Source organism: Pan troglodytes, chromosome 8, assembly GCF_028858775.2.
Source record: "Pan troglodytes isolate AG18354 chromosome 8, NHGRI_mPanTro3-v2.0_pri, whole genome shotgun sequence".
NCBI classification, from domain to species: domain Eukaryota; kingdom Metazoa; phylum Chordata; class Mammalia; order Primates; family Hominidae; genus Pan; species Pan troglodytes.
Window position 1 is genome coordinate 56,536,902 of NC_072406.2, and position 72,089 is coordinate 56,608,990.

The 72,089-nt window shown below is 42.8% G+C and overlaps 1 long non-coding RNA gene and 2 pseudogenes across 1 annotated transcript; 1 reads left to right on the forward strand and 2 right to left on the reverse strand.

Annotated features, from left to right (window-relative positions):
* The first annotated feature begins 8,273 nt into the window (after nucleotides 1-8,273).
* Nucleotides 8,274-38,461, forward strand: LOC134807162 (uncharacterized). Its single transcript, XR_010146865.1, has 3 exons — nucleotides 8,274-9,251; nucleotides 26,159-26,245; nucleotides 36,464-38,461. It is a non-coding gene; the product is annotated as an uncharacterized LOC134807162 (long non-coding RNA).
* On the reverse strand, nucleotides 17,891-19,741 carry LOC107966666 (heterogeneous nuclear ribonucleoprotein A3-like; annotated as a pseudogene).
* Nucleotides 38,462-48,141: 9,680 nt separating the features above from the next.
* Nucleotides 48,142-55,782, reverse strand: LOC100609006 (uncharacterized; annotated as a pseudogene).
* Between the last annotated feature and the right edge of the window lie 16,307 nt (nucleotides 55,783-72,089).

Here is a 72,089-nt window from a genome sequence, read left to right on the forward strand (position 1 = left end):
TATTTAGTTTATTTACATTTAATGTTATCATTGATATTGTTAGGCTTAAATCTGTCATCTCATTTATTTTGTATTTTTCTCATGAGTGTTTCCCTTTTATTTGTATGCCTTTTTAAGATTTATTAAATATTTCATATAATTCCATTTTATGTCAATTTTTGCCTGCTAGTGATAGTTATGATTTGTGATAGTTATTTGTTTTGTTATTTTAGTATTTTAGTGGTTACTTTAGAGTTTATAGTATATACCTTTAATTTATTGCAGTCTGTCTTTAACTAATATTATACCATTTCATGAATACTTAATAAAGCCCTATAATAGTATACTTCCATTTCTGCTCTCCTGGCATTGTGCTATTATTGTCATATGTTTAACATCTACATATGATATATAAACCTTACACTATAGTTATTTTTGTTTAAATACTTAATATTTACTCTTTAAACAAAGATATTTAAATAATATTCAAGATATTTAAATAATAAAACATATTTTACTTTTGTTTTTACCAGTCTCCATGTTCTTCATACACTTTTACAGATCCACATTTCCATCTGGTACTTTCTTTGTCATTTCTGTATATTTTGCATTTGCTGGTGAATTAAATGATTTCAACTTTCATATGACTGAAAGTCCTTATTTTGTCCTTAATTTTGAAACATAATTACACTTTACAAATCATAACCATTACTAATAAGCAAAAACAGACATAAAATGGGATCATATAAAATATTTAATTTTAAAAAAGGCATACATATAGGGGGAAACAAAGAATTGATGAGAAAAAAACAAAACAAATGAGATGATAGATTTAAACCTAACAATATGAAGGATGTAGAATTCTTATTTCACCAGTTTTTCTTTTTGCTCACCTCTACCTTAAAAATTTGCTCTATTGCATTCTCTTTGATCTATTGCATCCTCTATTGCATTCTTGTTTGAATAGTTTTCAGTAAGAAATTTGTTATCCTTGTCTTTGATTACCTGTATATGACATACCTTTCATTCTCTGGCTACTTAAAAAATATACTCTTTATCACTGTTTTCAATAAATTTGTTTATGATGTACCTCAGTGTAGTTTTCTTCATATTTCTTATGCTTGGGGTTCATTCAGCTTCTTAGATCTGTGAATTTATAATTTTCCTTAAATTTGGAAAATTCCAGTCCTCATTTCTTTAAATATTTATTTTCTCTCCTCGTTCTCTTCCCCTTTAGAGACTCGACTTACATGTATGCCAGACTGCTTGAAGTTGTGCTGCAGCTTACCCATGAGCTGTTTACTTTAACAATTTTATTTTCTTTCTGTTTGATTTTGAGCCATTAAAGGGAAAGGTAGCAGTTTCAAGGAACTTACAAAGGAAAATGGCATATTTACTTTGATAAGCTGTAATTAAAAAAAAATAAGTCAGGTCTTTCCTGTCCAAAAGAATGGCTATCAAAAAATAAGAGAGCTTTTGTAAAAACTGGCAAATGTCAGATTATTCCTTGTTGAAGGAAACGGTTTGTTTTTGTGTAGAGATTTTCCCTGCCTGAATTTACTGATTTTCTCTCCATTGTGTTATTTGACATGCTCCTCTATTCTCTGTATTTCATGTAGATTGGTAGATAGATCTGGATGATACAATTTTTTTGACAAGAATATTTCATAGGTAGTTGTGTACTTCAACAAGGAAGCACATAATGTCTGATTTTTCTCTTGTGATGTTAACAGCCTTTGACAGTCATCATTATCACTCCATATGGCAATTTAGTTCCAGTGGACGCCTCATGAGTGACTCATGGGAGTAAGATGTGTTGAGTTTTTGCTTTTCTTTTTTTTAATAAGAGACTGCCTTAAGCCTTTAAATATTAGTCTAACTGGATGTAAAATCCCTGGCCTCATTCATTTCCTTGAGCATATTAAATATGTAATTCCATTGTCATTTGGCACAAAGTGTTGCTATTAAAATGTCTGATGCCAATCTGATATTTCTTCCATTTTAAATGTTTTGTTATTTTTGTCTGGTGTTATCCACACAAACAAAATAGTTTTTGAAAAATAAGTACTCTATTTCAAAATTTCAACTACTGTTCTCAGATTGACCTGTCTTGCTAATTTGTACTTTTTGGAATTTTTTTGTTTGTTGGTTGCCAGTGTTACTAGAAGTGTCATTGTCTCATGCAGCTCACATAGCTGTAAGTGGCTTGTTCCTGCTTTATAAGTTTGGGTTTATGAAGATACGTTGTCATCTAGATGTTTTAGTATATATTATATCGCCTATGGGCTTTTGGGTCTTCCTAGGAGCTCTGTTTATAAGGACAGGGGCTCCCAGGAGAATTCACAAACAATGCATATGCCATTATACCTGTTTTCTCAATCTTCCTAGTAGGTTTTGAAAATCTTGGATGTGAGTTTTGTTGGTGTCTTTGTTTGTATTTTCTTTTGTTTTGGTGTTCATGACTTTTAGGGTACGTTGGCTTTTCCCTCATTTCCCTAACTTAGACCCACAGCTGCTGACCTCCCACACTCCTGCTCACCACTACTTTTATTCAGGTCATAAAGGACTCTCCATTACCTGGTGGTGTTGAAGATGTTATCCATAGATTCATTTTTTCCACTTTCATATTTGATCTGTTTAGTTTTAAGGAGTTTGGAACATTAAAAAAACTACCCTGCTGCTATGGTCAGTCATATCATTGGAAGTTTATGGAACTTTTTTTCCATATGGAAGTTAATGGAAATTTGTAAAAGTTTTATCACACCATAAATGTCACTATGTCATACTGGTAGTTCCTTTTTTTACACTTAAATTGTTTTTGGAATTTATCCCTGTTGATCTATACATACATATATATATATATATATATATATATAATTTTACAATTTCTCTGTGATATTTTCCCCTTGTATCAATATGCCACATTTAATTCACCAACTCACCTATTCATTTGCATTTCTGCTATTTCAGATTTTTCACTATAACGAAAAAGACTGCAGTAAAAATTCTGATATATTTCTGTTTGAGATCATATGATAGTTACTACAGTGTTTATTTATAAAAATTCATCTTTAATCTTTCAAAAATTAAATCACATAAAAGAGCTTTGTAAATGGAATATGGTATACAAATATCACATACTTTAATTATCTGAGATTTTGGCATTTTCTGATTTTTACAAAAGATCTCTTCCTTTTTGATAGCTGCTTTTTTGAACACGAAAGACTTGACTTTTTTTTTTTTAATGACAGCTTATCAATGTAAACATCCCATTTCCCATTACAAGTTTCTTGAAACTACTTCCTTTCCCTTTAATGACTCAACAGAGCACACATAAAGAACTGCACAAACACATGCACACCCCAGAGAGCTTTGTGTGAAAATCTCTGTGTTGGTAGTTTTCTGTGGTGGTTACCCTTTTAGTTTGCTCTAAAACATCCTAAAAAGAGTGAAGAAGGATATATTGGATTCCCTTCCAGGCTCTTCCATCCTATATCCATGTGCTTGGGGTTTCTGATGGGCTCCAAGCATTTCCAGCCAGGCAACTTTGCCTGGACAGAAACAAGGTTTCTTAGTTTGTACAATATTTATTAATGAATAAGTGAGCCTGACTCTTTGGCCTGGAGTCCTTTGCTTTTCATTTGGGTAAATTAACTTAGGAACCCTAAATTCAACTCATTGAATTTCCTGTGTATTATTTTGTTGAGGAAGCAGTGATCGTAGTGTTTTTAGATATGGTCCAGGCAGCTGTGACTGCCCCAGATGAGGGTAAGAACATTTCTGTTTTCCCCCGGCTGAGACCTCACACATTGGTCTCAGTCTCAAAGGGAAAAGCCACCAGCTGTTTGATAAGTGTGTTCATTTGTTCATTCACTTGACATGCCTTTATGGAACACCTGCTGTGTGGCCGGCTGTGGTAGAAGCTCAGGATGCAAACATGATGATGATGATGATGATGATGATCACACTGAGCACAATGATGATGGGTTTAGATGTGCTTGTTTCCTGGTAATAGATGCAGAATATTTTTTCCATTGCATGAATATACTACATTTAATTGATCAGTTTTACAATTCATGCACATTTAGGATGTTTGTTCCAATGATTTACATGATTAGCTGCTTTCATCTTCACAATAATCCTAGAGGTTGGCAATATTGTTCTCGCCCCTATTTTACAGACGGGAGAAGGAAGGCACAGAGAGTGAAGCAGTTTTCTTGTAAGTGCTCTTATGTGGTGAGCCTGGGATCCCATCCTAGGCAGCCTTATTCCAAAGACCACATGCTCAAGAACTCTCCTCTCTCCACCTGTCCAGAAGTAGTTGCTGTCCTAAGGAATTCACAGGCTAAGAGCTCAACATGCAAATAAGTCACTTATAGTACATAGTAGTAAGAAACAATAGCTGACCACTTAGACAGGCGTAGCCCAGAGAAGAGGGGACTAGCTCACCTCTGCAGGTAGGAGGAAGTCTGCTGGGGAGACTCCTTGTTTTGAAGGATACGTAGGCTCAGCCCAATCAATTCGGACTCCTAGAGAAGGCGTTTGTACATGGCAGTGGGGGACTATGTGGACAGTGTGAGCAGTGGTGGACTATGTTGACAGTGTGAGCTCACCTACAGCAGGGCAGTGCGGAGGAACAGGAGGCTCCCCAAGAGAGTCCACTTGGGGTCAGAAGTTCAGGCCCTGCCACTCTGCCTCTCACGACCTCTGGCAAGTCACTTAGCTCTCCTGATGTGGTCTTCACTTAATCTCACACATTGGTCTCAGTCTCAAAGGGAATAATCAATGCAGAAGTTCCTTGTAAATGGCAAAGTGCTGGGCACTGTGACGGCTGCTACCACTCCCTGGAAAGGACAAATGAGGCCTGGCGGGTCTCATGGGGGGCAGCGTGAATCATGGCTCTATCGCCTTGCTCCAGACTGCCTCGTAAAGCTTCATCTAATCTCTAGGTTCCAGCCTTGAGCTCCTCAGGAAAGATGTCAAGTATCACGTTTCACCACGAACTGTTGGTGTTGACCTGACAGTCAGGGCCCGGCCAGCGAGCTGAGGCTGCGCTTCTCCACGCCACTCAGCCATGGTCCCTTTTCTTCCTCCATAGGCAGAAAGCGTCTGTTTCTGTACAATAAAGAGAGCGGCTCCACTGATAACACAGTCGCTCAACCGGCCCCAACCACCAGAACAGTAGCACTGGTTAACTCTGTGCACAGAAGCAGGGATTTCCCTAAAGTAGTTCTCAGAAACTGGGAAAGTAAGACTGGGCTGAGGGTTTATCCTAGAAGAATGTGTCAGGATAGCCCCTTTTTACTTTTACTTTGTTAAGAGGTTTCATCCATGATTCAATCTATAATTCCAAGAACTCTCATTTTTTAGACTTAACAAGCTCTCCATCAATAATGGCTGGAGAAAGACTAAAGAGCATATTTTAAAAACTGAAACCTGCAATCTCCTGATGATGGAGACCAAAAATGGAAATAATCACACAGATTTCTCTAGGTCCTCAGGCCCTCCAGGTTTCCCAGGCTCCCTCTTGAGAGAGCTACATTCCATTCAGACCAGGGGGAATTTACATTGAGGGATCCGTCTCATTGTACTCTGCTGAACCTAGCAGCCAAGCTGGCCAGAAGAGTCCCCACTTGCATGGCAGGTGCTGACGTTGGCAGGGAAGCCTTCCCCAATCCAGCTCTGTGTCATTCTTGGGAATGGGCAGTGGCCCGTGTGTTCTCCTGAGGTTGGAGTAGTTTCCTTCCCTGGCGAAGCTGCAGTGAGGAGGCCACCGGGCATGGCAGTCTGGAGTTCAGTGTGTCCTGTGCTTGCTGTAGAGCTCCCTTTCACTCTGGGTCTGCTGGGAATATGTGATCATGAAATGCACTGAGAAGAGGCAGCACCACATCTTTGGATAAAGATGCTCCATCAAACTAACCGACTAAGGTCATGACCCCAGGGTGATCCCTAAACCCAGAGCCATGGCCACCCTGGACCTCCCCACCCAGCCATGCTACCTGTGTCTAGGCCTGGGGGCAACTCAGCTCTGCTTCTCTCAGAAGCTTCTGGTCAAAGAATGGTCTGTCCTGCCTTGGCTGTGGTAAGGCTGCCACACAACCCATTTTAGGAAACTTTCATGGTGATGGTTGGGTTGGACGACCTGCTGCCTTTAACTCAGTGTCCTGGATGTCACCTGAAAGGCATCAGCTTCACAACATCCTAGACCTTGAGGCTCTGAGCCCCCCACTTGCTTCCTGGCAATGTGTGCTTAGTCAGCCTCATGGCTGCTTCAAGCTTCCCACTTACGATGCCTCTATCTTTGTTCAAGTCCTTTTTAACATATTGCGTTCCTCCAAATTGTGTGATTTGAATTTGGTTTTACTTTGACTGACTATGATATTTTATGGAAACACATGATGATAAGCCCCCAGCAACTTGCATCTCCCTTAGCTGAAGTGTGAGTTGGAGCCCTGAGCTGCACACTTCGATGGTGCTGAAAGAGGGTCCTGGAGAGGCAAGCAGGTGCATTTGGGCATGCGCAGCCCTGGCCAGCTATATCCTTTGCTGTATTCTTCTCAGCGTATGGCCCTCCAGACCTCCTAGCTCACTCACAGTCATAGCCAAAGTCACGTTTTGCCCTCATCTACTCCCCTTCCCCTACTCCATGGGGCACACCGGCCTCCTGCCTCCTTGGCCATGCAAGGCACTGGCTCACCTGCCTGGACACCTTTGCACACCTGTCTACAGGATGGCGCCATCACCTCCTCCAGGTCTTTGCCCAAAAGTCACCTTCTTGGGGACTTGTTCTTTACCATTTGATTATTTAAAATTACAGCAGATTCCTAGAACCAACCATCCCTTTTGCTCTCTCTCTCTCTTTTTTTTTTTTTTTTGCCCTTCTCACCATTGGGCATGCTCTTTACTGATTGTGTATTTCTCCCAGCCACTGTGTAACCCTTAGAAGACAGATTTTTTTCTTTACAACTTTTATTTTCAGCTCAAGGGGTACAAGTGCAGGTTTTTTACACGGGTAAATTGCGTGTTGTGGGGGTTTGACATACAGATTACTTTGTCTCTAATAAGGAATAAGCACAATACCCCATGGGTAGTTTTTAATCCTCATGCTCCATCTTCTGCCCTCAGGTAGGCGCGGCAGTCCTTGTTCCCTTCGTGTCTACGCATATGCAGTGATCAGCTCCCACGTCCATATGAGATCATGGAGGACAGGTGTCTGCCTGGTTTGTTACCTTCCCAGTACCTGGGCAAGAGTATGCATGAACTAATGTGGAATACATACCTTCTAAGGAATAAATGAACATTATATCCTCATATTATATAAAGAATATCATTTGAAGTATTTCTCCTTGTGTAACATCTAAGTAAAAATTAAATTTCTCTAGTAGAATAACTTTAAAACTACACAAAACTTCATTTATCCATAGATATATATTTAAGACATCTTTTTACTTTTTTGTAAAAGTTTTGAAAAACTTTTTCTTTCAGGCAATAAAAGTAATTCAGAATCATCGTAAAGAGTTTTTAGAAAGTACTGTTATTTTTAAAATTAGTAATTAGTAATAATGCCAGAGTTAACCACTGTTAGCACTTTGCTATATTTCCTTTTATATTTTTATCTATGCGTGCACATTTGCATAGACACACACACATGCTTCTATAAATACTTAATGGTATTTGTCTACACACATATGTATATATATATATTTAGGTTGGAATTGTACTATGTTTACTTTTATTATGTACTATGCCAAGAACATATTATATATTGTTCATTGCTGGTCTTTCTGGAACACTATGTTCAGAGATATATTACCATTTCACCACATATAATCTATCATAATTTAACTAATATGCTATTGTGGATAATAAGTGTTTTCATTTTCATTATCTATTGAGTTTATTGGTCTTTAACAGCTCTTACTTTTATTTATTCTAATTCCTTTAGCTTATTTTGCTTGTATATTTTACCTCTCAATAACCTTCAAAGTTTAGTCTTTTGTCCTTATGTTCTTTCAAAATGGCATTTTCTTGACTCTCAGTGGTTTCGTCCCATGGCCTGTTTACCTTTAGTTCCTTGATTCTATCTGTCTCACCTTCCTTGTATTTTCTAGAGTAGATCTCATTTCCGGGATGTGTTTCCTGGCAGGCTTTCACTGTGGTGAAGTGGGAACAATGTGACCCCACAGCCCACTTCCTACTCTGTCAGAACCTTCTCCTCAAAGAGCATGCTCAGGACCTGGGGTTCTTCCCCCTGTGGCTGGCGAGGTCACAGTGCCCTCTGGAATCATGTTCCCAGCCATCCCTTGCTGAGAGAGGAACATTCCATGTTCTAGAGTCTCTAACATGTGCAGCCCCTGATGAGGAGCAAGAATGCCCCCTCTCACCCAGCCTTGTCAGGGCCAAGTGAAAGAAGCCCGGGCAGGCCTGGGGAAGCTGCCCAAGGAGCCTCAGTAGTCAATGCTGGCATCGTTTCTCCCTCAGCCCCGTCTCTGTCACTTTGAAGCTTTCTACTGGTTTCCTTTGAGTCCCCTCAGCTCCCCAGTCAGATCAAGGAAGAGCTGGTTGTTGCTTTCACAGACTTCAGGGGCAAGCAGATCTGAGTACCTCGGGGGTCAAACAGACCTGCCCCAACCACAGCGTTGAAGAGGAGATCCATTTCCTAAAAATGGGGGGAGACAGCTATTGGTGGGATGCTCTATTCACATCTGTCTCCACTGCATGTCTACAGAACGGCTCCCTGTAGTCTGGGAGTAGCATTCCCTGGCTTCTCTGAGCTTCCTGCGGTCCACGAAAGGCTGTTTCCCTTGACAGAAGCCTTTCCTCTTCTTCCATATCTGGTTGACTGCATGTCCTTTGGAGCCAGCCCTCTGGACTGAGGACTTGAATCTCTGATTAATCCGCCCAGTACTCAGCTCCATGGCCTCAGTGGTGTCCACGAGACTCTTGACACGGGACCTATTCACAAGGGAAGGCACCTCCCCACAGATGCACCTGAAAGCCGTGGACCCTGTGATTCTCAGGAATTCGGCTGACTGATGGAGCAATCCTTCCCACGCGGGTGAAGGTGGAGGACTCCCCTTGACCCAGACACACGGGTATTCCGTGAGTTTCTTGACGGTGCCAGTTCCTCTGAAGTATGGATTTTACTCCTTGGTGTTGTCTGATTAGATAAACTCTCCAAGATAAAGATCCGGATATATTGGCAAGGGACCTGGCTTTTAGAAAACACATATTCCTCAGATTGAAAGTTGTAGGCCCTCTTTTCTCTCCAGGTATGTGAAGAAAATACCTTTGGCAAAGGTCTTGGTGGGCTGGAGCCTGTATCTGCTTAGCTTCTGGAAGAACTGGCTCGTGCACTGAGAATCTGCTTCTTCCATATCTGGCTAGAAGTCTCATTAGATGTATGATCTACAGTCTGGCCAGGGTGCATTCCATCTACTCGGCTTCTGGGTCCCATTGCAATCCAACTTTAACCTTGATTCTCTGCCCCAGGAGAGGGATGGTTATCTGAGAAGACCCATCATTAGGCCCAGCCTTGGGCTCCTGGGCCCACCTGCAGCCAGTGGGCCATCCTCTGGGTGGTTTGCAGCCACAGTTGGGAGTGAGGTTGAGTTCAAGGGTTTGCTAGTTTGTAAGTGAATTTTATTGCTGTAACATCATTCTCACTCACTTGCCCTCTGACGTGCTTTCTTGGGCAGGAGGGAAGGTCAGGGTGACTCAGTGGTGCAGAAATTATCTTGATTCCTGGGCACCCCCTGGACCCCACGTGGGCCTCTGGTCCAAGGAAAGCAACGACACTCACGTTAGGGCCCTGAATACTCAAGTCCTGCCTCTGCCTTTTTGTAAATAGTAAATCTACCCGAGGTTATGTACATCCCAAAGGGGAAATGTGCCTTTTCCACCCTGTTACACAGCGTAGAGGTGCATTTACAACTTGAATGTGAGAAATTCACCCCCAGCTGGACACCAAGGCCAAAGGGCCTTCTTACTGTCAGGCTTCTCTGCTGCAGGCCTGATGTGCATGGCAGACTCACACCTCTGACGATCTCAGCCAGACGAGACGAGGGCCATTAAGGTGGGAATTCAATTTCTGGACTTCAGTTATACCATGAAATGTTATGTGGCTATTTAAAAAGCATGCTTTTGGGGTTATTTTAAGACATGGGAAGATGTTCTTAGTACACTATAAAGTTGAAGAAAAGGACAGGGCCCTCAGCTGCTTCCTCAGTAAGACCCCCATTTTGTTATCTGTATATATAGCCATATCAAAATGCTGATGATAGATATTTTTGGGTGACTTCATTATAGGTACTTTCTAATATTTTTCAAATATCTACAGTGTATGTGAATTATTTTGTAATGAGAAAAGACACATTGTTGAATTAGTATAAGTTTTGTTAAAAAAACTGTATTAAAATTATGAGTTTCATAATTTATAATGAACCCCCACCCACAGACCCATCACCCATTCTCAAAAATTACCCCAACTATGGGCTAATCTTATTTCATCTATGCCACCATCTACTTCTCTCCTGCTCATATTACTATTTTTAAATTAACAGACAATTTTTGAGAGCAGTTTTTGGCTTAAAAAAGTGGAGCAGAAACAATGGAGAGTTCCCACATGCTCTCCCCTGACCCCAGTTTCCCTATTACAAACATATTGCATTAATGTGGAACGTTTGTACAATGGATGAACCAATACTGATGAATTCTTATTAATTAAAGTCCCTAGGTTACTGTAGGGTTCACTCTTTGTTTTGTATAGTTCCGTGAACACAGGTTTTTAGCTTTTTTTATTCCACAACTTATCAAGTGGATTATTCCCAAGACTACAAATGTCTGAACCAACTTAACTATTTGAAGTATCTAAATTGCATTCCAACTACAATCCAGGAACAAGTGAGGTGATGAAGAAGCCCTTTAGAAACATCTGAAAAGCACAAAGTTGAGAACACAGCAGCCACATTGAAATCTCCATCCCTAGTATATGAGTATAAAGCAACCGCAGTGTGGGTTGCTGGTGCTGATGTGTGGGGGCTGGGGTGTAGGGCTGTGCCTGCTGCCTGGGGAAGGTGAGCCTCACTCCTCCGGGAACAGTAACTTTAACTGGAGCACAGTTGTTGAGGCAGTGGGAGTGGGAAGGAGCGTGCAGAATGTTCTCCAAGACTGATTGGAGACAGAACCTACAAAGGGGATTAAAAAAAATTAAAAAGTAATCCTGGAAGCCTAATGAAACAGAGACTTTCTCAGCAGTGGAATGGGGGAGCAATGCCCAGCCATGATGTCACCATGGCCGGCCAGGCAGCTCTTTCCAGACACCTGCCAGATGCTAATTAGTCCAGGCCTCCAGAGCAGGGATCCGGGTGGGAGCAGAGGGAGCAGAGGTCATTTTCCCCAGGACATTTGCAACCTGTCGGAGTTTAATGCCCTCTCCCCACAACCAGCCTACAGTAGAGTTTTGGTTTCTATATGCAGAAGGGGACAAAAATTGTCATAGCCAGCTGACTCAGCCCCTAAATTAATCATGCCAGTTGTGGTAGAGACCACATTGACGTTTGCTCTTCAACAATCTCACTGATAAGCACTTCCTGCATGGGGCCAGGCTTCGGGGAGGCACTGGTGGCAAGACAGGGAAGGCTCTGCAGGGGCACTGACCTCCCACTGCAGGACACCAAGCCCCCGAAGACAGTGGGGACTGCTCTTTATTTGCTTATTTCCAGGGGCCCCACCAGCCTTCACTTTACCCTGTGTAGCCAAAGGGCCATGTGCATGCACAGACACATGTCATCTGGGTTTCCTGAGAGTGGAGGAGACCAAAACTGAATTCTGAGTTTCCAAGTTTCCAAATATTCAGCCCTTCATGATGGTGTGGGCAAGCCCTCCTGTGTGGATGGAGTCACAGAGAGCCGGACGCTGCTTCCTTCCACCTTCTTTTGGGGCCACAGCTAGACGTCAGTCACTTCTCAGCAGTGGGCCTCACCCCTTCCCAGCCAGGAGCACCAAACTCAACCCAGAACCATTCAGATTCTTAGGCTACTTTAGAGAATCTGTACAAACCTATATAGAAAAGCAATTAGGAAACTTTAAAAAGAAAACTAGGAGAAGGGACTAGCTCTACATGATTCCAAAATATATTTTAGGTTTCCATGGAAAATGGCACCTGGTAAGAATTCCAGATACAACCTCCTCTCCCTTTCCATGAAAAGACCTAGGAAGAAACAGAAACGCTTGGATACTAACAGATTCTTATTGCATGTGTATTGCATACCAGGTATCATGCTGGGTACTTCCAGCAGCTCATCAAGGTTGGCGGAGTAACTGACCCCACTTACAGAGGACACCCACCCGCCCAGGCATGCACAACCCCACAGACTCAGCCAGCAAGGGGCATGATGGGTGTCATGTCTAGCCCTTCCTGGACCCCAGGGCTGTGCTCCTACTGAGGCCACTCACCTGGTCTTCAGAATCCTGGGGGAATTTCCACAACATGGGAACCTAAGGGGCTGAACCAAGAATCACGTGCAGAAGCTGGCAGTGTCTGAGCCTGGGACAGATAGGGAGGGACAACGGCTTGGGGCCTGTGGTCATCTCTCCCCTCACAGGCCCATGTTGTTGGCTCTCAGGCCACTGAGCAGTCTTAGGTCTGAGCTGTGGTTACTTTTTGGAGGTTTCATAGAAAGGCTTTGATAGCTGACGTCAATCATCGTCTCCCAGCCCAAGATGGAGCAAATCCATCAGCCTAGTTCAAAGGCCAGTACCTTCCTCTGTCATGGCTCAAAACCCAGGCCACGACCAAGCCCTGCCATGCCTGGCAAGGGAACGACTCTTGGCGTTGACCAGAGAACTGCTCCCTGTACTGTTTCCCTGACCTCTTTCCTCCACCCGATTTCCCCATAAACCTTCTCTTTCTAAATCTGTTCAGGGGAGCCAGAGAGTAGCGGAGGAGAGGTAGCAGCGCTATCTCCCAAATCTTCCCTCGCAGTCAGCCCCTGCAATGTCTTCTCTACATAGTAGCTATGGTAAGACTTTTAAAACATACATTCAGCTCTGCGCCTCCTCTGCTGGTGCTCTCAAATAGCCCCATGGCTTCTCGTGTTGGAAAAGCCTCTCCTCCCTACCCATTCCACTCCTGACTCTGGAGGCCTTGCTCTTCCTGCAAATACCAGGTGAGCTCTGGCTTCAGGGCCTTTGTGTATGCTGGGCCTCCTCCTAGGATGCACTTTGGCCAAGTGTGCCCATGCTCTGCTATGTCCACTGTTGGCTTGGACAAGGATGAGTTCTCTTTGTCTTTTAACAAATGAGGACCTTGGTTTCTGAAATACTGGTAATGTAAAAAAAGAGTTCTGGCTTGAACTTGAGAAGTTGATTTTGTCTGACCTTATGAAATCTCTTCAGAATACCCAAGAGTGATTCAATGAAGGGGAAGTGAACTGATCTTCCCTCTCTTAAGTGATCCACCAAGGAGAGGAAGGGAATCCAGAACTTTCAGGAGCAAAGTCATATGTTGGAAAGGTGTCCATCATATATTCATTCAATAGACACCTACTGAGCACTGAGCTTGTGAGTTAGGAGGTGGGGACCCCACCCTGAATCAGAGAGCAGTCCTTCTGTCAATGAGTTGATGGCTGGCCTAACTGAAGAGACAAATATTAAGTGACTATACAAATAATTATAAAATCCTAAGTATCATAAGTGCAGTGAAGGTGACATGGGCAGTTTCAGGTCTGTCTGGGAGGCCAGGAAGGGCTTCCCCAGAAAAGGGACATTCGTTGTAGAATATGAAGGATAAGTTGGAGAGATGCTGAGCAGCACTGCGAGATCCATGGCTTCCATCCTTCGGTGCACACTAGTAACATTCAGTGAAACAGAAAACACCAGGAGACAGGAAGGCCAGGTGTGGGTAGATGGGGAAAGGAATAAGTTCTGATTGGGACTTTACTGTGAGGTTCATTTGAGCCAGAGAAGAGCCAATATTAAGTATACAATTGGATATTACTAGATATACCAAGGACAATATGCAGACAAAAGCTTGGAAATGTGAGGAGTGGTCTGGCTCAAGGTACATGTTTGCGAGTCACTACCATGCTGTGCGGTAACCAAAGGCCTGGGTGCACACGAGTTCTTCTGAGGACAGAGTGCAGATGGCACAGAGAAGGGGGCCCGGGGGCCGCCTTGAGGAGCTCTAACATTCCAACTGTACGTAAAGAAGGATGAGCTTGCCAAGAAAGCAGAGACATTTCCTGATCAGCAGGAGGAAAAGCAGGAGATTGTGCTTTGAATGAAGTCGAGGGAGGATCCTTTGGACTATTGGTGTGGCATTTTTGTAAGTCTAAAATTATTTCAAAACAAACAGTAAAAATCAGTTTATTAGGGCTTATTAGGATGGAGGAGGGCCCAGCTTCTCCATGGTGGATAACTGCTTCCCATCAATAGGGACCTTCCTTAGTAGGGGTCCTCATCTTCTTCCATATCCTCTTCAAAAAGCCACTTTAACTCCTCAAATCTTCTTCCTCCTTATGCCCCTATACTTATCTTTTCATCTAAACCAGTGTCATTCCAGAATGTAAACTGTGAAAAAGGGGTAGATCATTTACTTTTCAACCCTTTATATTTAAAGAAATGCTATTGGCTTTTAAATGTATGCTACATTTTAATATATCCCCACTTATTTATTAAACAAACATATACATACATTTAATTGAGGACACTGGAGAATTTACTGCCAATTTGTACCAGTCAGGATAGGCCAGGTTTGATGATAACAAACAAGCCCCAAGTCCTGGGGGCTAAAAGAACAAAGGTTTGCTTCTTGCTCAAGTGCTCCATCTACTGTGGGTTGTGGGAGAGCTTGGCTTGTATTTATCACTCTAAGACTGCTCCAACTTGACACTTATTTCCATGATTGCTGTGGTGGGGAAGGCAGGGCTCAGTCAGGCACTGCATTAGGTGCTTCAGCCTGGGAGCTACACACATCGTTTCTGCTCACCCTTCATTAGCTGCAGGCAGGCACTGGTTGTGCCTGACTTCAAGGGAGTGTGGAAGTATCCTTCCTGTGTACGTGAAATAGAAGAAATCCAGAACCAGTCCATGCAATGTAAGGTTCTACCACAAGCAATAAAAGTCAGTAAAATCACAACATTGTGGCAGAAACAGCTAATTGCTTAGTCAATGTTTATTCTTCTCTACTTCCTAAGAGCACCCTTGTATGTCAATACCTACTGAAAAGTATCTAACTCTACAGATACCTTAATAGCTAAGCAGGGGACATATGACCCAATTTTGGGTGTTTGGATGGAATCAGAAGTCACTAGGGGTGGGGCTTAAAGCAAAAAAATCTTTTTGGTGATCTGACAATGCTCGCTTGTGCCTTTGGCCTCTGTCCTTCCTCTGCCATCCATCTTCTTCCTCCCATCTTGGACCCTGGAAATGCTGGGAGCACAGCAGCCATCCTGTGATCCCAGCACAGGAGCCTCACTCTGAGGATGGCGGGGCAGGACTACTCATGGGGCCTGGTCTTGGTGACGGTGTTGAGCCTCTAGATCAGCCGTGGACTGCTTCCCCCACATCACTGCAGACAAATAAGCCAGCACTGTTAGGTTCTCTGTTACTTGCAGACAAACCCAATCTAAATGATGCAAATAAAATATTTTTATTACCACATACCAGAAATAATGATGTATTCATACAGTATAATTCTGGGCATTTTAGAAATATTTACAAAAATTGTCACATTAACATAACCTTTCAGGTAGTTAAACGGCATATAACTTTCTATAATGAATTTAGAACAATTTTTCTACAGGAAAACAGAGGGAAAATAAAATATTATCTACATGTAAGACCCACTTTGGGGAATAAGTTGTATGATTTGAACTTCTTGTAAAACTAATCAATCTAGCCTAATAATTTAAGACATTAAAGTTAGTTATTCAAGCATTGATAGTGATAAATACAGCAGTAGTATCCATTCCTTCTCCAAGTAATCAAGACATTCTGGTTTATTGATGTAAATTATTTTTTAAACATGCAGTTCATTTAGCAATACATGTATTGACAGCTGCACCTTCAAAAAAACTTACAAAACCAGAGAACACAACATTAACTTGTTACTAAACTAAAAGAAACTTAGCTGAGATAGTGTTTTGGAAATCATGAGGGACATAGCCTGCTCTTTGAAATGAAAACAAAAGCATTTATTGGGGCATAAAACTAAATTCATTATTTGGCAAATTTCTTGCTCAAATACCATGTCCACATGCATTTCTGTCCCAGCAATTCTGTTTTGTCGTGAATTATATAGAACTTATTTTAATGTGTTTGCTTTACTTAAAAAAAGGAATGAATTATAGTAATCTTTTCATCATGCTTGCCTCACCAGAGAGGAGCTCTTAGCAGAGCTGTTCCAGGTATAAGAGCCCCACAGCAATCCTTCCGCCTTTCTGAAATGCCCGTGCAGGATGTTGAGGGCCTGTGGCCAGCATTTTCTTTTCTTTTCTTCTTCTTTTTTAAAATCTCCCCCATTCATTTAAACTTTATTTATATGAATAAAAGAACTTGAGACAATTTAGCTCAATTTTAATGTTTCCCAAGCATTATTTTGACCAGGTACCAAGGTTTAAGTTATGAACATTGACAGTGTCCATTATATAACCACACTTGAAGTTATTAAGGACTTAACCATTTTCTAATATTAGCCTATTTTCTACACTGCTTTTCACATATATGCCCATTAAAAATGGAACGTCTGTTACATTTATTGGCTTGTGAGTGTTTCTGGAAAACTGCACTATGTGTGAAGGCCAATTTCCATGCTGGCATTGCATGCATCCAAATATTAATGCACAGAGGCACAGAATTAGAGCAACAAGAGAGCATATTCAAACACTAGCATGCACCATTCCCCTTTTTATTGCTTGTTTGCTTAGTACTTCTTAAAACAGAAAGAAAGACTTGAATTCAACGTTCAACTACCAAAGAAGGAGTAACAGCAGGACACATACTCAGGACTTGAATGAAATTGTAAGCACTAGCTGATGCAAAACAGTAGACATGGGTATATATCCATATATATATATATATGTATATACGTATATACCTATATATATATACACACACATATATATACCTGTATATATATATATAAAATATCTCTATATATAGACATTGGTATATATCTATATATATACAGCCTTATTATCTAAAACTCTTCTCAACCAGGGCCTTCCCAACAAATTGGTAACAACATGATTTATGTTGAAATACACACAAGAAATAAGAATGTGTTCTTTGTCTTTGGGAATTTAATAGCTCAGATTATCCAAATTTGAATTCAGGTCTGTAGGAAGTGAGAAGCCTGTACTAAGCAACTGTCCTACATTTCTGCTGCAGTTAGGTTATTTTGGACAATTATACCTAAACTATCCTTGGTTTCATCCAGCAAAATGTATACAGTACAAACAGGAAAGCATGCCAGCCAGCTAGGGGTTTAATAACGCATGATTTTTATTCTCTTGGTCTGAAAACTTGTATCAAAAAATGTAAACTAATGCAAATAACTCAAGATTTATGGGCCTCTTGTGCTTTAAAAAAGAAAAAAAGGTACCCACTAATTTGCTCAGATATAGCAGGCTTAATGGTTCTATATTTTGAAAAGTTTTTAAGAATGGTTTCTAACGTAGGAGAGGGAAAACATCCACTATACCTTTTCAGAATTTAAATGGAGGGCAGTAAACATTCTTTACACCCAAAACCTATGGCAGCAGTTCAAATTTGACCAAGGTAAATGTAGAATGGAGATGTTCTAAACACAGCTAGGACTCAGCAAGTCTAACACACTAAAATCATGTGATTACATTTTAAAAGAAAGTGCACAAAAACCAAAAAGAAATTTTGATACTTTTTTATTTGAAGGTAATCTTAATGCTATTAAATTCACAAATGCTAATTTAAATACCCAATCCTATTTACCTAAAACACACATTGCAAACACACAAATTATCTGTTCTCTCCACATTACAGCGCCCATTCATATCATGGTTTGGAAATGGGGAGAATAGATTCCCCTTAAACTGCAAGTCAGCAGGTGTTTCTTTACAGTTAACTTTAGCAAAATTTATACAAAACAGTAATTAACAATTGATCTTCTTTACTTGTTAACTCACAAGGAAACACCTTCAAAACTGCATTTTGTTAAAGTTTCTGTACTAAAATGTAGAAAAACTGAACTACACAGATATTGAAAAGTTAAAAATTCCTTAATTTTTTATTCCTGGTACCACTACCACAATTTACAGGGCAATATACATGATGTAATGAAAAGAAAAAGAATAAGACAAAGCTACAACAGATAAAAGACCTGAGGAATGTACATCTAATTGACGCTACATTGCATTAATCGATAGCTGCACTTCTTGCAAACTGTGGCTATGACAGTCCTGAACAAGAAGGGTTTCCTGTTTAAGCTGCAGTAACTTTTCTGATTATGGATCATTGTTCCTTCTGTGACAGATTTTTACAGTTCCTCTAATGCACTTGGGACGACTGTCTCAAAGTAACCTGTAGCTTTCCTGACAACTCCTCGCTCTCTCTCCTGCTAAGAACTGTAGCCCTTTTCTGCTGTTTTTAGAACCTTCTGCTACCATATCCACCACTTCCACCACCAGATCCACAACCACCACCATAGGGACTGCCCGAGCTTCTTCCACCAAAACTGCCCCCTTTCATGTGTCCATAATTTCATTGCTGTTGTCCACTGTAATTTCCAAAATCATTATAGTTCCCACCACCACCATAGTTACTACTGTCAAAATTTCCTCTTTCATTGTAACCATCATATCCTCCAACACCGCCACCATATCCACCACCTTGGTTTCCATATCCTGGTCCACCACCACCATACCCGCCTCTACTACTATAACCAGGATCACTGCCATAGTTGCCACCATCACCTCCTAATCCATTATATCCACATCACCTCCTCCATAACTACCTCTGCTGCCACCACCTCCACCACCATAGCCTCCTCTTCCACCAAAGTTTCCATCATGGCCAAAATTACCTCCACCACCTCCAAAGTTTCCTCTGTGACCCATACAATTGCCAGATCCACCTCCACGACCCCTCTGTGATCCAGCAGGCTGCATCACTTGTTTAGCAAGGGCCTTTTTCACTTCACAGTTATGCCCATTAATAGTGTGGTATTTCTGAACAACAATTTTATCAACTGTATCATGATCATCAAAAGTTACAGAAGCAAATCCTCTCTTTTTTCCACTCTGCCTGTCTTCCATAACTTCTATGGTTTCAATCTTGCCATACTTTTCAAAGTAGTCTCTCAAATTATATTCTTCTGTATCTTCTTTAATACTGCCAACAAAAATTTTCTTCACTGTTAGATGGGCACCAGGCTTCACAGAATCCTCTCTAGAAACAGCTCTCTTTGGTTCCACTACACGCCCATCAACCTTGAATGGTCGAGCACGCATTGCTGCATCCACCTCTGTAACACAAGAATAAGTCACAAAACCAAAGCCCCTGGAACGTTTTGTTTGGGGGTCTCTCATTACCAGACAATCTGTGAGTGTGCCCCATTTCTCAAAATGTTCTCTTAAACTATCATCTGTAGTTTCAAAGCTCAGACCACCAATAAACAGTTTCTCAGCTGCTCTGGTCCCTTTGGATCATGGCCCTCCTCCCCCCAGCGGCGATGGCGACTGCCGGAGTCGGGCTGGGGGCAACCAGGCGGTGGTTTTACCTCCATTTTGAGACAGGACTCACCTCTTCCAACTCGAGATCAATATGGGACCGAGAGGAAGGTGGCCAGCGTTTTCATTTAGGCAACTCTGCCTGGATCAGCACACTTTCCCTCTGCAGTTCAGGACTTACTCTGAACTTCATCGATAACTTGTTGTGACTTCAGGAAAAACCACACTGTCTTGCAGTATCTCAATTGAGCCACTGACATGGACCTGAAAATGGCTTTTTAAATGGTTAGATGAGGCCGGAATGTACTTTTAGATCAAAAGTGAAGTAAGGAGGGGTCAGGAAAGATGAGAGTTGCTGGTAATTTTGGTGCTCTAGATGCCCTAGACCTGGGGATGGGGGAATGGTCAGGGATGCTGGTTGGAAAACATGTTTTCCTGAGCTGTGGACATTTCAGTATTTCTCACTCCACATTTCTACCACTTTTGGTTGTTCTTTGAACATTTTTTGCATATTTTACTTGCATGCAAATATTCTCCCCAAATCCACTGTTTCAGTGCTAAGCAGCCCAGCTCCAGTCCCATCTTCTCTGGGAGCTTTCCAAATCTCACCATCTTCCTCTGAGATATCATAGCTTTCTGTCTGTGTTTGACTCTGCCATGTCTTGAGCCTGCCCTCTCACTGGTCTGCCAGCTCTTAGAAGGCTGGCATCATTATTCTTCTCTGACTGTCCCAGGTGTTTGGCACACAGTGGATGAACCTAGAAGGAGCTTCATGTGTGCTTGAACAGAATGAAAGGACAGCTGTGATTTTCTCCTGTGCGGCTGATGCCTTCTCTGTCCCATCCAGAAGCAGGATTGCATTGAGATCCCTGGAGTTGTCTCTGGCCCTTGTAAAATTAAATGCCAAGAGAACCTTGGTTAACAGAAGAAATGGAGAAGGACCAACTTCTAGTTTTCTGTGCCAGAGGTCAGTGCATTGCTTCTTCTCTGTGAATTGCTCTGACTTGCTGAATTGAAACTTTCTTTACTTTTGGGCAGATAAGAGTAATTTGGGGGCAGATAAGAGCTTCTGGGAAGTTGTTATTGCAAATGGCTTGGCAGTGATGCTGCTACACAATGGTTATCCAGGACTCGTTTTTTTCCTAGTTTGAGTTACTTAAAAAAAACCCTAAGAATTACTTGATTTAAAAATAATAGGTCAAGACCTTCTGGCACTACTGAAACTTCTGAGTGGGCCTCAGATGGTCGCTTGAGAATCTATTCAGACAACCCAGCAGTTGGCAGATGTAACACTCATCATGCCTCTGCACTCTTTTGTCATTAGTTGATTACATAACAAATATCAGTGGGCTGGGCGTGGTGGCTCAGGCCTGTAATCCCAGCACTTTGGAAGGCCAAGGTGAGTGGATCACGAGGTCAGGAGATCGAGACCATCCTGGCTAACACGGTGAAACCCCGTCTCTACTAAAAATACAAAAATTAGCCAGGCGTGGTGGTGGGTGCCTGTAGTCCCAGCTACTCGGGAGGCTGAGGCATGAACCCAGGAGGTGGAGCTTGCAGTGAGCCAAGATCGCGCCACTGCACTCCAGCCTGGGCGACAGAGCGAGACTCCTTCTCAAAAAACAAACAAACAAAAACAAATAGCAAGCATGAAGTTGTGTGCCTGAGTGAAGCCCTAGCAAAGGAATCAAAGAGCAAACTTTTACATGCAGGTCAGCAACTGTTGGTGTGCTCCACGGGGAATTTACCTTCAGGGCACACTCGGGCCCCCACTGTGCCACCATCATTGCCGACCTCCCTGCCCAGGGGAATCCGCTCCCAGGCGGATTCTCCCTCCTCATGCCACTTGTCCTTCCCAGCTCCCATTTACTTATGTGTGTCAACACAAAGCTGTCCACTGACTCTCTCCTTTGTTCTGGAGATATCATTCTGGGAATAAAAAGGAGAGTGGATGGGCCATAAACAGTGTGTGGGATGGAAAGTATCAGACAATTCAGATGTCTGTGAGGCCAGGGGAAGCCTCCTCTTTGGGGGCAAGGACACTGGCTCAGTCCAGGCTGTGTCCAGCCTCAGGGCCAGCTGGGAGCACGTGTCATTTGCTCTTCATCCCACTCTGAATGGGCAGGGGTGTGAACGCTTGTACAACAGGCTTTCTCAGGCTATTTTCAATTGTGTGCAGCTGGTGTTTGAAAGAGCATTGCATTTAGGAATAGGGCTACTTTATGCTCTGGGGGTGAGGAAGGACGGAATGAGAAGGCTGTGGTTCTGGCCCATCCCAAACCACTGTGCAACACCCTGCCTCTGAGGTAGCCCAGAGTGGAAAGTGCCTGGGGTCCTGCATACCCACTGCTGCTAGTGGCTTATTAGCCATGAACATATTGCCGCCCGATTTCTGAGATAGCACTTGTCACATCCAGAGGAAGAAATAATTATCAGATGTGAGAGATATTGGTGGTGGCAGAAGGTAGAGAGGGGGCTGGGGGGAATCCCGAGGGTAAGTGTTGTCTGTGGGGCCCAGGCCCAGGCCTAGGTGAGCAGGCACTGAAATTCTCTAGGATAGGGGATGCAGCGATGCCAAAGGCAGCCATCACTGCATTAATTTTACAATGATTTTACATGCGTTTGCACCTGCACTCTGAGGGAGTTTCCAGGCTGTACGTGGTGGGATGTGCCTGTCTTCAAGGACCTGCCCTTCCACCAGGGGAGCCAAGATGAGCACTTACACTAAATTCGTATTTGCCACAGTGAACAGCTCCTATGCTCATGGATGGCACTGACTGTGATTTACCATTGGGGATGGTCCATCCTGAAGAGGGCCTTTCCTCTCCTTTGCAAAAGGATTTAAGAAGCAGAGAGAGACACATGATCCTCCCCAACCCATGGTCTCCTTGAGCCCCATGGCTGCTGATGCCGGGGCAGCAGGAATAGAGCTCCCAGGAGCTCTCCCACCCGGCGAGAGTCAGGCCCCAACCCACAAAGCACAGCCCAGGGAGTGCGCTTGCGATTCTAGTCTTTTTCTGAGCATCCTTTCTCTAGATTAGAGAAAATCCGTTTAAAGTAAATTAATGGTCAGATGACCTCTGCGAAACCTCTAAAGTGATTTCTCATACCCATTAGGCTCAGCTCCTTATATTATATCAGGCAGACAGGAACTGTATTTTAAATCTCTAATAGCACCTAGTATCATATTCAGTACAATAATTCTGATGAATAAATTTCTTTACCTTTCTTGGTGAAAATTATTCACCCTGAGGGCATCTGTTTGGGTCTTGAAAAAGGCATTAGATATTTTCTTTATATACTGTTTGCTACACCCACAAACACACACACACACACACACACACAGAAGTTATGAAATCCAATATAACATGAACATCCATGAACTTACCACTCAAGTTGAGAAGCTATCTTTGTGTTCTTCCAAGATCCCATTCCTCCCTTCCATGAAACCCTGAATTTTGTGTATATTATGGCCATAATTGTCCACATGTGTATGTATCTCCAATTGCATTGTTTAGATTCTACAGTCGCTGGCTTTGTTTAGGAGTGTGTACCACAGTGGTTACAAATAGTGGTTTTGGAATCAAACTGATTGTGTCGAAATCTCCGATGAAGCATTTACTAGTTGTGCAACCTTGAATGCATTACTTACCCGCTCTGAACATCAGTTTCTTCACTCCCAAATGGCGGTAATCCTGCCCAGCTTATCCCTCTCCTGGAGTTGCCCAGGGGATTGAATGGAATGAGACCTTGTCCATTTCTTCTTGGCCCATTATCGGCCCTCAACTAAGGTTGAGGGCAGCCCTCTGCCCCAGACATCCCTGGGAACTCCTGTCAAACACATGCACCCTTCACCACTGGCACCTACTCCAAGCCACCAGGCCTTAAAACAGCAGCAAACTAGGAACCCTTGGGATGAGCAAGAGTGCCGGACTTAATTTATAGCCTTTCCTGTGTCCACACAGGAAGACAAATGTGCTGGGCAGAGGACAGCAGATGCCATTACCAGATCATTACTTAGCAAGTTGCTTGGTCTTGGCAGGAAATGGTTCATCATTTTCAGATGAGTAGAGAGCTGCAGAACCTTGTAACTGTCCTCCCTCGTTCTGCACCCCTGTCGCAGACGCAATGGTCCTTGCCAAAGCTTTCCCTCCCACGGTGCCTTATCGAGATAAGTGACTGGGGATGTGGGATGCCGCATGATCCACTGAATGCAAGAGCCCTGAACTCAGAAGGGGGCTGGGGTCAAAGGCTTCCAGGGCTGGAGAGTGAGGCCGGAAACCCCAAAAGATAAATGAGGACTTCTGGAACAAGATGAGAAGATGAATTAAACTGTTTACTTCGAGCATGCACATAATGTTCCAGAAAAATCCACTTTGGCTGCCAAAGTAGCCCTTTTGGAATTTATGAAGACCCTTGCCAGGGCCCTCACACTGGGGCTTAGTGCTCAGGTCTTGCATCTGTCTTTTTTTTTTTTTTTTTGAGACGGAGTTTCGCTCTTATCACCCAGGCTGGAGTGCAATGGCGTGATCTCGGCTCACTGCAACCTCTGCCTCCCAGGTTCAAGCAATTCTCTTGCCTCAGCCTCCCGAATAGCTGGGACTACAGGTACCTGCCACCATGTCCTGCTAATTTTTGTATTTTCAGTAGAGACAGGGTCACCATGTTGACCAGACTAGTCCTAAACTCCTGACTTCAGGTGATCCCGCTGCCTCGGCTTCCCAAAATGTTCGGATTACAGGTGTGAGCCACTGCCTCCGGCCGCATGTGCTGTTTTACAGCAATCCAGTGGGGCAAGATCACCAAGCTCACAAAGGAAGAACCTGAGGCTCAGGAAGCAAAAGTTATTGCCCAAATTAAAATACATAGTTAGAAGCTGATTTGATTCCAAACCAATATCTGTTTAATTTCAAAGCTCAGGCTGGCTCTATTTCACCATCCTGTGTCCCTGAGCAGGGTGACAGGTCACCATGAACAGGACAGCCACTGGCCAGCAGTGTCTCAATCACTGATTGTCCACTGTGCTTAAGCAGCCACAGGGCTCTTGGTGCTGAATAGATGGTGGATTTTTGGCTTTTTTGTCTGTCCCAAATCTTTAGAAGCCTGTTGTCTGTGGTGACAGTGATTTCAGATTGGCTAAGTTCGACAAGCAATGAGCAACAATACCTCTGTTGTTAGAGGTGTTGGTTATTCCACGTGCCAGGAAGACAGAGAGAACGTCTCAACCAAATTGTCAAGGCAAGAGTCTTTCAGGAAAAGGATATGGCTAAGAATTCTAAAAGGGGTGGGGGTTGGTTTAACAAGAAGGAGCAGGGAAAGGTGTCTACCTTGAATCTCCAATCTAAAAGGTTGGTATAGGCATAAAATGTCAAGAAAATTAGCAGAAAACATTGTGTTGAGCCCTCAAGATTTGCTTGGAGCGGAGGAGACCACACTCCTGCAGCTGGGTGGTCAGGTAACTGGGTTTCTGACCTTACAGGAGCAGCCGTGTGACTGCACACCTGGCTGGGGCTTGAGGCTGGGGGTTGGGGAGACATGGTGACCCAGCGATCTACTCAGTTCAGCTGCTGTTTCCCCAAAAGGAACCCTAGGGTTGCAGGGAGGGGCTGTTGGTTTTGTCAGTCCATTGTGCTTGGGGTGAGGAAAATATTTAGGATATATTTTAAGTAATCTTAAATTAAAAATTAAAATTATTGTCATGAAACTGTATGTGATTCTTATTTTTGGATAGAATTAAGAACTATTCAGCCGGGTGTGGTGGCTCACGCCTGTAATCCCAGCACTTTGGAAGGCGGAGGTGGGCAGATTACTTGAGCTCAAGAGTTTGAAACCAGCCTGGCCTACATGGTGAAACCCCGTCTCTACTAAAAATACAAAAATTAGCTGGGCATGGTGGCATGCACCTGTAATCCCAGCTACTCGGGAGGCTGAGGCATGAGACGAGAATCGCTTGAACCTGGGAGGCGGAGGTTGCTGTCAGCCGAGATTGCGCCACGGCACTCCAGCCTGGGTGACAGAGTGAGACTGTCTCAAAAAAAAAAAAAAAAAAAAAAAAAAAGAACTAATTTATTAGTATCTGTGGAGAGTAGATATAAGCATTTGTCCACAATTTTTTTATTGTTTCACTTATATCCTCCCATCCCTGCTTTAGTTCTCCCTTCCTCCCACTGAATTAGTTAAAAGACAATCCAGATTTTTATACCATTTCAGTCATAAATGCTTAACTATGTGTCTCTAAGTGAAAGAGACTAAAAAAAAAATTTTTACCATTATCAAACTAGAAATATGAAAAATAATTCCTAAATATCATCGAATATTCGGTCAATACTTAAATTTTCCTGATTCTCTTCAGGTGATTAAAAAAGGAAATAAACAAGTGTACATCTTATATTTGGTGTGTATGAACATATTTATCTATCTCAACCAACAGTTCTCCGTTCTTCTTTTTTCTCCTTGTTATTTATATGTTGAAGAAACTCAGTCATTTGCCCTGCAGAATTTTCTACACTGTGGATTTGCCTGACTACACCCTGTGGTGCTGTTCCTCTATCTTGTTCTGGGTAAGTTAATAATTAGATCTAGAGGCTTGATCAGATTTGGAAGTTTTTGCAAAACTATTTCCCACTTATTGCTGTGTTCTTCCTGCTGCAGCTCACAGGGGCACTGGGAGGCTGAGGTCTCTCCTTCGGGATGTGTAGATTCATCAGTGGGATTAGGTGATGTCAGCCTCCTCCATCCTGCAAGAAATTTCTCACCAGCTGTCCCCTAAGGATTTGGCAGCTAATCATGGTCATTGCCAGATTCATTATTTTATTAGGGTTATGAAATGCTGATATCCTCACACAATAATGATTTCTGCATTTGTTAGCTGAAATAATTCTGTGAATAAGAACTTTTGGTCATCAACTAATTAGTTTCCCCTGAAAATAGTTTGTACAAGAAAGTCCAGATAAATGCTCTATTCTTTCCATTTATATATCAGTTTTCAGAATAACAATTTGGTGTTCTAGCAATCTCCAGTGTGACCAATGCTATTATTATGAACTCATGGAATTTAACTTCTTTGATATAGTTTGACTGGTTGCAATCATTGTTCTTTTTGATGCTTAAATTATGCCATCCTCGGCCAGTGAGAATCCGTTTGGACTGGCCTCTCTGTCTTTTTGACATTTCCCTGATAGTCTTAGTTAGCTTTCTTGCATCTCCTACAATTTCCGATGAGACCTGGAATCAGACTTTTTTTCCCCCAGTGGATTCCTAGGACAAATATTTATAAACTAAAGTCTGTATACTACTTGGTTTTCATTGCTTCTGGGTATTTTTTTTTTGAAATCAAGGAAATAATATTTTTACTGGGCTAGAAAATATGTATTTATTTTATTTAAAAATAAAAGTACATCATGAGTTTTTACTTGCATTTCTGTTTTTTTTTTTTTTTTTGAGCCAGCGTTTCACTTCTATCACTCAGGCTGGAGTGCAGTGGCACTATCTGGGGTCTGCAACCCTCTCTCCCACCTTCCTGCCCAAGTGATCCTCCAGCCTCAGCATGCCTCCCCCTCAATAGCTGGGGACTACAGATGTGTGCCACACTCCTGGCTAATTTTTGTGTTTTTTAGTAGAGATGGGGTTTCACCATGTTGTCCAGGCTGGTCTTGAACTCCTGAGTTCCAGCAATCTGCCCACCTTGGCCTCCCAAAGTGCTGGGATTACAGGTGTGAGCCACTGCATCCAGCCCTTTACTTGTATTTCTAAGTCACATTTAAAATTACAGGGATCTTAACTTCTTTGACTTAATGTTAATTTTCTTTACTTTTACACGAAAAGTTCTTGATTCCTAATAACATTGTGGTGATGTGTGTGTGTGTGTGTTTGTGTTTGTGTAGGTTCAAATAACAATGTCAACAGCACCACTTGTTATTAATAAAAAATAAGGCTACAGAATACTATTTGAAATTTCTCTGTATTCTTTTTGTCCTTAAGATATATTCCTGTAGGGATGAACAGTTCCATAGCTGTGTCTTAAACTTACTTAAAGTAATTTTTCTCTTTACTTCCCTCTTATCCGGTCCAATGTCATTAAACACCAACCTAATATATAGTTAGGTTCATTTATTTTCTTTTGATTTGTAATCATTTTTTCCCATTTTGGTTGAATTTTATTTTGTAACGATGTAACACATCCACAAGATTCCAAAGTCAGAACTCTAAAGCAGGTGCCCTCTGAGCAATCGAGCTCTGTTCCTGTTTCCTGCTTCCTATTTTCTCCTTCTCTCACAGGTAACCATTTTTTAAAAATTAAGTTTTGTTTTCTTCATTTCATTTTAAAAACAAAACAGGCACTCACATATTTATACTGACTTCTGTCTTAGACAAAAGATATCGCGCTACACTTGCTATTTGGCGCCTTGCCTTTTGTCTTTAATATATGCAGACCTTTCTTGCTTCTTTTCACAGCAGCACAGTCCTCGATTGTGTGGGTGTATCACAGTTTATTCACATTGTCCCCCGTGATGGACACTGGGTCCCCCATGATGGACACTGGGGTTATATCCGTCTTTTTCTATTACAAATAGTGTTGTAGTAGGCAGCTCTGTGCCTGTATTGTTTGCATTTTTTGGTAACAAGTTGAATGAGCTTAGAAATCATCTTAGTTATAATCTTCCAGGGGTTATGTAAGTAGAATTATTCACTTAACATATAGGTATTTATTGATGTTTATTATGTGACAAAACCTATGCTAGTTTTGGTGAAAGAGGGCTGGACAGAGTGATGAACAATACAGGCATGGCCCTGCCCTTGTGGGGCTTACAACATAGTAGGGAAAGTGTGTGAGTAATGGTAGAAATAAATGTATAATTACATGTGTGATGAACAACATGGGGGGAATGAAAAGAGTGAGCTAAGAAGGCTGAGATGGTGGTGAGCGGCCAGAGAAAGCCTCCAGAAGGAATGGCCATTAGGTGGGCGTCTGGAGGAAGAGGAAGAACAGACCAGGCAGAGATGCAAAGCAAAGTCTGTCGGGACAAGCCAGCGCAATGGAAAAAGTTCACAGGCAGGAGAAGGCTGATGTTTCAAGCAGGAAAGGGCAGTGGGTCTACCTCATGAGCAAGGAGAAGGGTGGCAAGGGATATGGTGTGAGGGTGTGCAGTGCAGGTGGCAAGGATCTGGGGGGACTGGGAATCTATCCTAAGTTACAGGAAGCCACCGGAGAGTTTACACTAGTGGTGTGATCTAGTTCATTCTGTAAAATGCCATTCTGACTTCCGTGTCCAGAGGGACTGGGGAGGGATGGGAGCAGAAGCACAAAGACCAGGAGGGGATGGTTGCGGGAGTCCAGGAAACTGATGATGACAGCTTGGCTTAGGGTAGTGGGGTTGGGGTGGAGAAGAGGGAATGGGTTGAGCTCTTTTAGAGGAAGCGTAGATCAGAATTATTGGATGGAACTATTGGACTGAATGAGAGGGAAGGAGGTGTCCACAATAACTCCTTGGTCTTGAGCACAGGAACTGGCTTATGGAGCTGGATGACTTTGAAAGAGGACTGGGTTGGCGTGGGGTGGGAGGGGCCATAAATTTGGGACATTTTAATTTGAGATCTGTGAGAAATCCAAATGGAGACACAGGGAAAGTCTCTGAGTATGTCTGTTGGGACCTCTGAAGGTGTCATGTGGAGGTTGCACGCATTGGGGATGGGAGGAGACTGCCCAGGGGAAGGGCAGTGAGTGAGAAAAGAGGCTCCAGGGCTTGATCCAAGAAATTCCAACATTGAGGAGCTTGGAGAAAATGAGGCGCTGGTTGAGAAGATTGGATTATTTTAAGCAACAGTGGGAGTGAAAATTATTTTTTCTTAATAATTTACATATACAACATTATAGAACAACAGCGATTCTGGAGATATGTAGTCTGACTCCCCCATTTAATTGAAAAGGAGTTGGAGAATTCTGAAGTTACTGTCTGTTGCTTGCCAGCTAGCACAGCCTGCCCTGTACAGATAGTTTGACTCCAGGAAGAACACTGACCTCAATTAGCTTGCAAATGCAGAAAAAAAAAAAAAAAAGAAAAGTTAAAACCACAAAGTTGCTCCCCCGGAGCGTCATCATACCCTTCTCCTGGGGTATAACTCTCTGGGTATCCTTGTAGGGGCTCACTGGCCTGGGACTGGCAGCTGGGCATGGCCATCATTCATGCCGTTTGTTATATTTTCTTCTTTTCCCTCTCTCTCGGTGCATGGCAGGACTGCTCTTCTCAGTCCCCTCGTGGTTGGGTATAGCTATGTGGCTATTTCTGGAGAATAAGTTATGGGTCAAAGTGATGCTTCACCTCCAGATCAGAGCTTTTAATTGCCAGGGTGGGATTCTCTACAGTGTTTTGCCTTCTGGCACAGTGACTGAAATCTTGTAGATATTGACGGCCCCATCAGGCTGGATTCAGTGAGGAACAGAGCCCCTCTGATAGCCTGAAATGAACATGCAGCATGAGCAAGATAGAAATCTTTGTTGTCTTAAGCCACTGACATTTAGAGGTTGTTTGTTACTACAGCATAACTTAGTCTATGCTGACTGACACCCTGGATGTTCTACTGCCTGCTTTTCAGAGACTAAGTGGACAATCTGTGTATTTAGTTCTTCAAGAACAAATAGATACTCTCATTTTCCCTGATTTCAGACTTTGTATAGTTTGCCAAATTAGGTTTTAACGTTGGAGATGCTGACACCCAAAGTCTTAACCAGAGGAGCTGAGGTTGCTTCTTCCAGACTTTTATTCTCAAATGAATTTCGTGCACTATGGAGGGAGTATTGGGATACATCATGGTGGGCATTTCTGCCAGTAACATGGAGACCAGGAGACAGACCTTCCTGAAGGAGGTGGTCTGAGGGAGATGGTTCAAAGAGTAAACAAACAAACAAGGAAGCAAACAACCACAAACATTTGCCATCAGGAATAGATGGGGAGACAGGAAGTGATCAGGCCCCAAGGGGACATTCCCGAAATGATGGTGAAATTTCCATGAGGTCCAGGTAACTGTTTCTTGTTACTTCATGCCTTTTTCCCCGAAAGGAACTGGAAAAACAACAACTTCCTCCTCATCCAGTAAGAGAAAGAACAGATCTAACAAAAGCGAAAGGAAGCAACTCATCTCAAATTGGAGACACATAAAAAGAGGACTGCAGGGGCTTTCTCATACAGACAGGTGCCCGGAACTTCACCACCAGGACTGTGAGGAATCAGGAGTTTAGGCAGCCTGCCCATGTCTGGCCTCTGCAATTTCTAAGAGAAAACCCAGAAGTAAATTGTATAATTTGCCAAAATAGGTTTTAATAGATTTTAATGTTGGAGAGGAATGCTTATACCCAAAGTCTTAACTAGAGGAGCTGAGGTGGCTTGAAGGATGCCCTTCTCCCTCAGGCCCCCCTCCCCAGTCCCTTCTTAGCCCTGTCAGGAGCTTTAAGTATGTCTGCCAGCCCACAAATCCTTTGCTGTTTCTACGGGGAGCTCAGCCGCTAAGCACACTTAATGGATTCAATTTTGGAGTGGCCAGGATTTTGCTGTGTGGCCAGATATCTATAAAGAAATGCATCTCCCAAGAGAGTAACAGATGTTCCATCTTTGTTATATATGAGTTTGTGAGAATAAAGCCTTAATGAGGGTGATTCTTAACTGCTTGGACTCTGGGAGGCAGCTTAGCTTTTTCACACAAGCGGTTGAAATCTTTCTTAAATGTTGAGATATCACACATCTTTCCCGCCATGGTCGCTGGGTCTTCTTTATGCCAACAGGCAGGGGTCCCAGGGAGGGAGAGCTGGGCGAGGGCTCCCCAAAACTTTGCTTCTCTTAGAGGTATAACCACAGACAATTGATGGGCAGAGTTCACCATCATCACCTGATCTGTTCCTGTAGTTTCCAGGACACACTTCCTGGTTCCTTCCTCTTAGCCACTGGTGGGGCTTACCTTATAAATGGCCAATAACAGAAAATGCATATAACATTTGGGATAAGACAGGAATGGGTCTCAGTTCTCCACTCAATTTTCCCTGTCCTGCATACCCAGCAGGTTGTGAGGCCAACAGAGACACTGGAGGTGGGAACACCATGTACAGTGGGAACCCATGTTCCTTTGTCGTTACTGCTGTTGGTGGTGGCTGCAGTTTAGCTAGGAGAGCTAAAAGTCAGAACAACTAAGAGAGTGGAAACAGCCATCCCCAAACCTCACAGTTACATAATTACAGTTATATAATAGGTGCAGAGGAGAGCTGTGCCATTCCCCTGCCTGCTCCCTCTGCCTCCCATAGTCCTACTTTTGTTAATCCATCCTGAGACACCAACCCCCAGGCCATGACACAGTGGGGCAAAAGGTGGCATGAAGGCTGTGCTGTCTCAGATTTCAGAGCCCCTTCAAAATGGGTTGATGAATGATAATCAGGATTGAATTCCGTGGTTGTCAGTTACAAGCTGTGTGGCCTCTGCTAATTGACTAAACCTTTTTGAGCTGTTTTCCCCTCTATCATATAAGATGGGGTTGATAATCATAGCATTTATCTCTATAGAGTGGCCATAATAGTTAAATGGAATAATGCATACAGGGTCCCTAGCCTGCTGCTTTGCATAGAGCAATATATGCTTATTATTTTTGTTTTGAAAAAGAGAAAGCGAGAGAAGAAAAGATGGGTGTTTTAGTCCATTCTGGCTGCTATGACAAAATACCACAGACTGTGTGGCTTATAAACAGTAGACATTTATTTCTTACAGTTGTGGAGGCCGAGAAGTCTGATGTGATATTTAGTGAGGGCCCATTCCCTGGGGCTTAGGTGGTGCCTTCTGGCTGTGCCCTCACATGGAGCAAGGGGCCGGCAGCTCTCAGGGGTCCCAATCAGGACCCACACTCAGGACCTAGTCACATCCCAAAGGCCCCACTCCTAACACCATCACATTAACTTCCAGCATGTGAATTTTTGGAGAGCACGAACATTCAGACTACAGCAGTGGGAGTGGCACATGATGTGATGGGTAGATTTTGTTCCTCATGAACCTTAAAAAGGTCCACAGAATGCATCTGACTCTCTAATCACAGAAACTGGTGGTCCAAGGGGGACGTCACTGTCTTTAGGATCTGTGACCCAGCTCCATCTAAGTAGTAACTGCTTTGAAGAAGAACTTCTGCTAAGAGCTGTATTTATCAGCCCCTCAGACAGTCCTTGGACAGTACAGGTTTTGGGGGGGCTTTTGACCTCCCTAAGGGGAGGAAGTGGGTATTGGCCCAGGACAATCTTCCCTCTGTGTCTGCTGGCAGATGCCAGGCTTGCATATACTTTTTTCCTTTTTCAAATATGAGCAAACATTAAAAAGAAGTTCCCATGAAATAACTCTGCAGTTCAGAGAACATAACATGTTATCTGGAGGATGGAGGACTTAGAGAAAGAGCAGATCTCTAAAACCTTTTTCTGCAGGAAACAGAAGAATGTTTTATAAAACATCTGCCTGGTGTCCTCAAAAAGGCAAGAAGACTGGAATTCTATGAAATGGGAGCAAAATGCCACAGAGAAAACATATGGATTCTAGGGAGGGTGGAGCCAAACGCGAACCCCTATGACAGAGTTCAGGGCTCTCCCTGCCGTGCTCACCGTTGCCTTTGTGGGAGAGCTGTCTATAGGAACCACATGCAGGGGCAGGGGTGAGCTGCTCCTACAAGACCACCTGGTCACAGAGCCATGACAGGCACTGCCCCAGAAACACAGGACATAAACCACTCAGCACTGAGCTGGAACCTCCTGTCACCTCTACCTCTAGTTCTAAATTTATCCCCACCTCCCCCACACGCTCCTGGAAACTCACCTGGAAAACGGAATGCCTAGGAATTTCAACTTCTCCATTCTTTGATCCTAGCTTGAGAAAGTCTAACCAGAAGCCAGCAACCTCTGACAGACCTCTCCCAATGCTGCCTGGACCTCCCTTTATAAGGATAAACAGGCCACATATATATAAAAAAAAAAAAAAAATCACCGTGCACCTGACATGTTCCTCGAGGAAGCAGGTTGACTCCAAGAGAAAGGGGAAATCATTTGAAAATCTGGACTTGGATTCTCAATAAAATGTAAGATGTAAGTTTATGAAAGAGAACGATCTTTGACAAGCGGTCCATGGACTTAAAATGAAAAACACAGTTGCCAAAAATAAAAATGGCACAGAAGGCACAATCAGCAGATTGGGTGATGCAGAAACTTGCCTGAGCAAAAGATTGGCTGGTCATTGCCATGTGGCTGTTAAAGCACAGCATAGAAGTCCTCCCACAGGAAAAGAAGAATTATAGATACACACAGAGGATGTACACGAAGATGAGGCGCCAAGGTTCGATACAGAGAGTGCAGATACTCCCAGGGAAGATCACAGAAGGGGGCACACAGACGGCTGCGGCAATGCACAAAGCTACAGAACTGCAGACGTGGGTCCTGCACAATGTTCAAGAGTTTCTCAAATGGAACAAAACCGGAAACAAATGGCAAAAGGGTAAGCAGGCACACCTTGAAAACCCCAGAATACTTAAAAAAAAAAAACCCAAAAAACAAACTCCTGACATCACAGAGAAAATCAGCACTGCACTTACAGACTATTTAGAGAATAATAACCAAAATTTAAGAGTATGTGGCTGAAACTTAAGGAACATATTTATTTTATTGAAACTCTTCCAGAAACTGTTGCAGAAAGGAATAAAGTTTCCTAATCTCCTTAACAGAGATGGCCTAAACCTGATAAAAACATAATAAAAATAACATTTAAAACATAAAATTATAGCACAATCTCCAGGATGAGTGCATTCAGTGTTATAAAGATGTCAGCTCTTTCCACTGATGTGCAAACTTAGTATAACTCTAGTCAATAGCCTAACTTAATTTCTTTTCAGAACTTAGCCAAGGGGTTCTAAGTTTATCAGGAAGTGAAACATGCAAGGAAAGCCAAGAAAATTCTGGAAAAGACAGCAATTGTCTGGTAATTGCTATAGCTATTAAAGAGTATCACCATGTTTCAATGATCAGAATAGCCTTGAGTCAACCCCAGGGGAGACTGATCAATGGGGAGAGGCAGAGCAGAAACATGCATCCAGAAACAGATGCATATATGCAGGAAGATTCCTAAAATTAATAAAAATGGTGTTTAAGTCAGCATAGCCAGGGTTTATTACTCAGTATGACACATTAGCCCAGCTCGTTACTTATTTGGCAAAACACTGGCAACAAAAATTACAACAGTAATAAGTATAAATCTTTATCAGATTAATTATATGTAAAATAAAAAAGCCATAAAAACATTACAAGGAATTGCAGGATAATAATTTTGTAATTTTAGGCTGGGGTAGGCTTCTCAAACCAAGATTTTAGAATCAGAAACCTTAAGGGAAAATGCGATACAATTGACTCAAATTAATGAAAAAACTCTTCGGAATGGAAAATATTATAATAAAAATTTCAAATAAAGCTGAATTGGGAAAAATAAGACAGAAGATGAATATTATCAACATGCACAGAGCTTTGCAAACCAATATGAAAACTACCAACACTCTAATTGTGGTGGGTGCTGTGGTCCATACCTACATCCCTCCTTCAGGACTGAATTCCTATTCCCCAGCTGCCAAGAAGTTGGCAGCTAAAGGCTCACAGTGAGTCCTTTCCCAGGAATTGCCCTCTGCTGAAGAAAGCTGCCTCCTACAGGGTTGAAGACCCCCCTAAGTGGTAGTTTGCCTCCAGTGTGACCCACCTGTGCAAGGCTGTCCTAGCTCCAGGGCACCCCTGTTGTGGGCTCTGTGCCTCTGCCTCCACCCTGCCTCTACCCTGCTTCTGCCGTGCTGCCCTCCCTTCCTCCAGGCATTGCTCTGAGAGCCCCAGACATCCTGCATGCACATCTCTGTTTGAGAATCTCTTTCCTAGGCAACCTGACCTAAGAAACCAACTAGATAAAAATGGACAAGCGACATAAGCACAGATCACACACACAAAAAGGAAAAAAAATCCTAAACAAGATGGTCAATTAGCATTGAACATGTGGAACAATGCCCAGGTGGAGTGAAGCAACATGAGAAGCAGGGCTGTTTGGGAAGGTAATGAACACAGCATTTCTGAATGGAAATTGGGGAGTGTGTGTGAAAATCTAGAAGGTTTTTCTTGGGAAATCTCTTATCAATTTATCCTAGGAAGATAACTGTACAAATAGATGTATTAGCCAGGATTCTCCAGAAAAACAGAAGTGTGTGTGTGTGTGTGTGTGTATGTGTGTGTATAAAGAGTTTTTTATTTTGAGACAGGGTTTCACTCGGTTGCCCAGGCTGGAGTGCAGTGTCATGATCATAGCTCACTGCAGCTTTGAACTCCTGAGCTCAAGCTCTTCCTCCCTTAGCCTCCCAAGTAGCTGGGAGTACAGGCCTGCATGACCATGTCCAGCTAATTAAACTTTTTTTTTTTTTGGTAGAGATGAGATTTTGCTATGTTGCCCAGGCTGGTCTTGAACTCCTGGCCTCAAGCATTCTTCCCTCTTTAGCCACCCAAAGTGCTGGGATTATAGGTGTTAGCAACTGTGCACAGCTTTATGTAAAGAGATTTATTATAAGGAATGCGCTTACTTAATATGGAGGCTGAAAAGTCCCTAGATATGCAGTTGGCAAGCTGGAGAGCCAGCAGGAGAGCCCTCGGTGTAGTTCCAGAGTCTGAGTCTGAAGGCAGGAAAAGACCGAGGTCCCAGCTCAAGGCAGTCAGATAAGAGGCGTTTCTTATTCAGCCTTTGTGTTCTATTCAGGATTTCAATGGATTGAATGAGGCCCAGCCACGCCGGAGAGGGCAATCTGCTTTACTCACTTTACCAACTTGGATGTGAATCTCACGGAGAAGCTCTCCCACAGACACACCCAGAATACTATTTGACCAAATGTCTGGATATCCTGTGGCTCAGTCAAGTTGTTACATAAAATTAACCATCCCTGCTGGTATGTACGGAAACATTAGTTGGAGCACGGCAGTTTGTGTTCATTCACAGCACCCTGGGTACATAAATAAATCCACAGCCAAGCAAAGGAGTGCGCCGAGGCTGTAGCAAAGCAAGCAGGAGGGCGCGGCCCAGGAGATGTGAGCTCCCATACTGCTCCCAGCACTGGGACCCAGCATCCCCCTCAGCAATAGCCCAGAATACACAGGGCATCGAGAGCCCTGCCCTGCAAAGGGAGGGCAAACCTCCCATTCCTGGTGCTTTAAGTGGACCCAATCCCTGGCTGGAACTTGAAGGCAGGCCACAAAAACAGACTGTTTCCAGCCCTTTACTACTCGTACTTGTCTCAGCCCACCTGCTCACACCTTATCCTTCGGGTTCCTAACCCCACTATCTGTACCCAGGTCTTATATTAGCATTTTCCCCCTGGCCACTCAATTTGATGCATGCTTAGATTCACTTTTGGGGCTTCATGAAGTTCCGACTTTCTTTGGGCACTGGACACTGCATCGTGGAATTCCTACATTCTTTGCAAAAACTTCCTTACTCCAACCCACGTCGCAAGGACCTCCCACCCATGACTATGCAGAGTCGGGGATTTGGCCTAACCCAGCAGGCTGGCTTCTCCTGCAGATGCGCAAGGCATCCCGTCACATAGTCAGCATGCCTGCTTCTGGAGAGGGACCACTCATTGTGTTGGGCTTCCTTGCGAGCTCAGCACTGAGATGGTCCTAGGAGTTTCTATCCCCACGTTGCACCTGGAACTCTCATGGTCCTTGACAGCCACAGGTTTCCAGTGGCAGCCCATGAGGCCTCCAGATAGGTGGCAGGGACCGAAATACTTCAGAGCTTTTCCACTGACAAAGATCAGCAATTTGTTTTTAAAATAAAAAGTCAATGTTAAAGTGAAGTTGGCATCAGGTAATTGAGATGCCATCAGGATCCTGAGTGGAGACTGAACACATGCAACCACACAGTGTAGTATTTTTAGGCAATTGCTCACTTATTTGAGAAAACACAGTGGGTAAAACTGTTTCCCTTGTGGTGACTGTTGGACTTTCTGCATTTTCAGAGGTTTTCTGTATTTTCATAGGAGTCCCATTTCCTTTTAAGAACCAGATTGCCAATGCCCCATTAGTTAGCTTTCCACCCCAACAGGCCGCTTGCTCTTTTGCCTTTCCCTCCCCTTCTCTTTTAAACCAATTAATTAAAAAGCTTTACGAAAACAATACATGCTAACGTGAAAAATTAAAGCAGTATAGAAAACTACAACACAAAAAGGAAAAGCTCCTCTGCTCTCAGCTCCTACACTCCTCAGAGGTGGCCACCATGAACATTGGCTTCTTTCTAGAACTTTTCCTGCATAGACAATCAGAGAAACATAGATTGATAGACTGATTTATGCAAAGATGGCTGAATAATGATGTTTAATGCTCTGTTACTTGCTTTTCCATACTTAATTTATGCTAGACATGATTTCACAGCAGTTGTCAAGGAGGTCTATCACCCTTTTCAACATTTGCATTTTTTCAATTATAAATAAAAAATTAATTAATTAAGAAACACTTGCATTTGGTTCTACTGTAGAAGTGTACCATCATTTGTTTAACCAATATTCCACAGATTGACTTGTAGATTACTTCAGAGGTCTTAATATTAAATGTTCCAGTAAATATCCTCAGGCATGTGTTTTTGAAGAACAGGGCTAGTGTATCAACAGGAGATTGTTTTATAGGTCTTTATAAAATTAAACTGTTTTCACTGGTATAAAAATTTAATAATTGTCAAATAAAATGTTGCTCTTTTAAAGTTTCTTCTCATTATCAAATGACGCTTTTTTTTTTTTGTCTTGGTCTTCTATAAACCTGCCCTTAAGCTGTGACAAAATTAATTTAAAAAAATCGATGTTGGTCCATGGGATCCATAAATTCTTTTTATAGATCGTTTAACAGAATTCTGTGTCGTGGGTGAGGCTCCAGGCTGGTGTGTAGCGGTGCGCTCCTGGGTCTGTGAGTGGGCGTTCCTCAGAATCCCCGCAGCCTGACCTGCTGCCCTTTGCTGGTTTCACTTGAAGCTATTATTCCAATTGGCTCACTCTTGGCTGACATCTGGAGGCGTTTTATAACAGACTGTTTTCATAACTCCACAAAAAGGTTCTCAGGATTAATACTTGTTTATTTTCATTTTCCATTGGACCTTAAATTAGCTAGCAGCCAATACTGGCACAACCCCTTACTGGAAGCCATTTTACCTAAGTGGAGGGGATGGCAAATCCATCCAACCTTGGGTTTTCTGTTGCTTTAAAACCTCTTGCCAACCAACTATTCCAGAGTGGCTGTCAAATCAACCAATAGCAAAATATTTGGGAGTATTTGTCAGTTAGCTGGGGTAGAAGCAGCCAGATGTGTGGATACGTCATACAGTTACCTTCCCCGTGTAAGTTGGGGCCAGGGGTACCCATGGACATGTGTGCATGTACAACACAGGTGCATGTACAGCCAAGCATACAGGTGCCAAGATATTTTATTGGGATATTATGTGTTTTCTTCTCTCTGTTGTAGGTATTTTTTTTCCTCTCCCACCTGAAGATTTTTTCTTTGCTTTTTGAGATTGTACTTTCAAAGACATTCAAGACACCCAGATTTTAAATTCAGGGTGTTAATCCAGGGTTTTGTTTTTGAAGACCTGGGATCATCGAAGGGATTAAGTTAGATTTTCCTAGAGGAAAGAGGCAAGTGACTGCCTTTGAATTTAAGGATTGTGTGTATACGTGTGTGTGTGTCTGTGTGGTGGAGGAGGGGGTTGTTTGCCCTTTAACATTTGTTCTTTTAAGGTTTCTTCTCATTATCAAGTGACACTCTTTTTTTTGTTCTATAAACTTACCACTGAGCTGTGATAAAATTGATCATTTAAAAAAATATGTGTTGATCTGTTGTGATCTATAAATTATTTTCTTATAGATTATCATGGGCACAGCTCAAGGCTAGTGGTACAAAAGCACCCCTTCCCAGCAAATTAAAAAGCCTGTTATTTTTGCAAAAGCATTAGAAGCTTTCAACAATGTTGTCAAGAGCCTTTCTTAACTCTTTGGTGACTGGTCTCAGTCAGTCACAGGTGGAAAGTGTGATGTGATCAGACAGGCCGTGACATTTCTTGTGAACTCATGAAATCCTGCATCTTTTCCACACGTGCAATTTTGTTTTTGAAATTAATTTTTATTATCTTCACATTGTGTTGGATGAACAGAGGATTATAATTATTCCCTGCCCCAGGGGAGAGTATTGCAAAGGTACATAGGGCATGAACGTGGGGAGGGCAAGAAGCGTGCCCAAAGCGTGCTATAGCACAGTGTGTGTTCCACTCCTCATATAGCAATGAACTGGTGAAGGAGTTAAAATCTTAATGATTTCCAAATGATCAACAGTTTTTAAAAACATAAATATGCAGCATGAGAGCCTACATTTGTACAAGTGTATGGTTGTGTGTGTGTGTGTGTGTGTGTGTGTGTGTATGAACATACTTGCATGTATGTGCTCACAAATGGGGAGGAAGCACAAGAGGCAAAAGGCAATGGTTTGTTTCCTTTTTGAATTTAGGAGGTATGTTCAAGACAAGGAATTTCTTTTCCTATCTTCATCAGACTACTGGAAAATGGAATAAAAATACAAACCATAAACTTCAGGCACTCAAGTTTCTGAGTTAAGAGTAGCATTCAAATGTTATTCCAAACCTCTATGGTCATAAGATTTCTATATTTTAAGTTGGGTGGTACAATACTAGCTCTAAGTAGGCGGTAAAAGTTAAGGAAATGTATTGTAATTTCTAGAACAATCACTCCAAATGTAATGCAATGAGGTATTGCTAAAAAGCCAACAGAAACATTAAAGTGGAATTCCAGACACTTCAAATAAACAGTAAGGAAAGCTGAGGATAATTCATTTAAAGTGTCTAGGGGCAGATAACAGGCCTTAAATGAATGGTTAAAGAAAAGTCAGCAGAAGAGAAAAGCAAAACAAAAACAAAAAGAAAGCACTCTGTATTTCCTCTCCTAAACATTTTTTAAAAAGCAGCTTGCAGGATATAGAGAAAATTCTTTTGGAAGAACACTTGCTTAAGTAAGGTACCTAAATATCTTACCTAAATAAGATATTTTCGAACAACAAATACTCATACTTTTAAAGAAATACAACCACAAGCTCTGCAACTTAGAGATCAAAAAATGAGAGGCAAGGAGAATTGATACATGGAGAGGAACAAGTATAGCACCTCAGGACTACTGAGTTTATTAGAATTGATGTTGTCAAAAATGGAACTGTCATATGGATGAGATTTTAGAAATTATACAGTATGCAAAGGTTAGAGGGGGGTTTGAATACTATGGTAAGTACAAGCAACAGGCAAATGTGTTCCAGTGCACCACTGATGCACTTCAAATGGAGAAAAGAGCACTTTGGAACAAAAAAATTATAGTTAGAAAGGATTTTTAAAATAGTTTAAAAAAACTTTCCGGAAATGACAAAAGATCTGAATTATTAGATAAGAGTGCTTATCATGTCTTAGGAAAAAGAAAGTAACCATTCACCAAGACATGTTCCATGGAAGCGACTATACTTCAAAAATGAATATAAATCCTGTCAGCACCAGAAAGAAGAAAATCATTTATAAGGGGAAAAAGATCATTCTTGCTCCAAATTATCCCAACAATATTTGGGGAGGAAAGACAAAAGGGAGTGAGAGAAAAAGATTGTGATCCAAGAATTCTGTATATTTGGGTTGCTAGTCATCTGAAAAAACAATGAAATAATTTTCCAACAAACAAGAAAAAAATTAATCCTTTGTAAGATACTCGTGTCCTTTCTTGCCATGCTAATATGGAAAACTTTGGATAAGCGTAGTGTATTAGTTAGGGTTCTCTAGAGGGACAGAACTAATGGAATAAATATAAAATTCAGCTTGTTTAGTTTCTCTGAACAATGCTGTAATAAGCATTGGTGCCTCATTTTATGGGCCCTAGAGGATACCTACATGTGATGATTAATGCTGAGTGTCAACTTGATTGGATTGAAGGATACAAAGTATTGATCCTGGGTGTGCCTGCCAGGGTGTTGCCAAAGGAAAGGGGAGTTTATTAAGTATTAACTCACACGATCGCAAGGTCCCACAATAGGCCATCTGCAGGCTGAGGAGCAAGGAGAACCAGTCCCAGTTCCAAAACTGAAGAAATTGGAATCTGATATTTGAGGGCAGGAAGCATCCAGCACGGGAGAAAGATGTAGGCTAGGAGGCTAGGCCAGTCTCTCGTTTTCACATTTTTTTCTGCCTGCTTATATTCTAGCCTCGCTGGCAGCTGATTAGATTGTGCCCACCCAGATTATGGGTGTGTCTGCCTTTCCCAGCCCACTGACTCAAATGTTAATCTCCTTTGGCAACATCCTCACAGACACACCTAAGATCAATACTTTGTATCCTTCAATCCAATCAAATTGACACTTAGTATTAACCATCACATGTAGGTATCCTCTAGGGCCTGTAAAATGAGGCACCATGGATAACGATCTTTGGACAAAAATGCTTATTACAGCATTGTTCAGAGAAACTAAACAAACTGAACACTTTTCAGTAAGGGAACTGTTAAATAGGTTCTGTTCATCCATAGCATAAACTATAATGCAGTGGATAAAAAGAGGAGAGAGAGAAAGAGAGAAGTAGCAGGATTTCCTTCTGATATTGTTGAGTGGGAAAAGTAAAATGAAGAAAGCACATACAACATACTACCATCCACTCATAAGTATTACATATTGTATATATGTACATACACATATACAAAGATGAATGGACATTTGTATATAATTGTGAGAGCAGGGGGCAATATGGAAATCAGCACAATTTGTTATCAGCATGGATGGCTGGAGTGTGGTGAGGTGGGCTTAGAGGGTGATGTGGGTGCAGGGAGGAAGGATGAAATAAAAGGGAGAGAAAAGGAAATAGGAGACAAAAAGGACTGCAAAGAGAAATAAACAGTATGTTTTATGTATTCATGTAAAGATAGATATGCATGCTTGTAAGAAGACATGAACAGGACATTACATATATTTTTCGTTGAAATATATATATAGATTTTTCTATTAACTTTTAGCATGTTAATGTTTTGCCAATTTGCTTCAGAATTTTTAAGAACAATAATGTCAAGCTCAAAAGGCCTTACCCCTTCATTCCTTCCTGCTCCTCAGCAGCACTGCTTTTCCTTAAGTTGGTATAATTCATTAACAGTATTATTGTATAATTTTACTACATTTGGATATATCCGTATACAAATGGAATCATATTTCACATATATTTTGCTTCTTGATTTTTACATTTGGCCTTGTGTTTTTGATATTTATCCCTGTAGATACATATAGGTCTAATTTGTGTCTTCTGTTGCATGATATTCCATTGTATGAATAAGCTACAACTTACACATGCTTTTCCTGACTGACAGCTATGTTGTGTACATTTTTTTCTTGTTATAAACAATGGCAAAAATCAATGTCTTTGTACATGTTACTGTATATATATGTGTGTGGGAATTTCTCTAGGGTACAGGCACACATGCATGTTTGCACATGCCCATATACATTATATGTTATGCTATGCATACGCACATTTTTATGTGCACAGTATAAGCATGTGCAGATGCACATGTATATGCTGCGTACACATGTACATTCATATGTGTACATGTATACATGTGTGTTTCACAGGTACATATCATGTAACATGGACTAACTGAAGATGCATATATCTTGTGAAACAGCACTTACCATCATAGGAATAGAATGTATCACACCCACATGCACACACACCTGCCTAGGAAGGCAATTGCTGCATGATACGAGACATACATCTTCAACTTTGCTGGTGGCTGTTGCCACGTGACTATTCTATTGATTGTACCACTTGCTGCGCCCACAAGCAGTGTGTACTCTGCTATACCCCACATGACACTGGTACTTTTGGACTTAACAAAAAATTTCTAAGCAATCCAATGGATAATAAAACTTGTATAAATATCCACTGTACATGTTAAAATATATTAAAAATATCTGAAAGTAGTATTCTTGACTCGAAGACTATGTGCACTTCCAATTTTGATTGAAAAATGGATATTTTGTAGGTCAAAAAGGATGAAATATTGGCAATGACATGGAATTCAACCTATTGCCAAGTGGTGCTCCCATTGTGCAGCTGTGGTCATTTTCTTTTTCACAGCTTTGCTGATTCTGAACATTTGGTTTTATGTATTGTTTGCTTATACTTTCTTATATTTTACATTAATTTGATCATTATCTTTATCTTCTTACTTTCTTAACTACTTGAAAAAAATTCTTTATGCATTGTGAATACTTATTCGTTGCCATGTGTCTTGTTAGTATATTCTCCCAGCTTTTACATTGTTGTTTGATTTTCATCATGTGGTTTTGCAGAACTATGCATATCTTACATAGTAAAATTTGTTCATCACTTCCTTGATGATTAATTAATTCTGGGCATGTGTAGAAAGCCTTTATTTATCCCAATATTATAAAAATACATTATCTTCTGGTACTTTTGTGACTTCATTTATTATGTTTAAATATTTGCCACAACTGCCAATAAATTTGGTATGACGACTTAGGTAGGAGACTACATTCCTTCTCCTTCCCCTGCCCTGCCCTCCAATTGAGCCTTTTTTTTTTTTGCGGCATTGCTTGCTTATGGCGCTGAAATGTTACATTTATAAAATCCAATATTTCCATTTATTTTTGGTTGTGTTTCTGGATTCTGTTCTGTTCTATTTCTTTGATTATTTCTGCACTGGAATCACTGGATTTTAATCATTCTAGCCTTTAACATCTGACTGAGCCAAACTTGCTACCTAACCCCCCTATTTATTTTTCTGATTTATAAAAAAAATCACTAAGTTTCTAAAAAGGAACATGTTTGGAATGTTTTGTGATTGCATTAAATTATTTATCACTACATGATATATTCTGAGAGTTCCTCTTCCAGACAAAAGTACATCTTTCACTTTACTTCAGTCTTCTTGTTTGTCTCTCAAGAGAGTGGGTGAGTCCTTGCTAAGCAAAACAAAACAAGACCCAGAAACTATAAGGGAAAAGACTCATGCATATGAGTACATAAAAATAAAACTAAAATTCACCAATGAAAAATATGGCAGAAGTTAAATTTAAAAAAAGGTCAAACAGGAAAAATACTTGCCAAACAAGTCAGAAAAAGAACATGTCACTATTGTAAAGCCAGGGATTACAAATCTGTCACCAAAATGCCACTCAGTGGAAAAATTGACAACACACATGGCAGTCCACAGAGAAAGAAAAGACTAAATAATAAAGAGACAGCATAGGACTGCTCACCACTGAGCCTGGAAAAAGGTAAACTGTCCCATATTAGCCAGTGTGGCAAGGTAGGGGGAGGGCCTCTGATGCTTTGGGAGAGCAACTTTGTGCAATGGCAAGTGTGTGGTATTACCTGTAAAGGCAAAAGACGGAACGTACCCAAATGCCAATCTAGAGGGACTTGGGAAAATGCATGATCATTCTTCTCTAAAATAAAATACAACGCAGTTTTGAAAAAGAATGAGTGAGTCTGAATGTGCTGAAATGTATTGTTATAGCAAAGAAACTTGGATTCAGAAGAGTAGGCACTGACTGCTCTAATTTGATATGAAAAGGATATGAACGCAATGAACACAAGTGAATACATGGGCTTACATATGTGTAAGATGTCTGGAGGCCCAAAAAAACTATACATGATGGTTACCTCTCGCAAGGCATCTGGGGGTCTGGTTGTGAGGGAGATTTGCTATCATTTTTAAATATTTAGATTTTTTTAACACACGCTTGCCCTACTTTAAATAAAAGAGGATTGGATGACACCTTGAGAATGCATCTGATGTATGAAACATTCATGTTTGTTAAACAAATATAATAGGACATGTCTCTTGGAAATCAATTATGATTTGCAAAGTTGGCCCCCTAAGTTCCTAAGTTTTGTAAAAATTTGAATTCAATCCCATTATACTTTCAAATTTGGGGAGCAGGTGGTTAGCAATCCAGATGTGAGAGGAACTGCATGCCAGCAGTCACTTCCAGTTTTAAGGAGAGAGGCTGACTAACCTCGGTGAGAGGGCCCTTAACAGAGAATGGCGGATGTGGCTGGGGAGAGAAAGCCGCAGACACTGCTTACAGCTTTTCCTGTCACACAGGGACACTTGCTCAGCCTCTGCTCCTTTTCCTTCGGCCTCTTAGGGATGCACATTTTAAAATGATTCTCTGCTACTCTTCTGCACTGAGAATGACTTTTGTTTCTAACGTTTTTGGTATAAGATTTTCAATTATTTCCTCCGCCCTTTGTCTGACCCAGGTTGGAGTCTATTTCTCCTTCCTAGATCTTCCCACAGTTTTGGCTGTGAGGCCATTGTGGGAGTCCCACAGAAACAGGTTGCAGCCTAGTCACTGAGCAATTGCTCATATATCCTTTGTGAGTTCCGAGAATGCTGAGAGCTTTCCAGAGTAGTCTGGAGATAACATCCTGGACCTGTCCACGCTCACTTTTGAAACAAAGCAGATGTGCCATAATTAGTGGTTGGTTCCATATTTTTTGGAAGACGTAATTTTTTTTTCCTGAAAGAATGCACAGAACAGATGCATTCCACTGCAGCAGGCTGAGTGTTGTAACAGGAACATGCACAGGAGTTTATGGGAATGGAGGTGAAGGAGACTGGGAAGGGTGCAAAGGAGGAGGATGAATTCTCCAAGTGGAAAGTGGTCCCAGAACAGAATTAGAGAAGGCGGAGGTATGACAGAGTGGAAAACAGGCTGACTAGGTTCAAAAACACACACGTAAGAAGCTCCCAGGGGCCTCTGCACTAACAAGGGATCTTGAGGATATGAGAGTGATGGGGATGTTTTCCACTCCTTCCCTTCTGCTAAGTCACTCCCTTTGGGCACAGAGAGACCTGGCTCTAAGGTAGAGTTCCTACACTCACCAGGTGTGTGTCAATATGGAAATCTCTCCCTTTCTAGAGACCCCACTTCCTCATCAGCAAAATGTAAATATTTAGCACCAGTTTCACAAAATCTTGTGCCTGGCACATAGTAGTTGCTCAATAAATATAAGCTTCCATTATCTCTCATGAATTCCTTTAGTGTAAGTACTACCTGTTCATCCACTTGGCATTCAAAGTCTTCCGTGTTTTGAATCACTCATCACACAAACGTGACCTTCTAATATCTCTGAATGCTAGACTTTGACTTTAATAATAGAAATGACTAATAATATCTTAGCAAGACACTTCTAACTCAGAGTTAGATCCTTCTATCATATGCACCCTGTGATGCAGCTGGCCTAGGAGCACTATGGTCCCCAAGAGACAGATGCAGAAATGGAGGCCAAGGCCCAAGCGCCTTGAAAGGCCACTAAGTTAGTGACCAGCTAGCCAGGACTCAACCCACTGACTCTCTTGCCTGAGGTGGCTACAGTCTTTGTCAGGCAGGTCATTAAACATCAAAATCACAGGGTTCTTCCTTTCCAAACGTTCTTACTTTTTTGCCTGTGGAAACCTATTCATTTTCTGGTTCCATCTTTTTTTTGTGTATGTAAGACTGGGTCTTGCGCTCTTACCCAGGCTGGAGTTCAGTGGTGTGATCTCAGCTCACTGCAACCTCGACCTCCTGGGCTCAAGTGATCCTCCCACTTCAGCCTCCTGAGTAGCTGGGAATACAGGCACACACCACCATGCCTGGCTAATTTTTTTTTCATTTTTTGTAGAGATAGGGTTTCTTCATGTTGGGCCCAGGCTGGTCTTGAACTCCTGGGCTCAAGCAATCCTCCTTCTTCAGCCTCTCAAAGTGCTGGGATTACAGGCATGAGCCACCCTATGCCCAGCCTAGGGTCCATCTTAAGACTTTTATATTTCAGAATTCTTCCAACACCAGTGTGATGGGTGTGTGTGTGTGTGCGTGTGTGTGTGTATATGTGTGTAGAGAGAGAACATGTGTGATCTGAATGTTCTGGCATTTGTGTAGACACCCTTTGGGGATTCTGGCTATGCCTATATAACAATTTCTCCTTTGTGGGAAGAAAGCAAGGGTAACAGGCTGTGACCGTGCTTTTTGTTTTTCAGCAAGGAAGAGCCAAGCACCGCATGACTCTTGTAGAAGATGGACTTTGCAGACTGCAAAAGGGGAAGGGAAAGGGGCGTGTGATGTTTGTAGGTGCCTTGGTAGAAAGTCCCTCTTTGCCTAGAAATTATTTAGGCATCCTTTTATAATGCTTCTGGAAGAACAGAAAGAAAAATCTATTTCCTGAATGAGATAAGGATGCTTTTCATTGAGTGTCAGTATTGAACCAGCCCCAACTGAAATGAGAATTGTACTTGGATGTCACTGTGGACCCACCCCCTCAGTCCTAGTAAAACCAACACAAGGGGTTGGGATTCTCCCCGTGCCCTACTTGAAATGATTGCTGGTTCTTGGGTTGAGCTGGCGTTTGGTGGCCGGCACCCATCTGCTATTGCCCCTAGAGGAGGTGAGTATGGTTCTGGGTCCCTGGCTGCTTGGGGCAAGGACACTGAGGTTGAGATCCAGATGTTCCTTGTCACCAATGCTGTAGGAATTAAAGAGTCTTTACAGCCCCTTAGTCCCGACATTTCCATCTCCTTGAGCTGAAAATAATCAAATTGAGGCTGACAGGGGAGTCTCCCCAGGTTGCGGAGTTCCTGTGGGCGAGCCTCCTCCATCTGGGGGACACCTGCACACCTGCAAACTGCTCTGACCTGGGGACGGTGACAGTGTTGTGGTGAGAGGGATCCAGACCTGCCCTTCAAGAGCCTGCCTTCTGTCTGGGGATCAGGTAGATGGCTTGCTGGGGAGGGCCACCGTCCTGGAGGCGGATAGGGTGGAGGGTCAGGAGAGGCCTCACAGGGAAGACTTATGCTACAGAGGGGTTATTTTCCTCAGGACTTAATAGGACTAAAACTCCTAAGCTAAGTTTTAAAGTAAGGCTGGGTGCAGTGGCTCACGCCTGTAATCCCAGAACTTTGGGAGGCCGAGGTGGGAGGATCGCTTGAGCCCAGGAGTTCGAGACCAGCCTGGGCAACACGGCGAGATCCTGAAAGTTAGGAAAGTTAGGCTGAGAGGGTCGACGCCCAGCCTGCCTGGTGCTCAGGACACCCCTGAGCCCTGAATGGGGCTGTCTGGGGCCAGGGGGAGGGTCTGGAGTGAGCGGCAGTAGATGAGCTGGGGCCAAGGTGAGCCCAGACCTTCGTGGGTGCCTCTCTCTGGACCTGGCCCCCCTATGGCAGTGATTTCTGGTGCCTAGAGGGGCAGGGCTGGAAGCACAGAGAGGTGCGGTGGGGGACCGCACCCCTTGTCGGCGTCAGGTGTGGGGTGCAGGAGGCCTTTGCTAAAGGCCCCTCGCAATGCACCGACAATTTCACAGCGTTTATGATTTATAGCTGGGGAAAGTGAGTGGGAGTGGTCACCAAAGAGTAGATTAATGATTCCATTATCACACATCTTAGGTTTTTAGCTTTCTGGAAACGAATGTTCTTTCCTTTAAAACATGATGGCTGGCCTTCTCTGTGAACGGCGGGCCTCCGAGCGTTTCCTCTGGAGCTGGTTTCTGGTGCTGGTGCGCCTGTGAGACGGGCGGAGGGGCTCTGCGGCTGATCTGGAGCTTCCAGAAGCAGCCCTGTGTGTTTTTCCATTGGATGTGACATTCCATAACTAAGGGATTAGTGGACCCTTTATTGTTGTCAGTCTTCCTAAAATGATGAGAGGAATTCCTCGCAGACTCTCTAGAAGATGCTTTAGAATAAGCTAGAGAGATTTTAAAAAATAATCTTGATGAGGCTTTACAAAAAGAAAGATCGATGGTCAGGGCTTACGTACCATGTAAATTGACACTTGAGACAAGTTAGCTGACAGCCATACTTATTCAAAGATGAATAAAGAGAAAAAGAAAATACACTGTGTGTCCTGGGAAGAGCTTCTGGGGCTTAATGGAAATTAGGAATTACCCTGATAACTAGAGGAAGGTTCACTGATAAGATTAGAAAAGAAAATTTCGGAGGAAAAAAGAATAACTTATCTTTGGAAAAACACAAGAAACCGTGAATAAAATGCATTAAAAAATCCTATAAGTACTGTGGCACTAAAATTTTAGTTAGAAAATTAGCAGAGCAGTGTGCTGGTAAAAAAAAATTAATTAGTGATTAATTACATACTTCTAACTTAATCTAAATTTAATTTCTAATTAAAATTAGGAAAAAAATGCCCACAAATATATCAAGCTAATTTTAGCCTCCTGTCTATCAGAGAGCATGCACAGGGCTTTGAAGTAAACAAATTCTGCTTGCAGCCAACTTATCGTGTAAATTTGAATTCAAGAAAATAATATTTGCATGCATGCAGGAGCCTGGATAGTTTTTTGTCTCCAAGCTCTCCCTGAAGCTTTCATAACTATCTAATGAATGCATCAAGGAAATGTCAGAGAAGCCGTGGTGAAGGTTCAGTGATGTAAGTGAATAATCAGAGTGTCCCCGAGCCTCCTTTCAGCCCCCCCTCTCCTAAATCTACTAATTTACCTCCTCCAAGGCTCTTATGTCCACCTCCACCCCCTCCCCGACCCCAAATCCAAGCTACAACCTGCTAGATTTTTGAGACTTCTGACTATTCTCCAAGGTCTTTCTTGGACTTCTGTTGGGGAAAAGAAAATTACCACACAGGCGTGAGCCTCTGGGGCTCCCCTTCCAGCCCTGGGGTGGGAGCTCCCCTCCAGGTCTTGTTTATCTTTGGTGCTTCTGCCATCTCCAGTGCTCTCCCTGACCCCTGTCCCCTCCCTCCACAGCAGCCATTTCCCTGGGGAAACCTCTCTGCCCACGCACAGCCCATGCCAGTCTCCACTCTTCCAGCAGCTGGCACTGGGCCAAGTGGTCATGCATCTGAACCATGGCCATCCCCCTCATCTGTCCCTGGGCATGGGGAGTGGTCTGCTCATCATCCTAGCCTTAATGTAGCCCTTGGCCAGTATGTAGTACCTGTTCAGCGGTGTTTGTTGAAGGAATGAATGAATCCTGCAGTGCTGTGTTGCAGTTGTCCACAGGCTTCCCAGGACTCCACCCCACTGGGCCTGCGTTTTGCTGTTCCTTGAGTCCTCTGCATGGATTGAGTGTGCACCGATGCTGTGGGACACGCCAGCCACACTGAGGTCTGGCGGGCAGTTTGGGGATGAGCAGGTCCCATCTTGACCTCATCCTTCAGTTGGAGGGCCACCAGCCACATGAAGTTTTCTGTAAAATCCCGGGGTTGTGGTGGGGAAGTTCCGATTTCTTTCCTGCTCCCTTGGAGCTTTGTGCAAAGCCTCAGTGAGACTGCTCACTGAATTGTATATATTTTAATGTTAATTCGTGCCTCATTTTACTGCCCCCTGCTTTGCACTGCCCTTCACAGACATGTGCAGACACCGAGGGGATGCAGAGAGGGCTGCAGCGGCCTTTCTGGAGACAGAGACAGCAGCTGAGGCTGAAGGCCGGCCGGGGCAGCAGAGTGGGGCTCTAAACTGTCTCTGCAGAGTCACCCCATGTTCAGCCTGCAGGGCAGGGAGGCTGCAGAACATTCTTTTCCAGGAGGGACGCAGGTTTATTGACCTTCAGGTTCCTGGAACTCTGTGATAGATCCCACAGGCTGGAAAGTGTGGTGACTTGCCCTCAGGGGGCTTCCAACTTAGAGAGAATGGGGAGGAGGAGAGGATCCCTTTTGCTCTAGAAGGCTGTTAAAATTTCTGTCAAATGCTCTGGTAGAGGCAGATTCAGAGGTCCAGGAGCACAGAGAGGAGGAATATTTTACCTTTCACTATAAGGGCTGGAGCTGGGGAGGCTTTGTGGAGGACATGACATAAGGCCAAGAAAGAGAGAAGATGAGAACAGACAAAGGCCCCAGCAAAGGTGGAAGAGCCAGGGAGTAGTCCTATGTTGGGAGCACAGTGTCCCAGAGAGTGGCAGGAGGTAACTCCGGGTTGTAGCAGATAAGCTGGGGCCTTCAGTGCTGGCCTAAGGAGGCTGAACTTTCTCCTGTGAGTAAGAGAGGAACAGGTGAAGATATTCTACCTGACGGTGGAGTAATGGCTGCATGAAAGAGAGGAGACCTGCGGAGAACCATGGTGAGTTCATGCGCGAGGGTGGTTGAGGGCAGGATCTTAGGTCAGGAAAGAGCTTTGGGGAGCAGAGCGAAGGCTCCCCCTCACTCCAGAGTGAATGACTTGGGAGGAGGAGGAGGAGGCTATGCTGAGCAGATGCTGCAGTCTGAGCTCAGCCCCTCCCCATGCCAAAAGACAAATGAAACTTTTATGACTTCATCTTACTCAGAGACTCTGAATCTTTCAGTAGTAGTAGACACAATTTTCCCCCCGTCTATCCCTGTGCCTTTTGTACAGATGCAAAAACATGAATCCAATTCATGCTCAAGAAAGGTTTGTTCAAGGAGCAGACAGATCCTATAACTTGCAAAATTGATGAGTTTGGGCTAACATCACTGGATTGCTGCTCTGAGAGTTCTAGAAATGCTATAAAAAGATAGCTTAGAAAAGTGGTGGAAACATAGGCTCTGGAGCCAGCCTTGCCTGAGTTCAATTCCCAGCTCTACCACTTAGCAACTGTGTGACCTTGGGCAGTTACTCAGCCTCTGAGTACTTCAGCTCTTTCGTGTGTACAGAGCAACATAATAGTATCTGTCTCCTACAGTTGGTTCAGTGATTAGAGCTGGGCCTAATCAGCACTGTGTATAGAAGTTGGTTTTTACTTTCGTTTGCTATTGCTGCTGAATTCAAGTGGTTCAATATTGATAAAACCAAGGTAACAAAGAGGAGTTGAAAAGAAAATAATTTAATCATAAATCCAGGCAAAAAGCTTGTATATAAAATTAAACATGAAAAAAAGTCTGGGCTAGTAAAAACAGAGTTTCTGGCAGAAGCATTCTTTTCCATTGTAAATACCACGGTTATTAAGTCCTTGTGTGATTTTTTGGCATCTTTTCATTTTTGGAGGATATTTTTAATAGTTTTGTTTCCTTCTGACTACCCTTACATGACTTCATAGTGCTATGTAGGGGAAATTATGGGAGTAGAGAGGCCTTAATATAGAATATTAAATGCATGGACTCAGAGTGTTTTAACAATGTTGTCACTGGAGTACTCAGAATGCTGTTTCTAGTGAGTTTTTGCCACACTTACAAGTTGTGACATTTTCCAAGAAAAATACTACATTTTAGAAAGTCATACGGAAGGAGTCATGATTTGGATTATATTTTACATTATATTATATGTGTCTTTTGTTTTTGTAACTTTATTTACTAACTCTGACTTTTATAATAAAGAAATTTTAGCACACAGTGAGAATATCTGGCATATTTGGAAGGCTGCATTTGGTAAGCCATTTTGGACTACTTAGAGCAGGGGTATGCAACCTATGGGCTGGTACCGGTCTGTGGCCTGTTAGGAACTGGGATGCTACAGCATGAGGTGAGTGGTGAGTGAGCATTGCTGCATGAGCTCTGCTTCCTGTCAGATCAGTAGTGGCATTAGATTCTCATAGGAGCATGAACCCTACTGTGAACTGCACATATGAGGGTTCTAGGCTGCACGTTCTTTATAAGAATCTAACTAATGCCTGATGATCTGAGGTGGAACTGTTTCATCCTGACCCATACACCCTGCCCGTGGAAAAATTGTCTTCCATGAAACTGGTCCCTGGTGCCAAAAAGGTTAGGGACTGCTGGCTTAGTGTAATTGTGACATAAACAAAGAACATTATTCCTGTGATTTTATTTAAAATGTCTGGCTCTCATATCACTGTGAATATGGTCTATTCAGACTATGAAAGAGTTAAGGTTAACATGAGATTGAAAATTTACTTCATTATAAAAGTTGGCTATGTTTACCTGCTTTCTATGAAAAAACTCAAATTAACCAGATATATGATTCCAAATATCTAGGCAATGCCCTTAGGTATGCAAAAGTGGATTTTTATAATTGCCTTACGCTTGGTTGGAACTGTGTAGACACGTCTTTGCCTTGTCTACAATTCCACCCAGTGACAATGTTATTTATTTTATTTTATTTTTGAGACAGAGTCTCACTCTGTTATCCAGGCTGGAGTGCAGTGGCACGACCTTGGCTCACTGCAACCTCTGCCTCCCAGGTTCAAGCAATTCTCGTGCCTCAGCCTCCAAGTAGCTGGGATTACAGGTGAGCGCCACTGTGCCTGGCTACTCTTTGTATTTTTAGTAGTGGCAGGTTTTCACTATGTTGCCCAGGCTGGTCTCAAACTCCTGGACTCAAGTGATCTGCCCGCCTCAGCCTCCCAAAGTGCTGGGATTACAGTTGTGAGCCATGGTGCCTGGTCCCACTGTCAATTTTAAAGGGCTGTAAGTACTTTCGGGCAAGCACTATGCTGAAAGTTTTGTTCCAAATGCTACTGTTAATCTACTTTTCACCAATCTGATCTGCTCCGTTAGCTTCAAAAGACACTTTTTTGTTTGTTTGGGTTTGCCTTTGATGGCCTTCTGCCTGCCACAAGCAATCCTCTAGAATATGGGCCTGTGCTTGGCTTTTCTACCCAAACATGAACAACCTTAAATTACTGGGCGACATTCATCGCCTCCTGCCAACTAGAGAGAGAGGCCTGTCCTGGTGAGAGTGGGACCTTGAGCTCCTCTCGGCCTTGCTTGGGCCTTGGTCCAGGAGGTTATGGGAATAAACTGGTTTAGAAGCTGACCTCATGGGTTCGCTATTCTTATGTAACACTTAGGAAGAGCAGAGACCCACGCGGTTCAGTCCCAGAGCAATGTTGTGGTCAAGAGAACACAGTCCAGCTACCAATAGTTATTTCAAAATAATTCAAGCTCTTTGTTTATATTTTTTTAAAAAAGAAAAAAGACAAAAAAAGGAAGGGGTGGCCGAGCTGGAAACCTGGCTTTAAGTCCCCTTTGTTTCCCTTCAGGGGGCCCCTCAGGTGGGCGCCTGCTTGGAAACCTCTCCACCCTTCCAAACACCCCTTTCCTACCTGAATGTTCATTTGCTGATCCAGATTCTGAATAAATGAAGTCGCACAGAATCTACCTGGCAGAAAGGAAACTGCCTGGAGGCCAGAGCTGAGGGGAGGCCCAGAGCAGAGCGGGCGCGTGACTCCGCAGTGAGCAGGGAGGGCAGGCTGGGGACGTTCACCACCCAGAGCGCCTCTGCTCCCGGCAGCCCTGAGACTCCAGGCTCCCCTGTTCTTCCCTCCCAGAGACCCTGCCGGTCCTCCCTGCGGGGCTCCCTCGCAGCTCGGGGAAAGGGTGGGCTGCGCCCTCAGGACCTTTCTCAGCAGCCACAGCAGCGCATCCCAGCACCTCCTCCAGGAGCCCCGCCATCTCCTGCCACCCGGACTTTCCCCACAGCGCAGCGTCCCCTAGGCCCTTCAGGGCTGGAACAGTGGTACCCGCAGACGGTGCAAAAGGGAAGTCCCTGTTGCCTTTCCATGCAAGCGGTAGGGCGCTTAGAGCTGCTGGGGGAGGAAAAGAAAGAAGAAGAAGAAATACAGTAAGTGTGATATGGGTACAAAGAAACCAACATGCAGCTTCCGTGTGCCTAGACAGGAGCCCCGGGACATGTGCACTGGGCCTGCGTCATCGCCTGCCTTCAGCGGGCTCCAGACCTTCCAGAGGCCCCCCTCACCACCCGCGGCCCTCCCGAGGCTCCCCTCATCCCCATCCACCTCCGAGGCCCTCCCGAGGCTCCCGGGCTCGCGCTCCTCTGAGTTGCCTGCAGCTGACTCCAGGTGCGGCCTGGGTCTAGTGTCTGGGGGGGTCGTTCCCAATGAAGGGGAAGAAGGCTTTTCGTGAGCATGTAAGGAGTACATCCTCATTTTGTCTTCTCAATCTGTTCACCCAGCGCATGTGACCCGGACCCAGCACGCGACTCACAGACCCCGGCTCTGGGCACCCCTGGTGAGTGCCTTCTGCCCCAGAGCTCCACACAGCACCAGCCTGCACGCTCCCCCAGGTTTAGTTCATTTGCTGCTGTCCTGACAGGTCAGTCGCTTGAGCATCCATGCTGCCAGGTGACAAACCCAGGCACGCAGAGATGTACATCCTTTAGCCAGGGTGACACGATGTGGAGCTGAATCCAAGTCCGGGAGTCTGGTGACCATATCTGGGCTCTGACTGCACAGCCGTCTCACAGTGAAACAAATTGGGGACTGACCTTGTTCTGAGTGGCCTTAGGACGGTGCAGTGGCCTGCAGCCTCCTGTCCAGTCCCCACCATTGACAAGTGCATCGATGTCCCACAGCTGTGCCACTAGAGGCTGTTTGACTGTGGTAGTTTCACATGTATCTGCTTAGTCCTCTTTTGCCAGACTTTACGCTTTGTGTGCCAGTTCCAATTTAGGTAAAAATTCTGGAAATTCTCGGTTATCCCACGTGGAGGAAGGACTGAGCAAACTCACATCCATCACCCTGACCAGGGCCTGAGAGCAGCAGCCTCTCCGTGGGCAACTCTGTTACTAGGACTCTGGGCATGAGGGGAAGCGGAGGGGGCAGCTCTGTTACTAAGAGTTAGGGATCCCAGCGGAGCTCCACTGTAAGTGAATGTCTAGTTCGACTATATTTTCTTGTAGAATCATTAACTCCAAAAGAATTGAATTGAATGATGTACGATTCACAAACACACGACTTTACCATCTCACCAGAAACACTCTTACCACAAGGACACTAAGTTGATTCTGTAAAATGTGGGAAATACAATGCACCTCGAAGCCTTGCAGGCTCCTGTTTTTCTTTCCTTTTCTCTTTTTTTAGGATTAGAATGAGTACATGTAAAGTGCTTAGTGTAGGAGCTGGCAGAGAGGGTAGACACTCAATAAATAGCAGCAATCGTAAGTGTACAAAGCGGGTCATGTGCCTGGCATTGCCCCTCACCCCTGCCTCCCATTCTAAGCAGCCTGTTGAGCACTTGGTAATTCCTCACTTGAAAGAGATTATCAAGAGGTTTTTTTTTGGTTTATATTTTAAAAGATTTTTTTATTGTGGTAAGATGTACATAATGTAAAGTTTGTACATTCACGTTGTTGTACAACATCATCACCATCTATCTCCAGAACTTTTCCATCATCTCAGACAGAAACTCTGTCCCCATTAAACACAGACTCCCCATTCTCTCCCATCCCTAGACCCTGGTAACCACCAATTCTACTTTCTGTCTCTCTGAGTTTGAGTACTCTAGGTATAGGCTATAAAGAGTTTTGATCAACACAAACCATAATAAAACTTAAACCTATAGAATTTAAGTAAAGGGTTGGTTTCTCCCATGTCTTGTACACAGCTATCTCCCTTCACAAAAGTTTCTAAATCAAAGAAGGAAAGTAGGGACTCCTTGTCTCGGGTCTGCAAGACTTTCCCAGCTGTGAGATTGCTCACCAGCCCACCTTGAGACTCTTAGCCTCAGATCTTCCACTGTTCCACTATCTCCTCCCAGCTCTTGCTGCTTGTCCAGATGCTGCAGGATCAGCCGTGTCCCAAACTTGGTCCCACTGGGAAAAGGTGCTCAGTTTTTCCCAGCATTGCTACCATTTGCTTTTTCTGTTATTCCCCCCACGGGACATAAGCATGTACTCTCTGGGTAACAGAATGTTATTACACATTGTCCTCAGTTAAACCCTGGTCAACCAGTGCTTCCCTGGAAGTGAACAATGAATTCATCCAAGGACCAACTATCAGAAATAGACTTTCTAGAAATCATCATTTATGATTCAATTTCCAAGCAAATCAGGAATTGTGGATCAAGAGTGTGTCCAAAGTGTGGTGTTGAATTGTTACAGTCAGGTCAGACCTCTCATCTGATGCCTGATGTAATATTATTCCTAGTATTTGCCTGAGAATGGAAGCTTTCCACTTAGTCACAGGAGTCAGACTTCCACCTCCCCCTGTACTTTGTAGCAAAGGCAGAAAGAAAGAAGGAGGAAGAAAGGAAGAAGGAAAAGAAGGAAGGAAGAGAAAAAGATGCCTTATGGCAAAATCCAGTGATGAGATTTCCATTTTTGGCAATAGCCGGAAAAACCAAACCAGTGTAGAACATCTAACAATGCTGGATAGAATATTTAAAATAAATCTTTAAAAATGAGTGGTTAATCATATGTGAAAATAAAGAATGTCCCAAAAGCCTGGAAGTGATAAAGAGATTCAAAGCTGGAAACAGTAAGTGAAACTGGAAAGATAAGAAATTGTCATCCAGTTTTTGTCCTGGGAGTAGGGTGGAGGACAGGCAATTAATATCCTCTTTAAAGGGAGGGATCTGGAGCTGGGCTTTTTACAGGTTCTGGAATCTAGAGCTGGGATGTGCAAACTACAGCCTGTAAGCCAAACACAGCCTACTACCTGATTTTGTAAAGTTTCATTGAAACACAGCCATGCCTTTCCTTATCATATTATCTGTAGTTGTTTTTGCAAAACAAGGGCAGAGTTGAATAGTTGCAGCCATATGGACCACAGAAGAGAAAAAATTTACTATCTGGCCCTCTATAGAAAAAGCTGACTGTGATTCTTGAGTAACACAGTAGGGAAAGACACTTGCCTGACTTGGTTTTGTATTTAAGTGGAGGGAGGGAATAAAGGGAAAAAATAATCAATCCTTAGGATAAAAAATTCAATAAAACTGAGAGAAGACATTACAAACAAACCAAACCAATGCCAAAAGTGAAAGAGGGCACAATTACAAATAGAATTGAGATTCAAAAGGTAATAAAATAGAATATATTGAACAACATTACGACAATCAATCTGGAATCAGGTGAAGTAGAAATATTTACAGGAAATATAAATTACCAAAACTGACTCCAGAAGAAATAGTAAGCCTGAATCATCCTATGTTTATGAAAAACATGAATCCTTAGTTAAAAAAATCTGTCCTTAAGGAAAACACCAGGCTCAGTTAGTTTTATATGCCAGTTTGAATACTCAGAGCTGAAAATTCCAATCTTACATAAAGTCTTTGAGAGTTTCACAGTAAGACTAGAGGACAAATTCATATAACAAAATCAACTCAAAATGGATGAAAAATCTAAATGTAAGACCTGATAGAGTAACATTTCTGTTTACATTTAACTTTGAATGGTCACAAATTTAGATAGTGGCTACTATACTGGATAATCCCACTCTGAAATCTAGAGGAAATGGGAAAAGATTCTTGCCATTGGTATTTTGTTGCCATTGCTTTTTGATATGACCCCAAAAGCACAGGCAACAAAAGCAAAAATAAACAATTGGGATTATCAAGCTAAAAAGCTTCTGCACATGAAAGGCATCAATCAACAGAGTGAGGAAACAACCTGCAGAATGGGAGAAAATATCTGTGAACCATACATCTGATAAGGAGTTAATATAAAAATACGTAAGGAACTGAAAGAACTCAATAGCAAGAAAACAAGTAATCCAATTTTAAAAACTGATGAAGGACCTGAAAAGACATTTCTCAAAAGATGGCATACAAATGGCCAATGGGTCTATTAAAAAAAAACTCAACATCATTGATCATCAGGGAATGCAAATTAAAGCCAGGATGAGATATTACCTCACACCTGTTTGGATGGCTATTATAAGAAATATAAGAGATTAAAAAGTGTTTTTGAGGATGTGTGGAAAAGAAAACCTTTGTAAACTGTTGGTGGGAATTTAAATTAATACAGTCATTTTGGGAAACAGTATGGAGGTTCCTCAAAAAGTTAAAAACAGATCCAGGCATGGTGGCTCATGCCTGTAATCCCAGCACTTTGGGAGGCCGAGGCAGGTGGATTACGAGGTCAGGAGTTCGAGACCAGCCTGGCCAATATGGTGAAACCCCGTCTCTACGAAAAATACAAAAATTAGCCTGGCATGGTAGTCCTAGCTGCTCGGGAGGCTAAGGCAGGAGAATCGCTTGAACCCGGGAGGCAGAGGGTGCAGTGAGTCGAGATTGTGCCACTGCACTCCAGCCTGGGTGACAGAGCAAGACACCATCTCAAAAAAAAAAAATTAAAAACAGAACTACCATATGGTCGAGCCATTATGCTTGTGGATATATAGCCAAAGGAAATGAAATACTTATGTTGAAGAGGTATCTGCACTCCCATGTTCACTGCAGCATTATTATCCAGAGCTAAGATATGGAAACAGCCTAACTGTCCATCAACAAATAAATGAATAAGAAAAATATAGTATATATACACAACAACATACTATTCAGCCTTTAAAAAGAAAGAAATCCTGTCATTTGCAACAAGGATAAACCTGGATGACATTATGCTAAGTGAAATAAACCAGGCATAGAAAGACAAATACTACAAGGTCTCACTTATATGTGGAATCTAAAAGAGTTGAACTCACAGAAACAGAGAGGTGGTTACCAGGGGCTGGAGAGTAGGAAACAGGGAAGATATTGGTTAAGGAATGTAGAATTTCAGTTATACAGGAGGAATAAGTGGGAATTCTATTGTGCAACATGGTGATTATAGGAAACAACAATGTATTATATGCTTGAAAATTGCTCAAAGAGTAGATTTTAAATTTTCTCACCATCAAAAAAGATGTGTGAGGTTAATTAGCTTGATTTAGTCATTTCACAATATATACATATATTAAAACATCATGTTATACACCTTAAATAAATATACAATTTTGTCAATTAAAAAAAGTAAAAAGAGAAATAAGATTGGAGTGAAATAATTAGAAATATAATTACTCATAGATACATTATTGTCTATATGCTAAATGCCACAGAATGTAAAATGGAATCATTAAATTGATAAAATATATATCTGTTGTTTCCTGACTTTTTAATGATCGCCATTCCAACTGGCGTGAGATGTATCTCACTGTGGTTTTGATTTGCATTTCTCTAATGACCAGTAATGATGAGCTTTTTTTCGTATGTTTGTTGGCCACATAAATGTCTTCTTTTGAGAAGTGTCTGTTCATATCCTTTGCCCACTTTTTGATGGGGTTGCTTGTTTTTTTCTTGTAAATTTGTTTAAGTTCTTTGTAGATTCTAGATATTGGCCCTTTGTCAGATGGATAGATTATAAAAATTTTCTCCCATTCTGTAGGGTGTCTGTTCACTCCGATAATAGTTTCTTTTGCTGTGCAGAAGCTCTTTAGTTTAATTAGATCCCATTTGTCAATTTTGGATTTTGTTGCCATTGCTTTTGGTATTTTAGTCATGATGTCTTTGCCTATGCCTATGTCCTGAATGGTATTGCCTAGGTTTTCTTCTAGGATTTTTATGGTTTTAGGTCTTATGTTTAAGTCTTTAACCCATCTTGAGTTAATTTTTGTGTAAGATGTAAGGGAGGGGTCCAGTTTCAGTTTTCTGCATATGGCTAGCCAGTTTTCCCAGCACCATTTATTAAATAGGGAATCCTTTCCCCATTTCTTGTTTTTGTCAGGTTTGTCAAAGATCAGATGGTTGTAGATGTGTGGCATATTTTCTGAGGCCTCTGTTCTGTTCCATTGGTCTATATGTCTGTTTTGGTACCAGTACCATGCTAGTTTTGGTTACTGTAGCCTTGTAGTATAGTTCAAAGTCAGGTAGTGTGGTGCCTCCTGCTTTGTTCTTTTTGCTTAGGATTGTCTTGGCAATGCAGGCTCTTTTTTGGTTCCATACGAAATTTAAAGTAGTTTTTTCTAATTCTGTGAAGAAAGTCCATGGTAGCTTGATGGGGATAGCATTGAATCTATAAATTACTTTGGCAGTATGGCCATTTTCACAATATTGATTCTTCCTATCCATGAGCGTGGAATGTTTTCCCATTTGTCTGTGTACTCTCTTATTTATTTGAGCAGTGGTTTGTAGTTCTCCTTGAAGAGGTCCTTCACATCCTTTGTAAGTTGTATTCCTAGGTATTTTATTGTCTTTGTAGCAATTGTGAATGGCAGTTCACTCATGATTTGGCTCTCTTTGTGTATATTATTATTAATGTACTATTACATTATTAGTGTATAGGAATGTTTGTGATTTTTGCACATTGATTTTGTATCCTGAGACTTTGCTGAAGTTGCTTATCAGCTTAAGGAAATTTTGGGCTGAGATGATGGGGTTTTCTAAATAAACAATCATGTCATCTGCAAACAGAGACAATTTGACTTCCTCTCTTCCTATTTGAATACATTTATTTCTTTCTCTTGACTGATTGCCCTGGCCAGAACTTCCAATATTATGTTGCATAAGAGTGGTGAGAAAGGGCATCCTTGTCTTGTGCTGGTTTTCAAAGGGAATGCTTCCAGCTTTTGCCTATTCAGTATGATACTGGCTGTGGGTTTGTCATAAATAGCTCTTATTATTTTGAGATACATTCCATCAATACCTAGTTTATTGAGAGTTTTTAGCATGAAGGGGTGTTGAATTTTATTGAAGGACTTCTCTGCATTTATTGAGATAATCGTGTGGTTTTTGTCATTGGCTCTGTTTATGTGATGGATTACGTTTATTGATTATGTTAAGTGGAACCAGCCTTGCATCCCAGGGATGAAGCTGACTTGATCATGGTGGATAAGCTTTTTCATGTGCTGCTGGATTCGGTTTGCCAGTATTGTATTGAGGATTTTCACATTGATGTTCTTCAGTTATATTGGCCTGAAATTTTCTTTTTTTGTTGTGTCTCTGCCAGGTTTTGGTATCAGGATGATGCTGGCCTCATAAAATGAGTTAGGGAGGAGTTCCTCTCTTTTTCTTGTTTGGAATAGTTTCAGAAGGAATGGTACCAGCTCCTCTTTGTACTGCTGGTAGAATTCGGCTGTGAATCCGTCTGATCCTGAGCTTTTTTGGGTTGGTAGGCTATTAATTACTGCCTCAATTTCAGAACTTGTTATTGGTTTATTCAGGGATTCAACTTCTTCCTGGTTTAGTCTTGGGAGGGTGTAGGTGTCCAGGAATTTATCCATTTCTTCTGGATTTTCTAGTTTATTTGTGTAGAGGTGTTTATAGTGTTCTCTGATGGTAGTTGGTATTTCTGTGGGATCAGTGGTGATCTCTCCTTTATCATTTTTTATCGTGTCTATTTGATTCTTCTCTCTTTTCTTCTGTATTAGCCTGGCTAGTGGTCTATTTTGTTAATCTTTTCAAAAAACCAGCTCCTGGATTTATTGGTTTTTTTGAAGGGTTTTTTGTGTCTCTATCTCCTTCAGTTCTGCTCTCATCTTAGTTAATTCTTGCCTTCTGTTAGCTTTTGAATTTGTTTGCTCTTACTTCTCTAGTTCTTTTAATTGTGATGTTAGGGTGTCGATTTTAGATCTTTCTTGCTTTCTCCTGTGGGTATGTAGTGCTATAAATGTCCCTCTAAACACTGCTTTAGCTATGTCCCAGAGATTCTGGTACATTGTGTGTTTATTCTCATTGTTTCAAATAACTTACTTGTTTCTGCCTTAATTTCGTTATTTACCCAGTAGTCATTCAGGAGCAGGTTGTTCAGTTTCCATGTAAATGTGCGGTTTTGAGTGAGTTTCTTAATCCTGAGTTCTAACTTGATTGCACCGTGGTCTGAGAGACTGTTTGTTATGATTTCCTTTCTTTTGCATTTGCTGAGGAGGGTTTTACTACCAATTATATGGTCAATTTTAGAATAAGTGATATGTGGTGCTGAGAAGAATGTATATTCTGTTGATTTGGGGGTGGAGAGTTCTGTAGATGTCTGTTAGGTCCACTTGGTCCAGAGCTGAGTGCAAGTCCTGAATATCCTTGTTAATTTTCTATCTTGTTGCTCTGTCTAATATTGATAGTGGGGTGGTAAAGTCTCCCACTGTTATTTTGTGGGAGTCTAAGTCTCTTTGTAGGTCTCTAAGAACTTGCTTTATGAATCTGGGTGCTCCTGCATTGGGTGCGTATATATTTAGGATAGTTAGCTCTTCTTGTTGCATTGATCCCTTTACTATTATGTAATGCCCTTCTTTGTCTTTTTTGATCTTTGTTGGTTTAAAGTCAGTTTTATCAGAGACTAGGATTGCAACCCATGCTTTTTTTTTTTTGCTTTCCATTTGCTTGGTAAATATTCATCCATCCCTTTATTTTGAGCCTATGTGTATCTTTGTAAGTGAGATGGGTCTTCTGAATACAGCACACCAATGGGTCTTGACACTTTATCCAGTTTGCCAGTCTGTGTCTTTTAATTGTGGCATTTAGCCCATTTACATTTAAGGTTAATATTGTTATGTGTGAATTGGATCCTGTCTTTATGATGCTAGCTGGTTATTTTGTCTGTTAGTTGATGCAGTTTCTTTACAGTGTCAGTGGTCTTTACAATTTGTTTTTGCAGTGGTTGGTACCAGTCGTTCCTTTACGTGTTTAGTGCTTCCTTCAGGAGCTCTTGTAAGGCTGGCCTGGTGGTTACAAAATCTCTCAACATTTGTTTGTCTGTAAAGGATTTTATTTCTCCTTCATGTATGAAGCTTAGTTTGGCTGGAAATGAAATTCTGGGTTGAAAATTGTTTTCTTTAAGAATGTTGAATGTTGGCCCCCACTCTCTTCTGGCTTGTGGAGTTTCTGCCAAAAGATCTGCTGTTAGTCTGATTGGTTTCCCTTTGTGAGTAACTCGACCTTTCTCTCTGGCTGCCCTTAACATTTTTCCTTCATTTCAACCTTGGTTAATCTGACAATTACGTGTCTTGGGGTTACTCTTCACAAGCAGTATCTTCGTGGTGTTCTCTGTATTTCCTGATTTGAATGTTGGCCTGCCTTGCTAGGTTGGGGAAGTTCTCCTGGATAATATCCTGAAGAGTGTTTTCCAACTTGATTCCGTTCTCCCTGTCACTTTCAAGTACACCAATCAAACCTAGGTTTGGTCTTTTCACATAGTCCCATATTTCTTGGAGGCTTTGTTCATTCCTTCTTATTCTTTTATCTCTAATCTTGTCTTCAAGCTTTATTTCATTAAGTTGATCTTCAGTCTCTGATATCCTTTCTTCTGCTTGATCAATTCTGCTATTGATACTTGTGTATGCTTCACGAAGTTCTTGTGCTATGTTTTTCAGCTCCATCAGGTCATTTATGTTCTTCTCTAAACTAGTTTTTCTAGTTAGCAATGTCTCTAACCTTTTTTCAAGTTTCTTAGCTTCCTTGCATTGGTTTAGAACATATTCCTTTAGCTCAGAGGAAGCCTACTTCTGTCAATTCATCAAACTCATTCTCCGTCCAGTTTTGTTCTCTTGCTGGTGAGGAGTTGTGATCCTTTGAAGGAGAATAGGAGTTCTGGTTTTTGGAATTTTCAGACTTTTTGTGCTGGTTTTTCCTCATCTTCATGTATTTGTCTACCTTTGTTCTTTGATTTTGGTGACCTTTGGATGGGGTTTTTGTGTGAATGTCCTTTTTGTTAATGTTGATGTTATTCCTTTCTGTTTGTTAGTTTTCCTTTGTTAGAAGGAAAAATGTCAGGCCCCTCTGCTTTAGGTCTGCTGGAGTTTGCTGGAGGTCCACTCCAGACTCTGTTTGCATGGGTTTCACCAGCAGAGGCTACAGAACAGCAAAGATTGCTTCCTGTTCCTTCTTCTGGAGGATTCGTCCTGGAGGGGCACCTGCTAGATGCCAGCTGGAGCTCTCCTGTATGAGTTGTCTATCGACCCCTGCTGGGAGGTGTCTCTCAGTCAGGAAGCACGGGTTAGGTACTCACTTGAGGAGGCAGTCTGTCCCTTAGCAGAGCTCGAGTGCTGTGCTGGGAGATTCGCTGCTCTCTTCCGAGCTGGCAGGCAGGAACATTTAAGTCTGCTGAAGCTGTGCTCACAGCTGCCCCTTCCTCCAGGTGCTCTGTCCCAGGAAGATGGGAGTTTTATTGATAAGCCCCTGACTGGGACTGCTGCCTTCCTCTCAGAGATGCCCTGCCCAGAGAGGAGGAATCTAGAGAGGTAGTCTGGCTGCAGTGGCTTTGCAGAGCTGTGGTGGGCTCTGCCCAGTTTGAACTTCCCTGTGGCTTTGTGAGGGGAAAACTGCCTACTCAAGCCTCAGTAATGGTGAACGCCCCTTCCCCCACCAAGCTCAAGCATGCCAGATCAACTTCAGACTGCTGTGCTGGCAGTGGGAATTTCAAGCCAGTGGATCTTAGCTTGCTGGGCTCTGTGGGGGTGGGATTTGCTGAGCTAGACCACTTGGCTCCCTGGCTTCAGTCCTCTTTCCAGGGTAGTGAGCAGTTCTGTCTCACTGGCATTCCAGGTGCCACTGGGGTATGAAAAAAAACTCCTGCAGCTAGCTCAGTGTCTGCCCAAATGGCCACCAAGTTGTGCTTGAAACCCAGGGCCCTGGTGGTATAGGCCCCCAAGGGAATCTCCGGGTCTGCAGGTTGCGAAGACTGTGGGAAAAGCATAGTATCTGGGCTGGAGTGCACCATTCCTCATAGCACAATCCCTCGTGGCTTCCCTTGGCTAGGGGAGGGAGCACCCCTTGTGCTTCCCGGGTGAGGCAATGCCCCACCCTGCTTTGGCTTGCTCTCTGTGGGCTGCACCCAGTGTCTAACCAGTCCCAATGAGATGAGCCGGATTCCTCGGTTAGAAATGCAGAAATCACCCACCTTCCGTGTTGATCTCTCTGGGAGCTGCAGACCAGAGCTGTTCCTATTTGGCCATCTTGCCAACCACCTCTATAATCATATTTTTCTAATTAATAATATAAAATATGCAATGATATATATTTGGCTGGCCATATATATGTGTATATGAGTGTGTGTATATATATATATAGATATATATATACGTGTGTGTGTATATATATGTGTGTGTATATATATATGTATCTATATATATACACACACACTCATATAGAGAGATGGATCTATTTCTCTATGGCCAGCCAAATATGAATACTTTTTTTTTAGCCTATATTTCAGTTAATACTGGTAATTTATGTTTTCCCAGGAAAAAATTTTGATTTTATTCAAGTTTTCTTATTACCAGATGGTCGAACATAATAGTCCCTTACAATTGCTTAGTGTCCTTTGTGTTTGGAATAAATTTTCTTTTCTGATTTCTAATTTGGGGATTGTTTTCTCATTTTGTTATTTATTCATTGACTCATTTCATAAATAAGTATTGAATGCTTAACATATAGTTATTATTGTAGGTCTTTGGAATTGTGTGGGATTTTTTGTCTAGTTGGGGAGAGATAGACAATGACCAAGTGACTTAGTCCATTTTGCATTGCTGTAAAAAAATACTTGAGACTGGGCAATTTATAATGAACATAAATGTATTGGCTCACAGTTCTGGAGGCTAAATCCAATATCAAGGCACTGGCATCTGTTGAGGGCCTTTTTGCTGTATCATACCATGGTGGAAGGTGAATGGGACAGAGAAAGAGAGAGAGAGAGAAAGTGGACAAAGTCACCCTTTTATAAGGAATTCACTCTTGTAAATAAGGACATTAATCTGTTCATGAAGGCGGAACCCTCATGGCTTAATCTTTGAAGTTAAACATCTTAATACCATTGCAATTAAAATTTCATCATGAGTTTTGGAGGGGACACGTATTCAAACCATAGAATTCTGTTCCTGGTCTCCCAAAATTCATGTTGTTCTCACATACAAAAGACATTCATTCTATCTCAGTGGCCCCCAAAGTCTTAACTCATTCCTGTATCAACTCAAAAGTTCAAAATCCAGAGTCTCATCAAAATTAGACATGAGCAAGACTCAAGGCATGATTTATCCTGAGGCAAATTCTTCTCCATCTGTAAGCCTATGAAATTAAACAAGTACATGCTTCCAAAATACAATGGTGGAACAGGTATAGGATAGACATTCCTATTCCAAAAGGGAGTAATAGGAAAGAAGAAAGGGGTAACTGATCTCAAAGAAGTTCAAACCCCAACAGAGTGAACAGCATTCAATCTAAGACTTCAGAATAATCTTTGACTTCATATGCCACCTTTTGGACACACTGTGGTGGGGATTGGGCACCCAAGGCCTTGAGGAGCTCCAGCCCTATGACTTTACTGGACTCAGCCCCAAAAGCAGCTCTCTCGGGTTGGAATCTTGTACCTGCAGTTCGCCTAGGCTGGTGTTGCATGCTGGCGGCTCTACAGTTCTGGGGTCTTGGAGGTGACCTTGCCCCCATGGCTCCATTAGGCCTAGTGGGGACTCTCTGCAGCAGCTCTGTCCTCACACTTCTCCTGGGCATTGCCCGAGTGGAGGCTCTCTGCAATGACTTCACTCCTGTGTTAAGTCTCTGCTGTGACATCCTTTGAAATTTATGTGGAGGCACCCATGCCTTCTCAGCTCTTGCATCATGTGCACCTGCAGAATCAGCATCACATGGATGCTGCTATGGTTTATGGCATGTACCTTCTGAAGCAGCGGGCCAAGCTGTACCTGGTCTATTTGAGCCATGGCTGGGGCGGCTGAGGAGCACTATACTGGAATTGGGAAGCAGAGACTTGAGGCAGCCCTGGGCAGTGCAGCCCAAAGCCTGGAGGGTGCCCTAGGCCTCTCTTTTGACATATGTCCGTCCCCAGGAAGGATCTGGCACTCTGGACCTGTGGTGGGAGGGATGTCACCAATAATGTCTGAAGTGCCTTGGGGGTCATTGACGAACAGCCTCTGGCTTCCTTCTATCCACATGAGTCTCCTTATCAAATGGTGAGTTGGCTGCACCATTGGTTTCCTCTCCTGAAAATACTCTTTCATCCTCTATCACATGGCCAGGCTGAGAATCCTTCAAATCCCTAAACTGTGTTTTTCTTTTAATTATACAATTTTGTCTTTAAATAATTTTTCTCTTCTCAAAATTTAGTATACGCAGTTATGAGAAGCCCCACAGCATCCTGGATACTTTGTTGCTTAGATATTTCTTTGACCAGGTATTCTAGTTCATTTCTCTTATATTCTGCCTTTCACAAAGCACTTGGGGTGGACACAATTTAGCTAAGATCTTTGCCACTTTGTAACAAGGTGGGCTTTACTTTAGTGTCCGGTACCTTTTCTCTCATTTCAACTTGAGACCTCATCAGAATTGCCTTGACTGTCCTTATTTCTACCAACATTCTGATCATGACCACTTAGTAATCTCTAGGAAGATTCAGACTTTCCCTACAGCCTCTTTCTTCCTCTGACTCCTCCCCAGAGTTGCTCTTAATGCTCCTTTCATGGCAATACAAGCTATTTCCAGTCAGCTTCTCCAGACTCTTCCAGCCTCTACCCATTGCCCAGTTTCAAAGCTGCTTCTACATTTTCAGGTGTTTGTTATGGCACAACCACCACTTCTTGTTACCAATTTTCTGTCTAAGTCCATTTGTGCTACTATAACAAAATACTTGAGACTGAGTGATTTATAATGAACAGAAATTCACTGGCTCACAGTTACGGAGGCTGAGAAGTCCAATATCAGGTGTCAGCATCTTTCAAGGGCCAGTCTTCTTGCTGTATTATCCCAAGGCAGAAGGGAGACGGTGAGGAAGGTGAGAGAGGGTGAGAGAAAGAGAGAGAAGAGAGGGCAAACATACCCCTTTCTTTTTTTGAAACTTTTATTTTTGGTTCAGGGGAACGTGAAGGTGTGTTACATAGGTATACTCACATCACAGTCTCCTTTTAGCTCTTTGTGGTGAAACATTAGCACAATCATGAAATTTGTTTTGGGGGCTCTGGTGTGTGAGGGAGGGGCTGCAGAGCCTCCTGCTCAGAGCACACTTTCTGGAGGCTGTGCACTTCACAGGCTGGTCAGAGAGGAGGACAACAGGCTGCTCAATGACCTGTAACAGGGATGCCAATAGGTCAGACAGTGACCCTGAGCCTGGCAACACACCAATTTAGTGTCCAGCAGTGAGCTCTCAGCCCATCCAGCCCCAACCTGATTGAGCTGCACAGGGGTGAAGGTATTTCTCTCTGATTCCCCACTGAAGCACCCAAAGCATGAAAATCCCTTAATGTTGTACAGATTATTACATCACCCTGGTATTAAGCCCAGAACCCAATAGTTATCTTTTCTGCACCTCTCCCTCCTCCCACCCTCCACCCTCAAGTAGACCCCAGTGTCTGTAGTTTCTTTCTTTGAAACACACCCCTTTCTAACATACCCAATTCCATGATAACAGCATTAATTCATGCATGAAGGCAGAGCCCTAATGGCCTAATCACCTCTTAAAATGGTTATAATGGCAATGAAATTTCAAAATGAGTTTTTGAGAGGACAAAGATTCAAACCATAGTACCAGGCAAACATAAATGTTATAATTTCATGTACTTATAAGTATTATTAACAAAACCTGAACAAGACAAGAGATATTTTTGATAATGAGGACATCTATAAGGAGGCGTTCTCTTCCATTTAGCAATTTCTGCTTGATACTTAATGGTGGATAATTTGGCACATAGAGGATTATGACAGAGACATGTTTACTATAGATTATGTGTTTCATTGTTATAATATGGAATTTTAATGCCTTTTAACACTTTAAAGCCAATTAGCTTTGTGATATTGTCATGGAAGCCCCTGCTTTCTTCCCATTTCTGTCCACGTGGGTCTCTGCACTGTCCCTCTCTGTTCACCTTCCTGGTTACTTTGCTGGGAAACTCTTATTTATGCAGCACATAGTAATTTTTACTCCAGTTGCATTTATCTTCTTTACATATATTTTTATGGCAGAGTACTTGCTCTTACTCTCATCCTCTTATGTTCCATTTTATATTTCTTCCAGTGGTTATTTGTATTTTCCACATTTTGCTAAATGGTCTATAGTTTCTTTGCGTTTTCTTTTTTGTCCTAGTAATATGGTAGGCACACAGTCTCTCTCTCTCTCTCTCTCTCTCTCTCTTTTGAGCCAGAGGCTCGCTCTGTTGCCCAGGCTGGAGCACTGTGGCACAATCTCAGCTCACTGCCACCTCTGCCTCCAAAGCTCAAGTAACTCTCCTGCCTCAGCCTCTCGAGTAGCTGGGATTACAGGAGTGCGCCACCACGCCTGGCTAATTTTTGTATTTTTAGTAGAGACGGTTTCACCACATTGGCTAGGCTGGTCTTGAACTCCTGACCTCAAGAGATCCACGTGCCTCAGCCTCCCAAAGTGCTGGGAATTACAGGCATGAACCACCGTGCCTGGCCACACAGTCTCTTTTTAGTTCTATGTGGGGCAATGTTACGACAATTATGAAATCGCTTTTGGGGGCTCTGGTGTGTGAGAGAGGGGCTGCAGAGCCTCCTGTTCAGAGCACACTTTCTGGAGGCTGTGCACTTCACAGGCTGGTCAGAGAGGTGGACAACAGGCTGCTCAGAAAGGTGGACAACAGGCTGCTCAATGACCTGTAACAGGACTGTTTACAGGTCAGACAGTGACCCCAAGGCTGGAAACATACCACTTTAGTGTCCAGCAGTGAGCTCCCAGCCCATCCAGCCTCAGCCTGATTGAGCTGCACAGGGGTGAAGGTGTTTCTCTCTAATCCCCCACTGAAGCGTCCAGAACATGTGAATCTCTTAATGGAGGCTGCCATGGCTGAGCCCCCCTGGTGAGGGATGCTTTGGACTAAGAAGACAGCTATACCCATGGGTGCCACCTGAAACCTTTGCACCACCACTGCTGGTGAGCTCACAATGCCAGACCTTGGTCTCCAGGTAGTGACGACTGTTCCACGTGTTTTTCAGTGTCCCAGTGTGCCTCCACCCTGCCTAATGTGAGACTGTAACAGCTTTGCATGTGCAGCGCAGGCAGGGAGGATCCTGGGAAACAGGCACTGCCTTGCCACTGCTGTCTTCAGTGCAAACCAGGATATTCCCAGGAGCACAGACTGCATGTGACTATGCCCCTTTCACTGAGCACACTGGCCCGTGGCAGGAGGACTTGCTGCCAAATAATGGCTTGGAGTCCAGGGGACGGTGATCTAGGCCACAGTGGGAGGTGAAGAGGGTGTGAGCTGAGGCGCCAGGTATGAGGGAGATGGTGCACTCGGGGGCTCCCTGGGGGGTCAGGGGATGGGCAGTGGGGCTGGAGGAGTAGGAGGGGCTGGATCTGACCTGAGAAATGCACTTTTGAGAACCCAGATTGGAGAGACAGCATCTGTGATGAGGGGCCCATTGTAATACAAGAGGAAAAATGTTGGAATGAATGAAGGCTGTGGAAATGGGCATGTTTTAGAAATCCAAAAGCAAGGAACATGGAAGGATCAGGAAATGGATTGATGGCCAGGCTGGGGGCAGAAATGCCAGGGAACGTGGGAGCTGGTGGTGCCGTTTGCTGCAGAAGGAAGCACGGGGGTTGGGCAGGGCATCGAGAGGGAGGAGTCTGGAGCCAGAGCAGCCTCATGCGAAGGATCAGGACAGGGCAGGTGGGAGCCACAGACCTTGCCACCACTGGGTTCTGGGGCTGCCCCGTGAGTGGTTCCCTGCATATGGTGTGAGAACCGGGGAGGGCGAGAGCCCCAGAGCTGCCAGGG